This window comes from Buteo buteo, chromosome Z (genome assembly GCF_964188355.1).
Source record: "Buteo buteo chromosome Z, bButBut1.hap1.1, whole genome shotgun sequence".
Lineage (NCBI taxonomy): Eukaryota > Metazoa > Chordata > Aves > Accipitriformes > Accipitridae > Buteo > Buteo buteo.
The window spans coordinates 65,226,617-65,298,705 of NC_134204.1; the positions used below are offsets into that span (position 1 = coordinate 65,226,617).

Sequence of the window (72,089 nt, forward strand, 5' to 3'; positions counted from 1 at the left end):
AGAAGTAATCTGAACTGCCTTTTCCAGAACAAATCCTACTCACCAGCCTTATTAATTTGAAATTAGCCTCCAATGTTTATTATTTTTGTTTATCTTCATAATTTTTACAGTTTCTCTTGTGCAAAAGAAATGTATCTCTACTACTCACACCTCCAAAGCAGAGACTGTTACTCTTCTAAGCTCCACAGGAAATGATTTAAGGCTGAATTAGGCAGCAAAAGGGAATTTTTCCCCATCTACAAAAACCCACCAAAACTTCCGAGGTTATCTATTATTTTTAGAAACTGGTTCATGTTATAGAAGTTGATAGAAAACTTTTGCTTACCCATCTTCCAAAAAGGGCCACTGTAGCAAATTCGAGCATTGCTCCTCACCCTGACTACAGCTGGCTACTGCCTTTCTCCAGCCCACAGACTGTCCACTGAGGAAGCATTATTCAATCAGCCCAAACATTTCAAAACCCAATAACATGTTACCTTGAAACATATGGTATTTTGTGCCTGCTGTATCTGGATATTTTGTGCATTAAAAAGTAATCACCTATTAAGCCTCCATTTTATCAGTATCCTGGATCTCTAAATGAATCACAAACATCATTAGATTGCTAGAGGTCATGTCATCCTGCACATCTAGTAGCACCTGGAAATCTACAAGAAAGGAATCACAAAGCTCTCAAGTCTATTTAATTTGATTACAGACTAACAGATCAACATCCAGGTTAGTAACTCCAGGAACCATGGTAATGTTGGTTCTTCCCTTTACAAATGGCAGCAGACCCCAAGCACAAAATAACCATAACTAAGCTTTAAAAAAAATGCAACAAGCTCTGCACTTTGGAGTGAACATACACCCCCCAAAAAGGGGGACAAATCCTGCTTCTGAACAGAAGCACGAGGCATCATTCCCTTTGAAGTTTTAAAATTTTTCTTGTGGTGCCAAACTGCCAGGAATTTCTTCAGGACAGGTCTCCATCCTGGTATTCTTAAAGCAGCCCTTGAGGAAAACATTATTAACCTGTCCTGGAGACACATGACAAAAGAAATGCTTCTAATTTAAAGCACACTGCATTCCTGATTGTTTCCCAGAGCGCACGCCGCATTCTTGCTGTATGTCATGGCATACACAAGCAGAAGCCTAGTTGCAAGTGAATCAAGTTGTAGACACAAATATTAGTACTATATGATACTGCCAGCCAAAATATTGATAACAGTCACAGCACTTTGTGCTAGGCATTGTATTTTAACATACATGTACTACCAGGAGTTCGTGGTTTACATGAAAACAGGCTGCAGTAAGTGAGAAGAGCAAGACGACTATAGGAGATTAAATAGGAAGCATACTAATTAAGAACAGGACACAGTTACATAGGCTAGGTTTGTAAGTTATCAGTTTCAGTTCAGGTTTTTCCAGAACAGCAGAATAAAAATACAACAAATTAATCCAAGATGAAGATGGTCCTTTTTGGCTTCCTGACCACAATACCATCAACATTCGCTATTACACTTCCTTACAATAGCCCATTACAGCTCTGCTGTGTCTTTATATCAATTTCATAGTACCAAATTAATTCTAGTCCAATGCCTATGACCAATATGAATTCTAAAATTATTACTATATACCTATAAAGCCTTAAAATTGTGATCTTGCCTGGGCATATTGGGTCTTGTATGCTGGTAGATAAACTTGGAGTGTGAGTACAGGAAAATATGGAAAACTAGACTTGGAGTAAACAAGTCATATTTGGTAGGGAAAGAGAAAGGAAGAAGAAAAGTTTCATTTTGAATCAACCCAAACCACAATGATTTCTCTAGGGTCCCCTTAATTTTCTTGTTTGTTCTCTGGGATAAACTTCCAAATAAAGCCACCATTTTCAACTAAAAGAATAAAACTTTAGTTTTCAAAAGTTTCTGACAAGAACTTTGGTTGGTTAAATACAAAACAACGTTGCCATACTACTTCTTGCTCCAAAACAACTAAGTTTACTCTTAGACATTAGCATTTTGCTTACCTATAGTCAAAATAAACCCTTAAAATATATGTACCTATTTCTTCTCAGTAATGATATAGTAGTTTTATACATAGTTAGAAAATTCAGCAGCAACCCCTTTATAAGTGTCCTTAAATATCTGTAAATCAGGAGGATAGCAAAATGACAGAGCTAAGGAAGTGATTGTCTGCCACAAGAGACACCCCGTAGTAACCGGGTCCCCCTGCAAGCCTGGTTCAGAGCTGTCTGAGCAAGTACCGTGTCTGCAGAAATGCAGATCTGCCACCCATAGTGGGTGGTGCTGCCCGCTGCGTACCACAGGTTGAAGGGGACAAGGGGGAAGGGGCTTTTTTCTTGTGGCATCTTTTGCCTGGAACTAAAAAAATCTGCAAATTAACTCCAAGTGCCAAACCACAGTCCTTATGGAAAAAAGCCTATTACTGGAGTCTGGAGGAAACACGACTACTATCTCTAACAGCATAATAAGCCTTCAGGTACAAGATCGATTTATGCACATTCTTCTCTGCTAGGTGAGATTTAATGGTCTATGTTGTATAGGAGGTCAAACTACACAATTTAACGGCTGCTTCTGTCTTTAAAGATTGCATAAAATCTAGGAGCATCCTGAGCAGAATAAACTGGCAGTATCCCACAGGGAATAGCAGAGAGAAAGCAGCCTTGTGAAGAACCAGGAATTATCTGAGCCTCAGCTGAAACCCAGAGAAAGGAGGAGGGTCAGGGAGAGGCAGTAATGCATGAGTTCCTCTCCTTTCCCTCCCTCAACATTTTTTTCACTAGCCCTAAAAATTCTGTCTATTCACCTTGCTCAAGATGTGCACAATCAGATACTATTTAACTGGCTTTTGAAGCCTTTGGATTATGGTAAGAGCATGCAATACCTGTCTCAGGCAGAACAAACAAAACAGAAGCTAGAAGCTTCTGGCAATAAGAAAAAAAATCACTTCTTTGCAAACAGAAAAAGCAATGCACAAGATTTATAACCAAACATTCAAATAAAATATGTGGAAAACAAAATAATCCTGGCAAGCAACAACTAGGACCTAATTGTTTGGACTAACAATTGTTGTATCTTGGCATATGCACCCTTTTCTTCACCTGGCACAAGCCTAAGGAACTTCAACCAGATATTTTCTAAGCTTTCACCAAACTTCTCTAGGAAGGTCTATTTGTTTTTCCTACCACAGTAGGCTTCTTCCCACATTACACTTCAATTAGGTCTAGGATCACCACCAAAGGAGCCAGGTTAAACAGCTGGTTTTTTTCTCTGATTTTGGCATCTCCAGAAGCAGAGCATTAGCCAGATTCAGGCCTGCCTGTATTTGGTACTAATTACTTGCAATCCTGCCAAAACGGGTTCCCCTGCAGAGCATGAAAGAAAACCAGCTGCAGCAGGATTCACAGACTACATGTAAGTAAAGGAAAGACAGAGGCATCTGTTTTAATAAACACAGCAAAGCAGAAAGCACTATGAAACTCCCCACCTCTCCAGCACGGAGTTGGAGCTTAGCTCCATGCTGTACTTGTCTTCACCTGACCTTAAAGCAAGTGCAGTTGACAGGGTTCCTTCTGGTGCAGTTGACAGGGTTCCTTCTGGTGGTGCCTCCAAATTCAGAGATACTATTTTGTTCTACCTCTGCTACTCAGCACCTTCTCTCCATCAGTAAATGCAAACCAAACCCAAACTTTTATGGTTCCCTTAAACAGTAAATGAAACAGTAAATAGATACATCCTAGTTGCCCCACAGACCCCTGAGACAATGCTCCAGAACACTGCAGAACAATTTGCTGGAGAGCCATCTCAGGCCAGATCAATACAAAAGCTTTTATCTATTTTTTCATTACACAATGCTTCATACAGCTTCCACTTTGACAGCACAAAGACAAAGAAGAAAAAAAAAGAAAGAAAGAAAGAAAGAAAAGAAAGAGGCTGGAGTTTAGAGAAAGATACCAGTCCACAAAATCCGCAGTTTGTGCCAAGCACAGAGTACAATGGGAACACTCAGAGGCTGTAAACTTAGTACAAATTTTCTCTCTCCCTTCAATACATCAGCCAGTGTCAGACCTAGGAAGGAAAAGGCATGTTCCACCTTCTACTCTTACAACGAAAGAAATTTATTTCTTAGGGTATAGGGGTCCTTGTAATCACGTTTCTTCCAAATGCCATGTTAATGAACAGGAAAAACCACTTTCATCAGTGGAAAGGGTTGCAGTAGGAGGGAGCATGACTAGCACCTTAATTTTTCACAACCAAACTGTAAGTCCAACATAAGCTCAGTCTCCTGGCTCACAGTGTATAAAGCACCTGTTTGTAAGAAGGATAACAATTCCTTCCTCTGATTTCAATATTAGAGCTGATGCATTTCAGCAAAATCATAAGAAAAGAGTTGCCACCCTCAGTCCCCATTTCAGGGGGAAGATCCTCCTCACTATATTTCTGCAGTCAGATCCAGATAAAATCGCAAGTTATCCAAGATAATCATAGAATCATACAATCACTTAGGTTGGAAAAGACCTTCAAGATCATCGAGTCCAACCATCAATCATGCCCACTAAACCATGTCCTGAAGTACCCTATCTAGTCGCTTTTTTAATACCTCCAGGGATGGTGACTCAACCACCTCCCTGGGCAGCCTATTCCAGTGTCTGACAACCCTCTCAGTAAAGAAACTTTTCCTAATATCTAACCTAAATCTCCCTTGCCTCAGCTTGAGGCCATTTCCTCTCATCCTATCTCCAGCCACCTGACAGAAGAGACCAGCACCCATGAAGAAGGAACAGAGACAAATAACATAGTAGCACAAATGATAGTAACAGTACAGCCTTTTTTTAAATTAAATGCCAAAAAAACCATTCTCCATATAATGAGCTGCCATTTCCCTCCCATCCCAATTCAGGGAATGAGAAGGCTTCAGAAACACCAGTCAGAAACAGCTCCAGTGCCTCCTCTCCATCCCAATACATAGCATGGTTTTTCTTAATGACAGTTCTGCAGATGTCACTTTGTGGTTTTCCCTGATGATAGGGATCATTATTCAACTTTCCTTTAAAAAAAGAGAAGAGGAAATCTTTGGAGAGTCAAACTGCTTCTGCCCTTAGAGATGACAGGGTGACAGATGGTGTCATTTTGAATATTCATCAAAAGCCAAAAGCGATTGCATGTCCAGTGAAGTGGCAAAACGAGTGATGGAGGTCAAGGTTTCTGAGTCTTCAGAAGCAGCAGGGGAAGAGGGCAAATCAGGAGTCCTCAACGGAGATGTTCAGTTGTCATTTCCCTTCATCATGTAGTAGCTGTTTTCTTCACCCGTAGAGCAAGACTTGCACACTAGAAACTGTCTACTTTTTGAACACATCTGATACCAAAAAGCCAGTCAAAGAAACTCTGTAAGACTTGTTTTGGAGTTTTAGAAAGCAGGCATTCTTTATTGCAGTGCTGGATGCACAGGGGATAAGTCCACCTAGCGTGCATACCACAGCTTTAGCACAAACAGGTTATATAGAATAATGAATTACATATTCATCAGATTAGTATAGATATACATAAAAATGATTATAACTGATTATCATAGTACTGCCTACATCCGATCACGCGCAATGAAAGATCCATTTGAGTCAAAGGACTGCTTTTTCGACCACCGACCCATTTGAAGTTCTTGTCGGCTGTCCTTGAAATCTTTATTCTTGTCCTTGTTCTTTGATCTTGAAGCTTAATGCAGTTTCAATCACATGTGGTCAGTTTCAACATTGGTCCCATCTAGCACGCAGGAACATCTAGTCATAAGAGCAAAGAACTGCAAAACTTACGAATAATTACTAGTTAATCACTTGACTACCTTTTGTAATTATCTCCCCAGCTATCCTTTGTCTATTGTTTCAACCATAATGTTAATATATGATAATTTATCAAATCTCACTTATACAGTTATCTAGCAGCAAACCGGTTCTCACAGAAGGTACAAAATATTAAAACCATAAAAATCTGAGCAAACCACATGAAATGTATGGACATATGCTACCACATCCACACCCAAAGTCCAGCAACAGAGGAAGGCTGAACCCTTCTGAGCTTTCACAATTCATGGGAATTCATAAAATGCACAGTCCGGTGTCCTCTAAGGCTCACATTATACACAGTTCAAGTGTGAGTCAAAATAATGAAGAGGTTATGAGCAGTCCTGGCAAGACTACAGCAGTGGAGAACCTATATATTTTTATCTGTGCACAAAATTCAGAAATATTTCATGCGATAACTGTCAAAAATGCATTTAGTTGATTTCCTGTATTTTTTTAAAAATAAATTAATCACAAAGTCTTTTCTGCACTCTCATTTATGCTAAAAACTAATACAAAAATTTTTATTCTTAGTACTTACCACAAAATTTGGGGGCAGAATAGCAGGTCAGATACCTAACTTGGCGATTTGTTTTTATTTTTCCTACAGAAATTTTGTACACATCCAATTAAATTTTATTTTTTTTTTTTTTTTTTTTTTAGCCTGCTATGTTGGAGTTTCTACTAAGTAAATGCATTCTTTTTCCCTTCTTGATCTGGGGGCTCTTCATTTCTCATTCACATTAGATACTCGCCATTTTTTACTTCCAGCATTCTCAACAACTAACTCACATAAAACCCTCTCGCTGTTAAGGAAAACTGACAGAAGATATTCTCACTGAGAGCGCCAGTTTTCCTGCAGCTGATTTCAAGAGAAAACAGTTGCAGTGCAGCTAAAAACTGCCTTTGACTTCCAGCTGTCTGCTGCCTCAACCAGACAGTGAATTCAAGTAGAACCTTCAGGGCACAGCTTCTTGGGGAGGCCTGTTTCTGAAAGGATTGCACCTTGATTGGCAGAGAGAAGTAGTAACATACCAAGAATTTTGTTGTTAGCCTGCAAGAACCCTGTACTTGGACATCTTCACTGTTTTTATATAAATTGAGTGCTGAAGTTGTAATAAATCTATCCCAAGGAAAAAAAAATAGGAGGCAAGGATGGATTTTAAACAGCACTACGTGGTGCAAATGACTATTCAGTTCTAGATTCAAGAATAAAACATGTATAAATTCTTTAAAAACTTTTCTCTCCTTTTTTATTTAATGCTTATAGCTTCCTTTTCTTTTAGATCTTTAGATATCTTCTTCCTCTCCTTCTTTCTGATTCAGTGAGCCATTCATATCCTTGGTAGCCTTTTTAGTGACTGCACCAGGTCCTGCAGTAGCCTGTTTTAGGTCTAGCCTAACTTTCTAATGATGCTGTGCCAGAGTTAAGGCCGAAAAAGAAACACCCAGTGGCGTTGGTCTGGAGCCTTTAGAGTTGTGCACTATACTTTTTTTGTTGTTCCTGTTTTAACATTACTGCAAATAGTACCAGAACATACTATTGCAAGTCTCAAGCAAGTACAAGACGACTGAACTTTCTTGTCTCTCTTCTGCCTGTTTGTAGCCGTCACTGAGAGCAGAAATGCAGATAGCTTTCCAATGCACACAGAACTGATCTTACCTCTTCTTAAAGATCTACTTACTAACACCCTACAGAAGTAACACAAAAAAAGAGAAGTGAGAAAATCATAGAATCACAGAATATCTCGAGTTGGAAGAGACCCATAAGGATCATGGAGTCCAACTCCCTGCTCCCTGCAGAACTGCCTAAAACTAAACCATATGACTAAGAGCATCATCCAGATGCTCCTTGCACTCGGGCAGGCTCGGTGCAGTGACCACTTCCCTGGGGAGCCTGTTCCAGTGACAGACCACCCTCTCAGTGAAGAACCTTTTCCTAATGACCAATCTGAATTCCCCTGATGCAGCTTCATTCCATCTCCTCGTGTCCTGTCGCTGGTCACCAGAGAGGGGAGATCAGCACCTCCCCTCCCCCCCCCCCCGTTGAGGGTGTTGTAGACTGCGAGGAGGTCACCCCTCAGGCTTCTCTTCTCCAGGCTGAACAAGCCAGGTGACCTCAGCTGCTCTCCCTTCCTTGCCCTCGAGGCCTTTCTCCATCTTGGTCGTCCTTCTCTGGACACTGGTATCTTAATGTCCTTCTGATATTGTGGTGCCCCAAACTGCACACGGGACTCGAGGTGGGGCCGCCCCGGTGCAGCGCAGAGTGGGACAATCACCTCCCTCGACTGGCTGGCTGGGCTGTGCTTGATGCACCCCAGGACACGGTTGGCCCTTTTGCCTGCCAGGGTGCACTCTTGACTCATATGCAACTTGCCATCAACCCAAACCCTGCTCTCCAGCCTCTTGTCCCCCAGTTTGTACATATAACCAGGATTAGCTCATCCCAGGTGGAGAATCTGGCACATGCTCTTGTTAAAGTTCATACAGTTGGTCATTTCATTTGCACCTGCTGATAAATCTAGGTTTTGTTTTAAAACAGTCCCCAGCGGATGAACTCGTATGCTAGCCAACTGCACCACCTAGCTTCGCTTTGAAGGATTGTTCAGAACCCTATTTTTCATGACACCAGTGTTTAAATTCCTTCAAGGTACATACTTCTTCTAGTATCACCCCTACCCATCTGGTGTCTCACCACTGATATTACAAATAATTCACCAGCTTTGATGTGTTCAGAGTTCAAGAAACATGGCACCTAAAAAAATTTAGTATAGGTGTGCATAGGATTGTAACAGAGCTACTTTATTCACTTTTATTCTTCGACTTTACGCAGACTGGTGTGACCTTTCAACCCACAGATACTTCCTATAACTCTTTGTGTCCACATTTACCAAAGCCTGACAGCATCTGTTGTTGGTTTGATTCATTACTGAGTGGACTGCCATCAATTAAAACAAACCTCAATACATACGAGCTCCACCACTTACTGATTTTATGTCTGGGAATTTAAAGTCTCCCTTAGTCCCATTTCCAACAATATTTCTAGGAGTGTTAAAACAGGGTGCCTGTGATCTCTGACTTCAATCAAAATTGTCCCGACTTTTTAATTAAAACTGTTACGTTCCCACTGAGTTTCAGTTCTGACAAAAGCACGTTTTCTGCAGTTTTTGAACTTGAGTACTAGAAAACAAAATAGCAGACTCTCCGTACCTCCCTTGGGTACATGCACAATGGCATGGTTTTTAATCACTTTCTGACCTCATCCAGCTTCAACGCGCTAAAGAGGAATGAAAGCAGAACAAAGTAGCTAAGCTATACCTCAACATCAGGCTAAAGAGCAATATAAATATGGCTACTGCAGTCCTCCAATGTCCAGACTGGGTCGTGGTCCTTTGTAACTTATTTGCACAGTGCCTCTGAAGACAGAGGACCCAGAGAAATTCACACATGCAATCTATGCTACCTATACATTAATTAGTTCAATTCAACTGATGTAGGTAACCAGGAAAATAAGCTAGAGCATCAGTTCATGAGTCTCTTGGAAGCTTCACAGCCTGTTTGTAAGGTGCCCTGTGGCCCTTTTCTCTCCCTCCTAGATTGGTACTTCTTATCAAGTCCCTAGGCTTGTCCTAGAATGAGAGGTATAACCCTCTTTTGTACAAAAGCTGTGGACAGAGCACAGTCATTCTCTTACAGCAATGACACATCACTCTAATAAGCTTTTAGGGCACATTAAAACTTAGTGGCTAAGTTGCTGAAAGCAGCAGCCACTGAAATGCTACCCTTGACAAGTTGCAAGACAGATTTCTTAACTACTAACTGCCCTTAAACTAATACAAAAAGCAGGAGTACGAAAAGAATACCTTAAACTGAACAGAGCCATGAAAACAATCAAAAAAAAGGAAGGTTTGTACTGTTATTTTGACAAGGACACACTATAAGCTAAAAGTCACAGCCAGCTTGTCAGCTGACAGTGAGTTGGTACCCTTTTCTGCACAGCTTACTTTTAAAAAGATTAACATGTTTTACAAGAGCACAAGATACTCAATCTGTTTTACATGTGTCACACAACTTCACTCTCAGTTTCTGCTAGCGGCCAGAACATCCTCATATAGGAGCAATTTTGGCAATTGTGTTTAGTTCCTTAATCTTATTTGATTGCTCCTAGGCTTTACCAGATATTCCCTATAGATAGAACAAAGTGGTATACTATTTAAGAGCCTCGGGCTACAACCTTTGGTCATACATCAACAGTACCAAATGCAATATGCCCACTCACATAGGCAAAGCTACAAGATCAGGCTGTGAATTTCAGAGCTGTGCATCATACAACACAAGGCAAAAAATAGTAATTTCACACCGACATGGTATCGAATCAGCTTTAAAACCACTTCTGGACTTGACATGAATAAAAATACAGCCTCCTTTCTGAATTGCCTGATTCAGTTATGTGCCATGGGGTTTAGTATTTTCAAGACTCTTTATTCTCTAACGTGATGCAAGGTACTCCCTCAGTCTGCTTTCCTGAGAATTGTCTTTAAACCCAGACTTACTTTCATTTTAGGTGACACTCTTTCAACATCTGCCAAAAGAATCACAACAACAAATAAAGTTTTTAATCCAGAGCAGCATCACCTACTTTCTGCACTGTGCTACCTGTTAAAAGATGCAACAAAGATAGCAGCAAGATAGCAGCAATGATGGCTGAAAGCAAGGGAGGAAACAGTGCAGCTAAGTGTGAGTAGAATGATGTAGAGCAACAGGAGACAAACTGCTGTTATTCAGATAGTAAAAGCTGCGACAGAACACATTTAGAAAGTGCCTGCTCTGGAACAATCACTTCAGCTCCAATAGAAAAGAAAAAAGAAAAAAAAGTTGAGTCACTGCAGAAACCACTCTAATTCACTTTAAAGACAAAGCACCTAGGGGTAACTATGAACTGATCCAACCACAACCCAGAGAACTTGGCCTGCCAGGTGTGAGCTATGATTTCATTTTGACAATAGCCAGCATCAGGCATTTAAAATGGAAGCTGCAAAAAATACCACAGTAGAAATTTAAGCCACAAGCACTAGAGGAAATGTCTTTGTAGATGTTGTGATGGTGGAGCGGAAATTATACTAGTTCAATAATGGCCAGAAAAAAAAAAGCAAAAAGGCAAATATTGGAAGAAATAGTTACAAGAAATAAGCAATACAAAATATTTAACAAACTAAATACTTAACACTAAAAAAAAATATTTAACAAACTTTCTTTAGTTCCTAGAGAAAGGAACTAACTTCTGCCTGTGGCAAAACAGCTTGCCACCTTTACCTTATTTTCAGAAATCTGTTCCTGAGAAGGCCAGCACACCTCAGCATTTTCTCACAAGCCACTCACAAAGCTCTTACCTACTGTCTTGAAGAACATGACTGGAGCTGCCCTGAATCAGCACTGCTCAGATAAGCTTGGCTCATCTACGAACAAACTTTGCAACCTGTGGCTGTCATCCATAACCCTGTTTCTGTTCCCTTCCTCCTCATGCTCGTCTTTATGGACAACTGTCTAGCTTGCAAGAACTTAATCTACTCTACAGCAGAGTAAATAGACTCCTGGCTGACAGCCTCTAAACTGGGATTTTTACTGTTGCACAGAAGATGGTGATGGGCCATTTGTCCCATTTGTCATCATAGGTACAAGGATTCTGTGAATTGTGTGCTGTTGCTGTCCTGGTATCTTTCAAATAGATTCACCTCCTTGCCCTTCATGCTGCTTTAGTTTTCACCTCAGGTATAATCATATTCAGTCATTATGAAGAATCCTGGTACAGAGCTGCAGCACTGGAGCTCTTCCACAGACTGGCTACCAAGATAACTCTCTCTTTGGAGACCCCAGGTGATACGAAGAGCAGAGCGAAAACAAAGAATGTCAATACGCAGGGTCAGGAAACTGGAATGTGCTTGATGGCTCAAAAGAGCACTTTTCCAAAACATTCAAAGTGATGGTTTTACAGACATACCATGAAACCAGAGCAGAGGATTCTGTAGGAAGACCTATCAGAAAATTCATTGCTGCACAGTGAAATAACCATACAGACACTTTGCATGAGTTTAACTGAAGTAATGTCTGGCCATAAAGACACCATTATCTCTGCTGGATGAAACCTAGCAAAATTTGTATGGATGACAATGCAGAAAATAAAAGTTTACCTGAGAAAACAAGGTCACTTTCCTCTGAGTGTCAAGAGTGGAATATTTTATTGTAGACATTCAGCCAGACTCACTCGATTTATGCCGATTGATTGAAAGTTACAATTCAGAAACATGTATTATTATGGTATTACCAAGAAACAGTTGTTCATTTTGTACGAAAAATGCAATGACAGCACACTGAAGAAGGGATGAAAACGCATGTACTTTTATTTAGAAATAAAGTATTTCTGCAAACGACTTTACACAGCTGAACAAGATTAATGTGCATCACATTGTTCTGTGTTCCTTCACTCAAAATAACCTCTTCAGTAATTCAATTATTAAAACACTTAATCTACTATAGATATAAAATATACTATATGAAGCTCCTTGCAGACTGTGGCATAGACAAGTTGCAGTATTGCTGTTTACGGAAAAAGCATTTACCTTCAGTTTTACAGAACATCTGTTATTGTTGCTGAATGACAGAAGTCCAAAGGATGAGCAGCAGCAACTACTGGTTGACTGTCTTGTAAAGGTGGTCTCAGAAATCACTAGAAAGTGCTGATACACTGCAGCCACTGATCACACAATTAGAGAGATCAGAGGTAAGCTGTTTGGGTTTTGGTTTTTTTTAAAATCATAATTTAAAAACCAGCATAATTATCTCCTTACAGATGAACTTTTGATGTTTCAGGGGCTTCCAGAAAAGTCCCCTAGATCTGTTCTCTAGCCACTACTCATCCCTGATAAGGTCTTTCCTGAGTTCAGATGCTAACAGCAATCCTGAATGCACATCCATGAAGTTACATACAACTTCATGAGAAAAGGAGAGAAAGCAGAAAATACAAAGAGGAAAGGAAAACAGAGTATAACAGAACAGTAAATTCTCAGCTTATTAGAACCAAAAAGATCACACTGAGTAACTGTCCACGCTGTCAACGTGGATTTGTGCTAGTTTTGTCAGCATTTAAATCATTACAGCAAAGACATGTGAAACAAGCAAAATCACTTGAACCTTGTTTTAAAAAACTTGCTAAAATATCTGCTAAAATGAAACTAACTGTATGAAGTCTGATTGCCATGAAAACATTGACAAATCATGGAAGAAGAAGAAAGTAGTTTCAAGGGTACTTAAAAGCATCTCAATACATCATCAGCTCCTGTGCTTCTTCACACAAGCTTAGGGGCATTTTTAACTACCTGGACATGAGGTATGAATGGGCACAGCAGAAACTACCTTTTGTAAGAGCTGGGCCCACATGGACCTTGGTGCTGTGCCTGTAAGGCCAGTCCCTATTGACTTTAAATGGGCTCCGAGTGGACCAGGACCCTTTCTGATTAGTGGGCACTAGTGGGCCACATGGGACAATGTCCACATAGGTCTTCCTCTGCCACAGGGGCTACTCCTAAAGAGTGACTGATAACAGCCTAGCAATGCTCAATTTCAAATCTGTGGGTCTGACCCAGGGAACAGCCAGGGGTCCTCAGTCATCTCAGGGTAGTTCTCTGAATACAGGCTAGTGCTGCCCTGAAGACAGCTCTATACCTCCTGCTGGAAGCTATAGTTGCATCCCAGACCCCAAAGTGAGTCCCCAGGCTTTCCAGTCTGAAACTCGGATGGTGTGCCCCCTCATCATGTAACATATTTGCAAGCCAGGTTAAATAATCCACAGTAACAGATTTGTGATAGCACTTGCTTAGTTTGACTAGGTCTGTGCGCATGGAAGAGCATGTAGAGGCACCTGTCATACCTCTAGTAGTATCATACTGCATTTTAATGACTGGTGGGATTAGAAAATTTTCAGGAATTTGACACAGCATGGTCTGAATCTGAATCAGATCAAGTATCATCCCTGTCTTCTGGGTCTCTATATAAAGAAATTCCCTTTTCTGCAGCTTCCAGACGATGGTCAACTTTCTCCCAGACAGATACTGCTACATGGGGGACTATATGTTGCTCTAGTTTCTCTACATTAGCCCTAAAGCTTTTAACACAAGCAGGGACTAGAGCCTTCTCCTCTATTGCAGCCCCAGTGTCCTACTGGGTGTGGGCCAGTTCTTTTCATAGGTAGCCAACTTCGGCTTGGGCTGTTTTCAAACACTGCTAAGTATCTCTAAGGCAATGAGCTAAGAGATATAAGCAGGGTAACTCTCCCTTTCTGTTTCTGTCTTTCTGACTTTCTCTAACCAAAGTAGAATCTGACATCCGTGGGCAGGCCAATGTACCAAAATAATCAACTAAGGCACTCACTACAGGCTCAGGGCTGATCATGATGCAGCATACTGTATCTCACTTCCAACACCAGAGTGTAAAGGCTTATGGCAGCCCTGTCAAGTTACAGGTTCAGGATATGGTAACAGACACCAGACCAACAGCTTCAGGGATAGTTTATCTCTAAATAACAGCACAGGAAAAAATACAGATCAGTAGTAAAATTATCTGGGTCACAACAACAGCAAGTTAAGCAATTCACCAAGACTGGGCTAGACCTAACAGCCGGGCAAAGACTTATATGACCATGGCTCTCAGGCAGGCAAGTGACCCAGACCAACCAAGGACCTTGGGGAATGCAAATTCCTTGGCTGGACTGTCCTTTTTATTATCGAGCCACAGAAGCACTATTTGGCTTGTTAACCAAACATTACACCCCACTTCTGCTCCCCCTCTGTTTCAGCTCTGTTCTTGGTGCACATGTGGCCTCGGAATCCTGTACCCATACCACCCCACATTTCTTTGTGGGCAGGGAGCTGGAAGTATTGTGTAAGGCAATACAAGCTTCATAGCTCTGCTGTATGCACCATCTCCAGAAATACCATATCAGGCAACACTAGCCTTACAAGGACCCAGTTAGTTTTACAAAGGCATAACCAACTGTTAATGTACAGAAGTCACTACACAGAATGCGAAAATGAATACACAGGGTACTCTGAACTGTGCAAATATTCTTAGCAGACATGAAAAATTACAGGCTACAAAGCAGAAAAAGCTTGGTGTAATCTAAGAATGACCACAAACATAGTGCTGACAGTGAGCAGACTGCATTTATACCAGCTGCACAGTACGTTAACTACTAAGGAGAAGCCCAATAAAACAAAACAATAGTATAGAAGAAGAAGAAAGAAATTGAAACAAGAGGTATAGAAAGAAAGCATGAAGAACACATTGAAACATGAAGAAAGTTGTACTTTTTTTTTTTTTTTAAAGAATTAAAAATCTTGTAATAATGCCCAAGTCAGTGAACTATTAGAGTACCATTTGGAAGCAGGCCTCTGAAAGACTGCTTCACCTTGCCAAAGCATGAGTACCTTTTAAAGGTGAAAATTAACTGAAACTGGAAACACTGCTGGACCAATCCACTCTCAAAAGTCTCATGTTCCTTTCACTTATGTATTTAAATTAGAATTTTACATTCTCCAGCTACCCAGTTGTTCGTATGAATATATCCTGTCCTCTCACACTGTGCATATAGAAGTTCAACAAATACTTACGGAATCTTCCAATATATTTGGAGACATCTATTCTCAATTTATTTCTTTTACACAAACTGCAAGATTGATTAATTAACATTACACTGGTTTCACTCATACATTTTACTGTGTTGAGAAAGCTTTAAATGTAAACTGTATATTTAAACTGTCTGTTGTGCTATTTTAAACCCACAAAACTTACATGTGGTCCATTGCTTCAAACTTAGTTTTGAACTTAACCATGTTTTTAAGTATCAACTGCACACTACTGTAAAAAAATAATTCAGTCAGAACCAGGCTGGTGAATAACGTTATGACATTTGTTAAGACAAGGAAATACTGAAACCAACATAATTCCATAATTCCTTCTTATTTTTCCACTGCTAGCTGCACAGCATGACTAACAACTTCAGAAGCTTGTTGCACCACCTTCTTCCCCATCTTTATATTGTAGGCACGCTGCTGGTTCTAGTGGTTACAGCTGATGTTTCCACAACCACAGCTAAAAAAAAAAAAAAAAAAAGAAAATATTTAGCACTAAGTGTACCTGTTCTTTCACAAACTACAAAGACAAGACAGCATGGTAATGATACACTGTAAATAAACAGTTTTTCCTCTATCATAAAAACAGCAGTAATGCATGATATAACTACCTCTACCGCATTACTTGACACACTCAATCAGTTGAGTTTTTTGCCGCCAAAGGAATACGGTCCCAAAGCTGTAGCAACTGCTCTCCAACTTGTGGTTCCAGCTCCTAGAAATGAGCAGGAAATTAGAGAAGTTAGTTGCACTGCTACTATTGAACATACAGAAACTATTTATAACAAAATTGTTAGATGAAGTTACTGGTGATTCCTTTCAGTCTCTCTGAGAGCTCATTCCTTTTGCTACTGAGACATACATCAGAACTCCCCATACAGGAAGGTTTTTCTCTTAGGGTTCAAGAGGAGATAAACACTTTCATAAGCAACCCTGGCCTATAGGTTGGTTGGGGTTTTTTTTCATTCACAGCAAGATGTCAGTTCTTACGAAGAGAATTCTGAGTGAACACACCACCACCATCTACAAGAACATACGCACCATATACTTTGTACCTTCCACAGGTCACTTACTTCTTAACTAAAGTTCATTATTCTCCACATCTTCTAAGTTTAATTCCACCAAGTGTGGTGGACAACATGGAAAGGCAGGTCAGGTAAAACCATGGCTCTTGGTGGAATCATAGACATTAATATAAACCAGTTGTTTTTAAGATCGTTAAGACCCTTTGGGTATTAAGAGCCATTTACAAGAGAAGCACTGTTAAGTCCATGTGCTACATTCCTTTCCTTGTTCTTACAGTATGTTCCTTTCCTCATCCTTAAAAATGGAGAGGTTTTGGGGATGTAATGAGATGATGACAGAAAAAGTTTAGCTCTAGAATCTCGTATCAAGGAAATACTTTGGGAGGGGACTGGGGAGAAGGCAGAAACTGCCAGAGAGAACTCCTGCGCCAATTCTCTTCCAGCTTTTTGTAGCTGCATTTAGCTTTAACAGGTTGGAGAACTGTCCTAAGCTTTAATCTACTTTAAATCTCAAGACTCTTGTTCACTCTTTACAGGAAACTCAAAGCTATAATTATGAACAGTTATTTGGGTATGACAGACTATCTTGGGGAACAAATCTGAACCAAACAGGGAACAAATCTCCAGAACCAAAATTAAAAATTCCAAAATGCTTGTATTTTTGGAAGCATCCAGCTTTAAAACTTTTCTAAAAACATGTATTAAGCAAGAAACTGCTTTGATTTTATCAAAAAGCCTCCATTACTTCAACATCAATGCATCTGCAGAATGTACAATGTGCATCAATGAACTGTGATTCATATTAACAAATATATGAGGACAGTTGAGATAAATGCTGAGGCTAAACAAGCTAATGAACAACACACAGTTCTACCAAGTAAAGAAGACTTTAGAAGAGAGTAACTTTACCTGGCCATCTCTGCTTATTTGTACTTTCTTATTGTCATTCCAAGGGTTGAGCAAATGGTGTGCAAAATGAAAAGGAATGCTTTCTTTTTGGATCCACTCCACCTTAAATACACCTCCGAAGCCAGAAGATCCCCAGTCTTGACTTTTCTCACACCCTATCTCTGAAGCCATTCTAGCAAAACCCTGGATTAAAAATTGAAATATGAAAGGAAAGATATAACTAGAGCATATCTGCTTATGCTGGAATTCAATAAAAGACTGGACTTCATACAGAACTTTCAAATTTGTTTCAAAGTGATTCACACACTCTCACCCTTAAAGCTCGATCTTTTAAGATGTTCACATCTATAAAGTTAAAAGAAGTTGAGACAAGGGGAGTCAAAAGAATCTCAGTAGACATAATAAAAGGGGATGAAAGATGATGTTTAGTGCTTACATTGTTGAAATTAGCTGAGGTAAAGACAGTCCTTGATAAGAAGAGCTGGTCCCAAGAACCAGACAATGAGGTAGAGACAGTCCTTGATCAGGAGCAGGCCCCAAGAGCCAGCTAAGACTGGTCTTGCGGCTTGGGTGAATACCAAGAAATCACTGAGCCTGTGCAAGGAAAGAGGTTACTAGCAGTGACGAAGAGGAGTCATCTATCTTCATCTCTGCGACCACCAGATGACCACCATCAAGAGGTACTGCGCAGGCGCAGTTGGGAGGAGACTATAGAAATGACCTCTCGGAGCTGATTTTAATATGAAGTGGGGATAGGTCATGCATATGTATAGGCGTATTGTGAATACGTAATACCTGACTGTATAAACTTGAGGCGAACTGCCGAGTCGGGGGCGCATGACTTTGGTGGGACTACCCCCCTGTGCTGCCCGGCACTGAATGAACATACCTCCTTTACAATCTCACTGATTGTGGAGTCTGTTTTCCCCACGTCAAAGTAGCATTTGTTTTTCGACTTCAAATATGCCTTCTAGAGTTTGACCACAGCGAATGTCTCTCAATTTCTCACAATACCATTAATAGCTTTTTTTAAGCTTTATAACAGTTTGAAAAGGTGTTGTAAAAACATTTGAAGTGTAAGGAATCAAGATGAATGTACTACTACATAATAGTCCATTAGCTATTCCTTGTTAGCTGTAGATATTTTGCAGAAATCCATCCCTTATTTCCCATGTTCCCTCTATATTAACGATTTTCACATAGAATTAAGAGAGTGTAGCTGTTCTTCAAAGAAGGAATTCAAAGTTGCTTTCATTTCTTTCTTCAATGAAGCTGGAAGAAATTCCAACACAACGAGTATTCAGAAAGAAAATGAAAGAAACCCCAAATCCCAGATTACTTGTAATTTATTTAAGAACACCCCTACTTGCCCACACACCAAACAAAAAAAACAACTACACACACAATTTATCAATGATTCAGGCAAATTTATGCCAGTTATGACTTAGGAGTTCAAGAGATGCAGTGCAGTATATAACTTACAAGCATACACTACTGTTATAAGGCATGTAGTCCTAGATAGCTCAAGCCAGACTTAAATGGAAGTTAAAAAAAGGAACACAGGAGAAATAAAGGTGGAAAGTAAAAAGACAATTGGTACAAGAGAATATTAATAGCGGTGTTAATCTCGCATTCCCATGAATGTCCAGTGTGTTGCCAAAACTGGAAGGGCAAGACAACATCAACCACCTACACTCCTGACTTCAGCATGTCCTCCCCTCCCAGCTTCCTTGTCTAAGAGCACCAATACAACAGCCCACTTTCAGTATCAATTGGCATGCTGAAAATTACTTTCCAATATTACATCTGCATCTGCCAGACTGCCATTATGTCTATCTCATCATAATACTTCAGTGGTATCTCCAAGACAGCTGTATTTGGGCTGGTTCATTAGATTTTAAGTTTAGCTGACTTTAATGAATAGTTTATATATGAAGAGGCAAGTTGAACTTCCTTTACCTGGATAATCTGAGTTTAGCCTGCTCTACAACACAGCTAATCTGCAACTTTGCACTACCAGGTCATCTTTAACTTCAAATTGGCTACAAATTTGTCAATAAACTGTTGACAAATACCTTGCTAAACTTGAAGTCAAGACACAGCTCTGGAACAACCATGGCCACGACTTTCCAGCTTCCTAACTTTTAGAAACTACAGTTCAGGCAAAACAGATTTTATTACAAATTTGTAATAAAGACATCTATGAGTTCTCTGGCTTTAGGAAGCTGTGACTCGATTAGAACTGCTTGTTCACTTAAAATATTTACTCTGGAATGCAGAGAAAAGAGTAGCAATCCCCCACTTTATTTGGATTTGTTTGCTTTGTTGTTTTTTTTAAAAGGATTGTGGTGGTGCAGCCCTCTGCCCCGGGCCACTCTGAGATTTCAGGATAAGCCATGCATGCTTTGGGAAAACATCCCATTGTGCTATTATCTTGACTACAAGGGCATCAGGCACTCTTTGGCCACACCTGGGCCATCTGCTGCCTGAATGGTCCATCAGGACCACCCTGTTTCAGGATAAGCCATCCATGCTTTGAAAACCTCCCATTGTGCTGTTATCTCAGTTGTAAGTGCAGCAACTTATGGGTGCCAGGCACCTCCTGGCCACACCTGGGCCATCTGCTCCCTGAATGGTACATCAGGATGACTCAGCACGAATTGTGGCCAGAACGTAAAAACAATGACCAAAGTCAATCATCTCAAGACCCTATAAACACCGATCCAAGGAGAGACCCTCGGAGCTCTCCGGGACTGCAGCAGGCTGTGTGACCAGTATCTCCCCTGAGCTGGGACGCCTCAGGATTTTGCAAGGATTGAAGATCATCGTCTACAATTTCACGAGGACTTAAAAGCCAGATTTTGTGAAGTTTACTGACCACCCGTTGATGAAAGCCAGCACATAAAAGTGAGAAGTGAAACTCGAGAGTGTGTGTGTGATTTGGTTCAGAACTGTTTTATCTGTCCGTGCTTGTGTGATTTTATTTAACCTCCAACCCTGCTGTAAGTTTTGGGTAATCCTTGCCATTTTTGGATCTTTAATTTGCAAATCTCAATGAATCACTCTGTTAAATTGGCTCACAATTAAGTACCATTACAGTCATACGACCTAATCTTGTGATCTAATCTCAAAAATATTAATAAAACCTAAATTGCTGCTAAATCAAAGCCGTGTAACAAAACCTCTTTCGAGGCAAGGATTAATGTAGGGTATAAACATTATTCTGACTCAAGATGTTAGGCAATTCAGTCTTAGCCTTTGAGCATACTTCAGAGAAGAATGAAGTACTCTTTTCTCCGCAACCAGATACATTTGCTTGCTACTCTACTTATTACAAGGTCAGTAGCCATAAGCAAAAACCTCCATACTACACATAGTCATTTGCTGCGCTCTCCTAAACCATTAACCAAAGCTAATATTTAGTATTAACTAAGGACTCACCTGAAAGTGTCCAGACCCTTGAACAGAAAATATTAAGTAAACCGTGCTGCTCTCACAAAAGGCTCTATTTAGTTTTCGTTCATTACTTGGCGTAGTAGACCATATACCCTTCTGCTGAGAAATATCAATGTTTTGCACATTGCTACTTTTCATTATAAAGTATCGAAACGGCATATTTGGTCTTGGTGAAGGAGATTTGGAACCCTGGAAAAATTAAATTAAATTAAGCTATAATAAAATAAACCAGGCTTTAGTTCTAAAGTTTTGCACACATGAAGACAGCAATCCCTTCACTGCGCTCCCACCCTCCTCCCTCAGATTCTACAAGAAACACAGCATCTATCAGCTGGTACTGTCTGAATTGGTTTTAAAATGTATTTCACATTTATTTTACATTTTTTCAGCACTTTCCAAAATAATAATTCTTTCATGAGGGGCAGCAAACAAGTATAGCAGAACAGGCCTAAATCGTTACAATTCTTTGAAGTCTGACACACCTTCAGATGACACAGAAGTAATCATTCTACACTGCAGCCTGAAGCACACTACTCACATTTCCACCTTCTGGAAACATAGGTTTTCTCCCTTTTACATTGGTTGATTTTAAAAACTAAAAGACTTAAGAGGAATTATTAAATCCTCCAATGAGTCTGTGCCTAGAGAAACAATGGGGTTTCCTCTCAGTGATCTGTTTAGTATTACTGCAGTTTACTATTCAAGTACACAGGGAGAATTTTGCAAATAGCCTCATTAAGAATGTGTGCTTTGTTAAAATAACCGTCATTAAAAAAAGCAAGCAGTCATAACGCAGCAGTTAACACTAAACTTCAAAGAGAATCAGCATCAATGTATGCTATTACAGAAACAGAGGAAGGCAGAATCCAAAGAATTCAGAAGGGCATGTACTATATACTAATTTAGAAAAAACTAAGAAAAATTAACACACCTTCACTGGTTATTATATCAGGTTTAAAAAAAAAAAAAAGCCCTTTTTTTCCTACTTTGCAGACTGCTGAGGTAAAGCTATCCAAAGAATAGTATTTTTACTGTATTAAACCAGCATAACAAGGATATTTAGTCTAGGTTTTAAGTTCCAGAAAGAAATAAGTACTATGCAGCTGTTAAAAATGAAAATCTAAGTTATGATCTTAATTCATCAATATAATTGAAAGGTATCAGCAAATTTATTCCCAAAATTCTATTAATTTTGAAGAGGTGATTTGTTTACAAGAACTCTACCTTTCCAGATATTGGAGAAGGACTAGCACAGGGGCTAGGATAGCTACTGCTGTCTGTAGACTTCACTGATGATTGATCTGACCTGTCGTCCGAAGTTCGTTTGGAGTGCACAATGTTCTTTTCTTTGTACTTCTTTGGCTGGTTAAGTGTGGGAGGTGTAGATTTCATTAGAACTCTAAAAAGTAAAGGTAGATAGAGGACATACCAGGAGTTTCATAAGTGGTCACAGAAGAATTTATATCTACATATCAGCCTATTGCATGACTACATGTATTACAGTAATTCCAAAACACATTGAACACTAACTAAAAAAAAATACTGATCATGCATTGTTTTTGAATGCTAGAGTTAAAACCTCTTCTGCTACTTCTTCCCAGAGATCACAATTCACAGACAATATCCTGACCGCTCTCTCAAACAGTAGGCACACATATGAAATACTTCTCAATGAATTCACAACTAAAATGCAGCATAGGACAGTATAAATTCTTTCAACTGTATTTCCATTGTTTCTTCCTTTTTATTACTAGCAGAAATTCAAGTGATGTCTTTATAGCTAAATAAATTACAACGTACAGTATCTAGAAGATCTCAAAAGCTTACTTTTCAGCATTAGAGGAGTCATCAGAGAATTCAGTTTCTGCTGAGCTTTTTCTACTGTTGGTTGACTTCCATGTAGATGCTAAAGGAAGTTCTCCACAAGTCATAGGTCTTGGTCTCTGACCAATTCCTGAAGGCTGCTGCAAACCTGCAGACTGTTCTTCAGTACTTAAAACAGTTACAATTGCTCTTACAGTTATTTCATCAACTTGAGACCACGGTTTAGAAGGAGCTCGCATACGACGCAGAAATAAGCTATGCCACTTCTGTCTGAGTTGCAACAACAAACCAGCAGCCTGTAATGAATTTCAGTTCTGTTAAAGACTAAAAAAATTAGACCAGACAGATAAGGGTACCCTATGCGTTTCCTATCAGGCAGCTTCCGGCATTCTAAAATGAACAGAGTCCAAACTGAAAGGCAAGACTAAAGTGCTGGGGAGGGGGAGAAAACCCCACATTTAAACTAAGCTGTTAAGCTATCTTCTCTTTCCTCAGGTGCAAGATAATTTTTAAAATGTTTTATGTCATCTAGCTCTGCACCAAACTTAAAACTTTAACTTAAAAAAAAAAATCTTCTCATGCTTTATGCCCTTCCTCTCAATTCAGTGCTCCATTTTGATCCAGTTTCAGTAAACCTCTCAGAGAAGGAAATACACAATATGCCATTGCCATGGTTCACTCAACCCCTGTTCAGATTTTGGCTAACCCAGCTCATGCTAAGGCTTAATGTGTGCTGGGAGCAGTGCCATTAGGTCAAAGCAAGAGCACCACATAGGCAGGACAGGCAGCCAGAAACAGCTGAAGGGCCATTATGCAGCCACTATCACCTGCAGCTTGCTGTCTCCTGCAGCCATTGTCTTTTGTCTAGCAGTTTCATCAGAATCTGCTAACTTACGGAAGTGGAAAAAACCTCCAAGCTGGAAGGTACAAAACATCAGCTTACCCAAAAAGCTTTTGAAGTGGATCCAACAGCAGCTGCACTGGTGAGGCTTTCCTGCTTCCCAGTGAGATACAGGGGACACCCGCACCATGACAGAGGCAGAAGGATGAGCACTCTCACCATCAGCTAGGTAACTAGTTCTTTTTTTCTTTTGCTTATAGGTACACAAATTGAGAGTTTTAAGTTATGAACCTTACAACTTGAATGGTAAGTGAATTCAGGTGATAAGACCACTCTGGACAAAACGGAATTGAGCCCCTCTATTTGTTGTACTTCTTAATGAGCTCAGGAAATAAAGGTTAAATCACAGAGTATGTTGTCCTGTAAATTTGAGACCCAAATGGACCATGACACCCAGTCTTACAGAAAAATCTTGGTTACCCAAATGTTTCAGAAGTCTTTTGGGGAAGATATGACATAAATATCCTTCTACAAGAAACAAGCATTGAAGTGATACACTACTTACTTCAGGGTCCAGTTTGAGATGGAGCCATTCATCTAACTTCAGTTGTGCCAAATTAGCAGTTGTTTTGTCCTCCATCTCACTATCACTGTTATCATTAGATACCCCATCCCCTGAATTAAATATAAAAGGTGCATTAACATTTCTGTATTATTTCCACTTACATACAAAAACCTGAACACTACTGTATTACCAGCAATGAACTCATTTTCCTTCTAAATTTTATTTTTGAATGTAAACATTTGTAAAACCACATTTTCAGCACATACACCTCAGTGAAAAGTCTTTGCTTCAGTTAGCAGAACTCAAGTACCCAGATCTGCTGAGGCCCCTGCTATGTAAGTACCTGTATTGGTGTGATTTGACTCACTCGTGTACCTTCATCAGTATCAACAAGCCATTGTCAAACTTTTGCATGACGCTGTTTGCAAAACCACACATTGTTTTCCCAGTAAAACAGCAGATTTAAAGACCCATTAAGAAAAAAAATAAATTACATATACATATGGCTATTAAGTAGGATTCTAATTTATTTTTTTAAGTGCAATTCAATCAGCATAAACACTATTTCAAGGGTAACAGTTTAAAAGCAAAACAGGAAAGCTTCAAAAATAATCACAGAATCACAGAATCGTCTAGGTTGGAAAAGAGTCCAACCATCAACCCACCACCATGCCCACTAAACCATGTCCTGAACTTGGACTCTTTGATTCAAACTAGTATTTCTAGAGAACTGGCAGCAGGATAGATTATTTTTGCTTCTATTCCTACAGCACTCCATTTAAATAAAAAAATAAATAAATAAAAAGGAAATTTCTATATATTTCCTATTACTTTAGTTAATAGTACAGCTAATTGTCATTAAAAGTTATCAGTAGAAAATAATCTTTAAAATGCATGTTTCAGCTGGAAGCAATGTGACTGTTTGCCACACAGATAGTTTCTAAATTATTATTTAGTTTGAATAATCTGATTCAAAGTATCAAATAAACTGGTCTTTAGAAAAAACATGCATATTACACTTCTCAGCATTAGTATTGTCATCAGACATTTTGTTTGCATTTTTTATTTCACTACAAACTATAATTTCTGGGAGTTCAGAACTATGTAAGTGTAATTTATGGATATGAATCTACAAGGATTCACAAAACTGAGACATTTATTACAGAACCTATAAACTATTCTTGAACAGCTATAGAAACTATAGCTCTGTCATTTTAAGAATTAGCTAATATACGCATTAAATATTCTTGAAAAATAAGCCTTGCATATCACATACTAGTGTATACCAATGGAAACATTCCAAATCCAAACCCTGCTATACCTCGAAAGGATGAAGGTTCCTGCAAAGCATTACTTGGTAATCTAGCTGGTCCACAGAAGAGTGACACAGTGACAGGTGTTACAACAGAACAGCATCTGATATTTGCTATCCTGTGAGCTCTCGTCATTTCATCATATATAAGCCAGTCTGTAGGAAGTGCCTGAATGGCTGCAGCTTGCCCATTTGCTGGGGGAATCTGTGCAAGAGCAAACAAGAATAGGCTATTTTACCCTCTACTTGTAACTAAAATAAATCTTAACATATTTCTTGTTTTATATATGTAGACATAAATAAATATTCATATAGGCATAAATTTATACACACAATTTAAAAAGTGAGAGAGAATTCAACCAGACTCACAATTATCTTACCACCTTGAAACAAAATATGTTGTTTTAAAAAAGGATCTAAAAAAAAAAGTTCCAGAGCAGAACTTCTTCCTGCTATTATGAGCAGAGATTGTTACCTCTTTAAAAGAGTTTCATAACTAGTTTTTCATATCATTTTGTTTTATTCCACCTAGAAGAAGGACTAACTGAAGTAAGTTTTGATGAAATAATATTGGAAAAATAAACCAACTCCAATTCTTTGTTTTATCAACTGCCAGGAAAAACGTGTTCTAAAAACGTAGTGTTTAATGCACATGCTGCTTTTAAAGTACTGACAACTATGAAGAGACGTTTCTAAAACATTTGATATAGCACTCTTTTTTGGGAGCTATAAATTCAGAGTGATTTTACCTTTTTATACTGAGGTTGACTAAGAACAGAGGTAGGATGAAATCGCACTTTCTTCTCCTTTGGTCCAGTCAAAACCAGGCTTTCTCTGTCTACATGCACTAGATTGGGATACATCCCAGCCACTAAGGCAGCTTTAACTACAGCCCAGTTTTCAGAATTAGTATTAACATCTCTAATATCGACTCCTCCTCTGCTTCTAACAAAACCTGAAGAAAGGACAAAAACATACTTGTATTTAAGATCTACTTTTGTGCCTCTGAAAAAGGAATCTGGGGGAAAAAAAAGTGAAATAAGCTACAAATTTGTTACAATTTTCCCCACTGCCAAACCTTAACAGCACAAAGAAGAAACCGTTATATCCTTACTGATAAGGTGTTTTATACTAACACAGAATTACTTTTTATAACATGAAGACATTTCCTATGGAAATAATTTATCAGAACGTAAAAATCCAAGGCAACATATCTCACACTGAAAACCAGTGGCATGTGGAACAACCAGGGCACTTTCATTTAGATCAGCTGTTCCTACCCACATTTCCTCACTCTAGCATCTGCACCATGCCCAGCACCAGTGTATACTGGTCTGTTTCAAATCAAGGAAGGAAAATTACACCAGTGAATGTCGTTCTTGTTACAATTTGTAAACACTTGTACTAGGCATACACTTGACTCCAAAACTATGTAAAAATTTTTTCCAAGCTACTTACCTGAGGCCCTAAGCTGACCAAGCAACTGTGTTCTCATTCCTATAATGATTTCCATCCTTGCTTGAGACAGGAAGTTCTTTTCGCAGAATGCTCTCTCCCAGCCATCACTGCGTGCCTTCTGCCATGCCTGTAAAGAACATTTTTTTACATTTGCCTATTAATTTAATTAGCTAAAGTTTAAAAATACACTTTAAAAAAAAAAATTTACATGTACATCAATAAAATGAAGGCAAAAATCATTCTGAAAGAAAGAAAATGTATCAAACCAGATATTTTTTTTCTGGTTAAGCACTAGATTCTCTTCACCCATTCTCTAAATTAGCATAATGATCATTATGTTATTATAAGATCATTATATTATTTTAAAGATCATTATGTTAAGATCATTATTTTAAGTTATCAGTGTCTCAGGATATAAAGTGGCACCTTGTTGGAACTTTCAGAATTTAACCAGGTTTGAAAATATAAACAAAAAATCTCTAAGAAGTGTTCTTCACAAATTTATGAGTCCAATACACAAGAAAGCCACTAGGCAAAAATAAAGTTTCTTCTCTAAGGACTTAATCATAGCCTATCATTCTACTTCCAACTTGATTGGTACATCATTTACTTTGATATGTGATCTATTGTGATTAGTACTCTTTCTGAAGATGAAATAATACCTGGAAAGCCCTGAGAAGCACCATATGGTCACTAAATGTTCCTGCAGTAAAGCGTTTTCTACACAGCATGGCTGCACGCTTTTGAGAGGCCAGTGTAGGTAGGACAAAAGGGTCTCGATATGCAAGAGTGCAAGCAATAGTAAGAATAGGATCCAGGCACTTCAAAACAACAGCACACAACACCATTTTACCAAGGTGTGGCTCTACTGGTAATTCAGTGAGATGATAACCAAGTTCAGTAAGATCTTCCCAAGGGTCCATCGCATCTATTGTCTGTTTAAGAAAAAAAAAAAAAAAAAAAAAGAGGGGGTGGAGGGGGAAGTGGACAAAATTAATTTACAATAAAAGCAGGAAGGAAGTGAATGCTAGGTATTAACTAGACTTGTTCCCAAACACTAAGAAAGCAAGTCAAACTCTTAACAGTTTGAGACGAGATTTTTAAGCAATCTCTTCCCTTAACACAGAAAAATATATCCACACACACAAAATTAAAATAGACAACACGCAAAAACTCAAAGCATCCTTAAGTAACTAAACAACAGTCTCAATACAAACAAAACTCAGTAAATATGTTGCACACCACAAATACAGAATCAAATACAATTCCCATCTAAACTTATTCCTCTGCTGACCTTCAGCATTTGCACAGCATTTCTCACAATTAAAGCTGGTGGAGGATCAGGAGCTTTCATAAGAAAGTCAACAATTGGACAGTTAATCGGAGCCAGAAGTTTTGTGTGTAAACAAAGCTCCTGCAAGTTAAAAAGCAAAAAAAAAGATTGTTAAGATTGGGGGGAAAAAAAACACCACAAACTTTTTTGGAGTTAATAGTATGGTTTGATGGTAATACATTTTTTAAAAGTTATAATTTCTAACTGAACATGCACCTGGAGTGGCATTCTCAGAAGTTCTGGAGTCTGAAATTCCAACATATTCTGAAATCGGAGCCTGCTGAAGAGATGAAAACAGACTCCTGGCTGACAGCGCCCAGCCCTTGAAAATAAATATGGGAAGTTGTTGAAAATTAGAATTTCTTAAAAAAAACCCAAACAAACAAAAAACCCCAACAAAACCACACACACACGCACAAACTTAGAATGGAAATGTAGAAGCAGGTCTAAGAAAAAGATAGTTTCGTCATTAAGTGTAAGTTCCACACAAAGTGAGAGTTTTGCAGTACATGGATTATTTTTCATAGTATGGAAACTTGTTACTAGAATTTTACCCCAACACTGAAGGATCTGGAGAAACAAAAATAAGGCCTATCTAAAAATAAAGTGATGTGGGTTTTTTGCTAGCCTAAGATCAATCCAAATCTCAAGTGTCCTTTGCTGTAAGGAATGTAAGTTGTAACCTTCATTTCTTCCTTTTCAAATCCCCCAAACAGTTGGAAGTTTCTCTGGAAGTAAAAGGTAGAATGAAGACCAAACAACTTTTGAGTGAGGGGACAGAGACAGCAAATGCTCACATTCATGCTCAAATTCCTGCAGGTTAATGCCAGTGTCGTACCACAAAACATAGGTATTTGTTGCTACATATCCTCTTAGCCCTCACCCAGTGTTGGGAAGAATATGATGAAGGCCTGTTAAGTCATGAATAGTTTGGAGAAGGTAAATAAGGAATCACTCTCAATGTCTCTTCCAATACAGGGATGAAGGGGAATCAATTAAAAACTAGCAATAGGCAGCGCTTTGCCCACAGGTAAGTTGTGAAACACCTCATTGGACACCGTAGCTGCTGGTGCTACATGGGAGAGAAAGGAAGGAGAACAAGTTCATGGGGGGAAAACAACCTAGACCTAATGTAAGCTTTGGGAAATTCCTGAGTGTCACTTTTCTACAACTTGGGAAATAACTCCAAGGAAATACATGCTGACCCTTACTCTTCTGCAGAGAATTAGCACTGGCCATTGTCCAACACGATACCAGACTAGGCTGGTAACATTACGCAGTGTGGCTGCTACTACAGTGTGTAGTTTATTCTTAACATAGAGGATGGTGGCTATCTGCAAAGTAAAATTCAGTACAAAGCATTTATTACCTGCCTTTTCTCTGGATAGCACTGGCTTTTGAAATCCATACCATTTTTAGCATTGTAACACAACTCAGTGCATCAAAAGACTTCTATAAAAGCAAAGCAAGGAACATAAAAACAAGATTGAATACAGTACATGAAATAAAAGTTACTAATGATTAAGATCATCAACAGAACTCTGCAAAAAAAAAAATAAGCACCAGCAGCTTCTGGTGCAAAGGTTATGTTTGAAAGTACTTAATTTCAAGTGAATTTATGCTACCTCCTTCACAATACCTTTGTGCTACACAGATTTCTAAATTAAAGTTTTCTAGTCAATAGGTAATTGTAAGTCAATAAAAGACATGGATTCTGTTTTGTTGTATCACAAACCAAGCAAAAATATGTTACATTGAATAAAGTTTTCCTGTCTTACTTGGAAATTACACCTTTATTTTCCTACATTTGATGCAAAATTACAAAAAAAATTGTATTACCATAACTTCAGAAATTTGGTGTGCGTATCTCCTACGAAATCCAATTTTATTTTCTAAGCCATATACTAGGTCTTAAACTGTCTCATTATGTTATCTCAATTTTCTTGAACAAGTAATTAGGGAATGGGCATTCAATACATTAAAAACAATGCTTAAAAACTTAATGGATTAGACTTGGGCTAGATACAATAGAAGAACAAAGGGAACTCCCAGTGTTCTCTAAGTCTCAGGAAGATGGCAGTCTAAACTGATGGGCTTGTTTTAAAAATCAAACAGAAATACTAAATTAAAAAAAAATAAAAAGACGACAGATATATCAATATATCAACCTGCAATAGCTTTTACAGGGTTTTTAAACAGCTAACTATTTACAGTATTTATCATAAAACAACTGGATGTCAAAACTTCCCAGTACGTTTTGTTGCTTGACATGCACTAGCTCTCAGCCTGCTATACAAAAAGAAAAAGTTCTCCAAAATTTATATATTACGTATTTTAAAATAACACTAGGAAGTTTACTTCCCAAAGACAGTTTAGGCCAATCATACCTCTTTCATCTTGCCTGAGTCAATAACAAATACAACATCATTGACTGTTATGCTGGTTTCTGCAATATTAGTAGAAAGAATCTGCAATTTAAAAAAAAAAAAAAACAACAACAAAACCACTATAGTAACTGTAAAGACAAAGACAAAATAGATCAATATAGTATCTGATTAAGTCCTCTGATACTTGCTATTTTGCGGACTCCAGAAGGTGGACTTTTAAGCACCTTCTTCTGATCCAAAGTCTGCATATTTGAATGAAGCATGAAAACTTGGTATCTAATGCAAGACAAAGAGCACATTTTAAGGATCTTTAAAACAAACAGTAAGAACTCAAGACGACCATAGAAACTAGAGGTTTTACCTGTGAGCATTATCAGCAAATCTCTTGTCATCAAAAAGAATACGGTCCCTCAGGCTAACTATCTCATCATATCCAGGAAGAAATACTAAAATCGCTCCTAAAAAAGAAGTTCGTTTGCAGACTTCAACAGAAAATTCACTTCAAATATAAGTCAGTACTGCATATACTAGCACTCAGAAGGTTTTACCTATTTGCTATTACTGAAAAAAGAGCACCATTCATCAGAAGCTGAAAACACAGCAATTTATTGGGAGTGTGTGTATATACCTACCAGCATCACAACTATGACAGATGTTATAAAGTAAGTGCACAATCAGGTCCAGATCTACTTTTTCATCATCAAAACTGTGATGATAAGCATTCAACAGTTCTCTGTCTTCTGCACTAAGGTCGCTACCACTGGTTTGGACGAGGGAACTTTCATCCAGATTTCCAAATTCCACTGAAGCGCTGAAACACACAAATACACAGGCCAGAGTTGACGTTGTTTGCTTTGGGTTTGTACTCAGCAATTGATTCAAATTTAGATCAAGACCAACAAGACAACTCATCTCGAATTTTAATTTTAAAGTCGAGCAGAAGAGCATCTCCACAATACTATTACTGTTCACTGATTTAAGTGTTAACCCAGCAAAGCATGCAACATCAATTTTTAGTGTTAACTTTAATTTCATTATACTTCATTGAAACACAACCATAAGCAAGTGTGACAGAACTCAAAGTATAAAGACACCATTTGTTTATCTGTTAAAGGAAAAATATTTAAAATAATTCTATCTTCCAAAAACTTCCCTACTGTAACAGTTAAGCAGGTACTACACTAACAGAAACTACACTAAGAGAAATTATAATAATATAGGTCTCTACAAAACTGTAACTAAACTATGATAACTGTAAGTTAATAAAAAAAACAATTCTTGAATGGCTTAGTGTACATATTGCTCATATAAAGTTTCTTTAATATGCCTATCATGTATTAACAATATACAGATAAAAACACACAATAGATCTGTTTCCAAAATAAGCACCTGAAATTAAAATGGTACATGGTATAGAATCAGTATCTCCTCTGCATATTTATTTGCTACTATAATCACATCCTGCCTAGATATATAACCATGATAGGAATGTCCATATCAAGATGATAAGTGCTAATAACCTAAAAGAAGTCCTACACCACTAGAACTATATCCTAGGAGTTCTGCAGACACAATCACTATGATACTGAATACAAAACAAACTTTTTTTTCTTTTTTTACATTAACTCTGTTTTCAAAATATTCCTATTCTCAAATAGATGTTGCTATATAGGCCAGATTTTAAAGCAGAAAAAGGTAAAAACTGTTCTGATTAAAATAAGACAAAACATCAATTTCCCTTCACCATGCTATACAACTGTTTCTGCAAAACAGTTATAGCTTACCTGTAGGACTCCAACAGGTCAACAACCTCTGTCTGTCCAAAGCGCTTAGCCCAGTCCAAAGCCATCCTGAAAGAGTTGCATAAAAATCTTTATTAATTTCTCACTTCGAAAGATACATATGAATAGCACATTAGATGAGACGACAACTGACACCGCACTTTTCTATCAATTTCTGCATTATTGTTTTAATCAGTGCTGTTACTGCTGGATCTGCAACTTTCCATTTTAAAGTGCATACACAGGTGTAATAGCTATACGATTTTTAGATAACTGCAATTCATTACCAAGAAAGACCCAGTTTTACACAGAAGTACATGGAAACATGCAGAAGGAAACAAGGAGGAAGAATGTGCCATTCCTTCAAAAACCACACACCAATAAGCAGAGGTAAGCCATGCCTTTTTGCACTACCCTTTACAAGCCCCTTTAAATCATCCTGAGAAGTCACATCCCAGACATTTTTCTCCAAAATGTGTGAAAACATTGGGCTTTTTGATGTCTTAGGGAAGTTGGCCTCCACACAACGCAGTTCACTGTGTTCTCCTTCTCAACTGCATTCCTTCCTAAGTTTTTCAAGTACCAAATATCTCATATTACAATTATTTACTATAGTTCCCTGTTTATATGAAGATACAATTTATGGCCACAAAAGTCTAAGGTTTTACAGACTGATGAATATTTTTAAATGATACAGTGTATTTACAGATATAACACAGTAAAGATCTTTGTAATACACTATTTTTAAACCCAATATAGGTTACTCTCTTAAAATAAGAATCACCAAACTTTTTGGGTCTAATTCAGTCAACCCAGTGAGTAAGACCTGATTTTTTCTTCTAACCAGTGTGTTAAATCAGACTCATGGAAACCAAGAGTGTCTATCTTATATTTGAAACTGTTTAATTTCTAATTTAATTTAGAATTTACAGAATACAATGTGATAAACAGCAGTTAGAAACTGTTTAGACTCTCAAAATCTACTAGTGCTTACAGTAGTCTCATAAATTTAGCAAATTAGTTTAGAATTTCTATATTTCTTTCTCATTTGTATATTGACAAATAAATCTTTCAGTTTATCTGTTTTGTTTTTACCAGCCATTGGATGATTTGCAGTGGATACTTGCTCCCATACTGATCAGTTGTTCTACTTGACTCAGAAATCCTCTCCCTGAAGCAATCATTAGTGCAGTTGCACTGGTTTCACTGTGCCTATAATCAACTGAGAAGTTAAAAAAAAAAAAAAAAAAAATCAGCAAAACCAATACATGCTATTTTTTTCATCTAAATGTAGTAAGAATATGACTTTCAAAACCCAGCCCAAAGAGAATTTGTTTCTTCACTTCATCCCACCAGTCAGTTCACATGAATTTAACACTATTTTAGAAACAAAACATCTGTCAATACTTCAAAGCAAGTACAACAACAAATAACTACAAAACTCGTTAATTCTACTAACCCTACTCATCTTTTTCAAGAGCCATCAGAATTCAAAGGTAACAACATTTGAAACTGGAGATAAAGTACCCACAGAGATTCAAGTCATTTTGTGGTTGTTTTTTTCTTATGTAATAAGATGAGAAACTTACCGCTGACATTTTCAGTTAAAATGAGATGGAACACTTGAGCAAAGGCATCAATATCTTTATGCAACCAGATGTCAGAAAGACAAGAATCCATCTCTTTTATTAGCCATGGTTCAAGGCAATTCGCATCTTTTTCAGTCTGAAGAGAAAAAACAGTACTGAAAGATGAATCTCTTAAAGAGTCGTCTTTATTCTCATACATTAGACATGAAGAATTTGAACAGTTAGGTTTTCCAAGCAACAACCAGAAATACAGCATTCAGGTATCAGTTAAAGCATTTATCATATGCAAGTGCTTTAAACAATGGCAGTCTAGCCATTTGATCTAAACAAAAGTTTTGTACAACCACCATAATTGAAAAGCATACTTTAGTTAGAGTAGTTCATGCTAATAAAAAAATCGTTTTATTAAAACACGTTAATATCCTTCTAGAAGCTCTACAGAAGTAATATCTTTAGAAAACAGTTTTTAAATGGGTAGTAATAATTCAATGCAGATTTTAACATCTCTTCCAACAAAAGGAAAAACATACCAGTTGATTAAATACTGCATCACCACTATCATCCAACAGATTATACTCTTCAGTTGCACTTGGGACAGATCTTTGTCTCCGAGATTCCACTTTGCTATTATTTTCTTGAGCAGAACACCACTCAGTAAGAGTGCTTTGCTGTTTTTCTTCTAGAATGCATAAAGTATTTCCAAAAAAGTTTTACAGTAGTCTTAATTATCCATTGTTTTCAGTTACAAAAAATAGTTACATCAAGTCACAAAGTTTTACCTATTCAATCTCTTTTATTTAACCTAGAACACTGTTACCAGTCCAATATAAATTCCATGATTAAGGGCACCCAAAGTGCACCATTGCAAACATCTGCTCTAAGAACAAAGTAAAAAATACCGTTTGGGTGCTTAATCCCCCAAGTCTCCAGTATTCCAACCCACTGCATTCAAATGAGCTTCCTAAGTATTTTCTACACAAATTCTCAGTCCAGATCTCTCTCCAGAAGTGAAATACCAAAGTGATACAGCTGCTGCAGGTAACAACTAATTTTTATACACAAGTAGCAGAAACAGTAGAAGACACCAGTGCCTGAACTGAACTTTTCTATCCACAATGATCAGAGCTAAGCACCATGATAAATGTACAGAGGACTGTACGTTACAGCTTTGGGTTTTGCCCCCTTCCCCCTTTTTTTTTTCTAAATACACACTAGGATCATTACTTTCAGTTGACAGGAAAACTTCTCAAATAATATATCTACTTAATTAATTGAAAAACAACTATATTAAAGGTCAAGTGTTTTAATGCTTTTGGGCTACGTATATATGTTAAATACATCCACGTCTGAAGAATGCAGTGAAAAATATTACTAATAGGAAATGCTTCTGTGCAAGATGTACAAAATCCTGCCCTCTTTAATGGCTGCACTTCAATTTGCACCCAAAAGTCAGCACAGAGTATCTTCTGCTTATATAGTTTTCATGTGGGCAAAGCCCCCAGTTATATGCAATTCTACTCCATAATAATTAGGAAAAATATTCCACTTATCAACTAAAAGAAAAAAGAATGCAATTACTGAAAGAAAGTGAAAATATTTTTTTTAAGTTATGTAATCTACTTCAACAATGTAAACACTGAGAGCTTAAAGATACTTGCTGTCATCTAGTCATGTCTCATTCAATATTATGACTTTGGAATTTCAACAGAGAATCATCCTATTTAGTTGTTCAATCAATGAGACTCATTGCCAACCCTAAAAATTAAGAAGTCCACCAACCTCGCTGCTTCTCTTTTTTGTACTTTATCATCTCTTTGTTTGTATACCCAGTGCTTCGTAAAATGTCCTCCAAAAACATCTCTTTAACTTCAAAAGGTCTTCCTTGTACTGAAAGTATAAATAATTCGTAAAAATATTAGATATTCCCTAGCTTCATTTATAATCTTAATTTTTTAAAAGCATTTTTGTAGACACAAAAAGTGAATTAAGCATTATTAGGGCCTGATTTAAGGAATTATCACTTTCCTTGAAAAGTCTTTTAAGTTTATATTCTTAAGATTACTGGGTCACAAAACAAAACATTTCAAAAGGGAAATGCCAGCTGGGTACCTTGTTTCTCATTAACCTCTTCAATTCTATTAAGTGTTATAGCACGAGATGCTCCCAAGATTGACAGTTAATTGCAATTTTATCAAAATGAGAAGAAGAAAACAGCCATTTTTGGTTAGGGTTACAAAAAAGAATTTACTGTCTAAGATTGCCACCTGTATTACAAAATATAACAGCAATTAATACAGCTTGAGTGCAAGATCCCACAAGCAGACTGCTACCTTTGTATTAAACTACTTTTTTTCCCCAAGAAGTATACAATGAGATGGACTTCTCTCAATTTCCTCAATCACTTCAGCCAGATTTGGCTTTCTTTACTGAATGCTTCCAGATAAAAGAGATCATTTACTGTGATTTCCTTTTCAATATCACCGTTTTCTAGACCTTATTCATGGACATGAAAGGATTCTTTTTCAGAGGAAGAATTAAAATATCTAGATTTTAATTTCTGGTCCCTTAGCAGACATTTGCCATACCTGAGTTTAAATCACCTAGGACTTTTCTTCAGAAAGAACAAGCTGCAATTCACATACTTCTAGAAGCTGTCGTGGAGGAAGCCTTCCAACACTGATCACAAACTCTGTACTACAGAAACCCACAACTACAAAAGGTTGGTTTCTGTGGTCAGGATTCTGTCAGCAATATTATTGAAGGAGGATCGAATCTTTCTCATTACATTCACAGCTGAAGTATCTAAACTCTCTTCTTTTAATTCTGAAATTCTCAAAAATTGAAAAGGAGTGTCTTTTCAATTGTGATTAGCCTGTGAAGACTAGTACATGGATTAACAGTATAACCACTGAGGTAAACTGGAGAAAGAGTTTGTCACCAGAATTTCCTGAATAAACACATTCATCTAAATGAACAGAAAGGTACAAAAAGAGTAAACTGGAAAGCCACACAACAATTGTAACTGAGGTTTCCCCTCTCCAAAAAAATTTTGGAAAACACTGAAATCATGTAATTTCCAGATTCCTGCCTCCAACAAGCTGCAAGCCTCATTTTACTAGGCAGAAATTCAGAACTCGGAACTTGAAATAAACACTTCTATCTGGAAAAAGAGATTTCTTTTTCAGGAACATTCACTAAAATAAACTGATGATTTGCAGAAAAGATTCTAAAGAAAGTGATCCTGACCATGTCCTGGGACTGGTGAGCTTCTTAAAAAAAAGGCTGAGGTACAGACAGTCTACTTGATTGTTTTGAAAAGAAAGCATTTCTCTTAAAAGCTTCTTTTCAAAACACATTATACTTAGACATCACTGCTGAAGAAGGAAGAGCACTGCAAGGTGCCAGAGGAGCTCACCCATGCAGAAAATTTACAAGCCAGGAGGGTGAAGAGGGGAAGGAAAAAAAAAAAAAAAAAGCATCTCCCACACTTCCATGTTTTACCTCTACTAAAGATCAGTCAAATGAAATTAAAACAGCAATGACGATAACTTTTCTTTGCATTTGAATGTAAACTAACTGCAGATTACTGAGTCTGAACGTAAATTAACATAAATTGCCATGCCTTTTCTCATTGTTTACATTGTTTACCTTGATTAACAGCTAATAATTTCCTTTAAAATAAAGAATCATGCGATTAAAACATGAAAACCCAATTTGCCTAGGACTGTATTTCTAAAGTGACGAGGTGCGGTCATCTGTATTTTATCCAGTAATGAGTAGCAATCTCTGTGAGCCTGAAGAACTAGAATCTACTGGAATGAATTAATAAATATCACACTCTTCTAGATCCTAGGGTCTATTATCACCATGGACATCAGCACTTTAAGAACTTTTTTCCTGCTTCTTGAATTGAACATGGTGGGGGCCAGGACATCCCTGCACTTAGACAACTCCCTGTGATAAAAACACTTCACTCTGAAGTAGGTGCAGGCAGTTAAGAAACAACAAAAATGAACAAAGAACAAGCACTGCTATAACTCTCAGTGTATTTATCATATTCCCTTACTCAGAATCGTTTGCTACAGTTTAATAAGATCTTTAAGTCCTAGGGCAGGTATACTCAGATTTAAGAGTTTACATAAATACTTACTGTGTATTACTGGGCAACTTCCAAAATACCTAATAAAGAGTTTTGCATCTAGGGCAGCACTAGAAATAATTAGTTTTAGATTAGTCTGTTTTTGCAACACATCTCTGAGTTTTATTAACAAGAAGTCACTGAACCTATCCCTCTCATGTACTTCATCCTATAACAAAAGGAAAAAAAAAAACCAACAGATAAACATCACAGATCCAAGATCCTAACTTTTCACAAACATGAACTTCTCTAAAAACTAAAATACATAATCTGTGGGTATATTACAGACGCATTAAAATGTGTAAGTCTAGTTTAAGTAAGAATTTTTTTAAAAACCACCCTAAAGTCAAGAAATATTTCAAAAAGTTTTATAAAGATATCAGAGCAGACTGCACTGGTAATGCTCAAGCCACATATACCTTCATTTCAGAGGTTAAAGTGAACTTCAGAAGCTTTTCCAATTCTCATATTTTAATCTCATTTTCAAGATAATGACAGAAACAGCAAATCCTACAAATCTTACTTTAATAAATTCACACTTCACAACTGATGAACATTTAAAGAAATGCATGATACCACATAATTAGAAAAAAATTAGATTGCTTACATCTATTAAGTCATGCACAAAGCTTATCATCAATTAAGGCACATGACTGATTAAACATCTTCGTTGGTGTGTTCTGTTTTGTTTTATATTATGAACTTATGAAGCAGGGACCCAAATACAACATTTTTAGGCTGAAGTCAAGAATGTTTAAATCATTCTCACACTTTTTTCCATTTTGATAAACAGGCAGGCACCTAAAGTTATCATGAATTTTTCTGTCTTCAGCAGTGGAGAACTTAATCTTGCAGTTAACATTCTGGTTCTGCTGCCTTATCAAACTCCACAGTAGCAATATTCACATAATCACAAACACACACACTTAAATAATTTGCTGAAAATTAGACTACTCATTATCTTGAAAACATTTGGGCAAACAAACTGCAAACCTGGTACTGCTAAAACAAGTACATGATACAAGAAATTCTGACACACTCACATTGAATCATATCTACATAAGCCTCCCTAAGGCTCTTCTGCTTTCTGACAGAGAAAGTTCAGAAAAATTTAGAGCTCTGTCCTCCACAAATGCATCATGATTCCAAAATTATTAGCATGAACCTAAAATAAGGTACTTCTAAAAAAAAAACCAAACCAAAATGTATATGCTACAATGAAGACTCAGTAAGTCTTTAACATTAATTCAGATTCTAACCAAACAAAACACCTTAAATGCTCAGCAAATTAATAAAGAAAACTAGGATCTCATCTTCCAGTTAACAATACACGCTGCTCCACATCACATGAAATACAAGGATTCTTACCACAATAATATGTGTCACAGTTGATAGAGTGCTGTCTCCTGCCATTAGCGTGCGAAGCAGTATGCCATTAGTGCAAAATGTTAACAGTGTCTTTGGAGAAACCCTGTTGAACAGTTCATAAAGATACTTCATTACTTTGCACCATTTAAACGTTGCTACCTTTCCACTACTTACTGAAAATTAAAGGATTGAACAGCTGCCCACCAGAAGTGGAATTAGATTATAGTTCTCTCACCAAAGAATTCATGCATACTATTTGTTTTTAAACTAAGACTATTCCCAGAGACTTCCTAAGGAATCTTAATGCTTATACTTCAAAACTTCAGACAATGGATTAATTAACAAAGTGAGATTCAAAATTTATATAAATAACAAAGCAAGTGAAACAGAACCTCGAGAACCTCTCCACATTGTTTAATTTACTGGAAAATTCAGTGTGGACTGCTTTGGAAAAATGGGTTCCAATTCTTCAGCATGTGCTTGGATATAGTCTTTGTATGTGCCTACATGTGGTGGATTGACCCTGGCTGGACGCCAGGTGCCCACCAAAGCCGCTCTATCACTCCTGTCCTCAGCTAAGGACAGGGGAGAGAAAATACAATGACAGGCTCATGGGTAGAGATACCCATTACCATCAGAGGCAAAACAGACTCAACTTGGGGAAATTAATTTGTTACCAGTCAAATCAGAGTAGGATAATGAGAAATAAAACCAAATCTTAAAAACACATTCCTTGTACCCCTCCCCTTTCTCCCCAGGCTTAACTTTACTCTCCAATTCTCTCCCTCCTCTCCCCAGCAGCACAGGGGGACAGGAATGGGGGTTGGGGTCAGTTCATCACACGTTGTCTCTGCCGCTCCTTCCTCCTCAGGGGCAGGACTCCTCACGCTCTTCCCCTGCTCCAGCGTGGGATCCCTTCCACGGGAGACAGTCCTCCACAGACTTCTCCAATGTGGGTCCTTCCCACAGGCTGCAGTTCTTCACGGACTGCTCCAGCATGGGTCCCTCCCATGGGCTGCAGTCCTTCAGGCACAGACTGCTCCAGCATGGGCCACCCAGGGGGTCACAAGTCCTGCCAGAAAACCTGCTCCAGCATGGGCTCCTCTCTCCATGGGTCCTGCCAGGAGCCTGCTCCAGCACAGGCTTCCCATGGGGTCACAGCCTCCTTCAGGCACCCACCTGCTCCGGCGTGGGGTCCTCCACGGGCTGCAGGTGCATATCTGCTCCACCATGGACCTCCCTGGGCTGCAGGGGAATCTCTGCTCCCGTGCCTGGAGCACCTCCTCCCCCTCCTTCTTCACTGACACTGGTGTTTGCAGGGTTGTTTTGCTCACATATGCTCACTCCTCTCTTCAGCTACAGTTTCTCTTGCACAGGTTTTCTTCCCCTTCTTAAATTTCTTATCCCAGAGGCGTTACCACCACCGCCGCTGATGGGTTCAGCCTTGGCCAGCAGCAGGTCCATCTGGGAGCCAGGTGGCATTGGCTCTGTCGGACATGGGGGAAGCTTCTGGCATCTTCTCACAGAAGCCACGCCTGTAGCCCCCCTGCCACCAAAACCTTGCAACACAGACCCAATACACTATACTTGACTGAATCACAAAGAAATCAGCTGATCTTTTTCAAATGCTTTAATTTTTCTCTTCAAGAATTCCAAAATCTCTGGAAGTTACTATTCTAGTACCCGTGGCAGAGTTAGCTGTACAAGTAAAAAGAGCAATTGCCACTACCTTCTCCAGCACTGCCACCCGAAGTACTGAAAAGTTCCTTTGTATCGTACTCTACAGTTCTTTTCCAGAAGACATGAGCTCCCTAGTTATACGCGTATTTCTTTCTAAGTTTGGAATTCATCACTCCTTTCAACACTCCTCCTGCATATTCAATTCAAGGAACATATCCAAGATGGAAATGCTTTGCTTTACCCATCTTCACTCTTCTTTCTTCTTCAGCAGCCTTCTAGAAATCATCATTGCTGTCCAATAGTTAATAAAACTTCAAAAATTAAGACTCCTGTGTTATTCCTCCTATCTAAACCCCTCCACTCCACATCTTTTCTGCCCAGAGTTGGAAATACTGTCATGTCTCCCTTTCGCTCTTTCTCTTGAATGAATCTATTGATTCTTCTTAAGCAGGATTTTTTGCACTGCTTCCAGTAATTCTTCCATTTTGATCTGACCTATACTTCGTTCTTCTTCAGACAGCATAATACTTCCAAACAGTAATCATCCACCTTATTTGCAATTCATCGTTACTAGCTCTTTTAATCCCTTAACAGCCTTAGGAGCTTTTGTACGCATATTCAAACTCTTCTTTAACTTGGCTTTGTTGTTCAAGTGCATTCATTTTCATTAGCTATGTGATCTCTTCATCCACACAAGCAACGTAACCAGCTATACCGTTCGCTGTCTTCCTCTCACCCATATCCCAAGTGCTACCCACTCCTGGAAATCCCACTACCTATACAGTTCAAAGAATCTAGAAACCGCACACAGTCTTCAGACTTTCATCCATTCCTGCTCTGCTTCAGGGACAAATTTCCCAGAAATCTCTACTTTTGTATCAGTTCATGCTTTAAACATAAAAGCTGAAAGAGAATAAATTTAACCCAAACTAGATTGGCAAATAATACTCAACTTCATCGTTCACTTTCAAATTTTGCTTTTTTTTCCTTTTATGTCCCCTACCAACTCTCACTATATAGCATTTGTCACAGCATGCTGGTCTTCCTACTTATCTGCAAAGCTTGCAGAACTTTTGGATCTATACGTGTTAAAAGTAGGGAGGAAAAAAAAGAGAAGAAAGCATAGACCTGATCTGAAAGTAAGACAAGAAATGCCACACACACACAAAAAGAAATCACGAGAAAGTACCTGCAATTCACTTGTATAAGACAACTTACTACATGCAACTCCCAAATACAGGATGAAAACCGTCCTTTTCACTCTTCAATATTCCATGACTTGAAATCACATATCCTATCTATACTTTACATACTGAGCTTTTACTAGGCCGTATCCCATGTATACTGTAGTTTAAATGTACACAAGACTAAAGTACCAAAACAAGATCAACTGACTTTAAGAAATAGCATTAGTACCTGCTTTCTAATCGGATCTGATAACCAACTGTCTGGCCAACCTTTTCTCTTCTTTCTGCTGCCACTCTCTCAGCCACACCAACAGCTGCCAAACGTCTTGGCTGAGTGCAAAATATACGACACGGAGTTCTGTTTTTGTAGCATTCGTCAAGAAGGAACTGAGGGATCTGTAAAGAAGTGGTTTGAATTTACTTTTTAGTTTGATAAAGTTATCTCTTTTTTACCATGGTGAAACAATTTAACTGCGTCTCAATATTACATAGGTTGCAAAAGGATTCACAATGGGATTAGCACTGCAAACGTACTTGAAGGGGCAGGAAGGCAGAAAAAATAAATTTCTTATTTCAAATTTAATCTGTTTCAGAAAAAAAAAGTTGAAGCTTCTCTTCAGAGAAATCTATAAAAAAATACCTGTAGGTAGTATTTCATTTACAACACAATAATATTCTACTCTAGAAACTAAGAGAGCTAGCTTTAGAAGAGAAAGGGCTATTCAAAATCATAGCTACTCTCCCTGCAATATTTTATATCATTTTAACAAAAAACTAGTATCTATCAGAAAATTGTGCAGAAACCTTCATGCTTTTAGTAAGTATCTGCTGGCTTAGTATTTCAAAAGCAAGAAAGTGAACTAGAACACAAGACTTTTGACTATGTAGGAAAACAAAAGCCTTAAAACTAGCACAAAGAAATCCCTTACTACATAAGTATTACAAAGTTGGTGCGTTTTGTATAAACACTGTTATCTTTTTTATTTCATTAAATAAACTTACTTGAGTAGTTTTTCCTGATCCAGTCTCTCCTACAACCAAAACAACTTTATTGTCCTTTATTATTTTGACAATTTCTTCCTGTTTCTCAAAAACTGGTAGGGATTGCCTGAAGGAATCAAACTCCGATTCCCCTCTTTTCACTGGAACCTGGGGGATACCATTGTTAAGCCGTCCACTTGTCTTGTTCACATCTCTGTTTTCTGTGAGGAGAAGTTAACAATTTACTTAGACAGACACAAAAAAAAATAAATACTAAAAAATGTATTTAAAATCGTACGTAAAAATGAACATTCCTAACTTTATATGCATCCCTATAGATAAAGTGACAACCCCATCACACATTTAAAAGCCATATTCATAGTAACGCATCCTGTTAGGGTGCTTGAAATAAATACTGTTCAAATGAGTTACTACTTTCGTAGATATTTTGAACAAAAACAGACTATCCCACTGCACTGCTCAAAGTCAAAAAAGGTCACGAAGAGCAAAAATAGAACAGAAACTAAACCCCAGAAAAGCAGCCTGGCGTATTTGCTTGGCCTTTGTATCATGTCCGCACAGTCACACCTCCACAGTTTGTCTAGAAATATTCACTGTACAGTTAAACCTTTAAGGTATTCCAAACTGACAAGCAGGTCTTCTGAGAAAAAGGTACCTTTACTGTGATTCATCCGCCTTCTTTCTCATCCTCTCTGATCTTTTATGACCTCCTTTCAGACAGTCTTACATAACCTAACGCTCTAGTCTGTAACATTTGTCTTAAATCACACAAACTGAACCATGCTGTACCTAGATCCCTGGACCCATACAGCACAGTGCAGTGTGATGTATTAGAAAGCAATGCATAAGTAGCCAAAGAACCTGCACATCTTCAGAAGACACTACTTCAGATTCAGTAAATGCTATTCTATAATTCCTCAAGAATTATTTTCCAGAACAATGAAAAACTTGCTGTAAATTCAACTATACATATTTAATGTGATAATCAGATTAATATATTAAATTACAAGCACTGTCTTACCAAGACAGACACAAATTAAAAGAGCCAAAAACCATTCTGGTGAAGCGAAGAAAGATAAATTTTACACTATTCATTAGTTTATATGCCCTACATTCCTAAGGAATTGCTTTTCAGTACTTTTATTACAGTTGCCCTCTGTTCATTAAACAATCCTATTAAACAACTGAAAAAGAAAATTAGCAAAGGAAGCACTTAAAGCATGCACTATCATAAATCAGAAATATCCAACGAAACAAGGCATACTGGTACAAGTGTTTTCTTTCTGTGCACTACACCCAGCTTTGTGCACAGAAACACAACGTAACTCTTACACTCGCAACTGTTAAAGCAATAACCTTGTTGACAGCACCGTTTCAAAAAAAAAAACCCACAATATATCAGAAGTTTGTATTCCAGTGAACTTTTTCATATTCTAGAAATCAAGAAGTCCAGAAAGTAGCCTTAGGGACCAGATCTATTTTAGAAGACAACGAAACAAAAGATAAACTTATCTTATCAAGAACGTGAATTTCTATATGCAGAACAGCCAGCCTCATTTTCTCATAAGGGTGTCCTCATACAGCAGTCATGGTAACACTTCTCTTTTCAATCTCACCTCATGGAAATTGTAGGAGCTCACATTTCAGAAAAGTGCTTCCAAATAAATTTAGCTGGAACTAGCTTGAAGATTCAAAAGTAACTTGGTGCAAGGCAGGCATTGGAATGTGGGTGATGTGACTGCCTAAGTTTCTTATGACACTAGTTATAAACCCTCCTATATTAACAATTAAAAGTCAAGAAAATTAATGGGTTTCTTTTGGGGGGAGGGTGTCAGTTGGGACAGGAGAGGAGACAGAAAAGAAAGGTTTTTGTTTTGTGGTTGGATTGTTTGGGTTTTTTAAGCAGTGTTGATTGACAAGTCCATATCAGAAGACACACTGAACATACCAGATTCAACAGCACATGCATTTCCTCGCTCCGTCTTTGGCAGAAGTTCTGTTCGTTCTTTATTTGTGACAGGAAATCTCTGAATTAAACTCCGAATGGTATGTTTCGTACTGGGAGCCAAGCCGCAAGTCATTACTGCATGTGTTAGTTCTGATCCATCCTTCTTCCTTACAGTCAGGTATCGATTTGCTCCTTTCCTGGAGGAAAAAAGAAAAACGTATTTTACGAATAAGTAACTTATTTACCTCTATGTAATCAACTTTGACCATAATTTTTTCAAGATGGCCATCAGATTACTGTCAAATATAATGTCATAACTAGAAAATTGCAAATGATGTCCTAGGTAGCATAACACACACCAAAATAACAGAAGCATCCACAACATCCACCATCAAACCACCACATTCACACACTGTAGTGCAGCACTGCAGACTTTGGATGAGTACACTGAGCACAACTTTACAATTAGGCCTCCATAATGTAACACTGATGCTACCTTTCTGTTGAAGGTCTATCACTGCATTTGCTTCCCAAAAGACAGCCAGGTCCATCAATCACTCACTCAATCAATACTGAGAGGTATGACACAAACCTGATTTCTAGAGTAATTTAAGGGAGTTAGAGGTTAAAAATCAACAAATGGACACAACAGACAAACAAGAAGCCTTCTAGTGCTATTCCAAGACTTAATAAAATCATTTAAAACAAATTAAGAATCCCAGGACGTTCATTTTCAAAGATTTACAATGTAGAATTAGAGCCAAAACACTTAATCATAACACCGTGGCATTTGTTCTCAGACTGAAGTCTGATACTGAAATGCGAAGAGCTGCTGTATATAGGTTTGAAACTGAACTATCCTGTGCCTGGGCTACCATGACATATCAACAGTTCAAAAATTACTTCTCAGGATAAGAACGGAATGGCCTGGGGAGGATCGCTGCTCAGGAACTGACTGGGCAGCGGTCAGCAGGTGCTGAGCAATTGCATCGTGCATCACTTGTTTATGCCAATCCTTTTATTACTACTATTGTCATTTTATTAGTGTTATCATTATCACTATTAGTTTCTTCTTTTCTGTTCTATTAAACTGTTCTTATCTCAACCCATGAGTTATAATTCTTTTCATGATTCTCTCCCCCATTCCACTGGGGGGGGGGGGGTGGGGGGGTGTGAGTGAGTGGCTGCGTGATGCTTAATTGCTGGCTGGGGTTAAACCACAACACTTTTAAAGACCAACCATTTCAAAAGATATTACAAGCATAAATACTGAAGAAACCTGTAGAGACTAAACATGAGTAGAACATTTGAATTTATTTTAGAAGTAAATTTTTTTCTTTAATGTGCAATGCATTATCATAGTTAAGAAAAAAAAGATACAGTTTAGGTCTTCCCAGATCCATATTTCCTTTTTTCTCAGCTATTTAAATTTCAGTTCAACTATTCTCCAAGCTTCATGTCACCCCCAACACTCCACATTCGAAAAAAAAAAAAACCACCACAAAACAAAAACAGGGTGTGACTGTCCCACTCTACGCTGCACCGAGGCGGCCCCACCTCGAGTCCCATGTGCAGTTTGGGGCACCACAATATCAGAAGGACATTAAGATACCAGTGTCCAGAGAAGGACGACCAAGATGGAGAAAGGCCTCGAGGGCAAGGAAGGGAGAGCAGCTGAGGTCACCTGGCTTGTTCAGCCTGGAGAAGAGAAGCCTGAAGGGTGACCTCCTCGCAGTCTACAACATCCTCAACGGGGGGGGGGGGGGGGGGGGGGGGGGCAGCGGAGGGGAGGTGCTGATCTCCCCTCTCTGGTGACCAGCGACAGGACACGAGGAGATGGAATGAAGCTACACCAGGGGAATTCAGATTGGTCATTAGGAAAAGGTTCTTCACTGAGAGGGTGGTCTGTCACTGGAACAGGCTCCCCAGGGAAGTGGTCACTGCACCGAGCCTGCCCGAGTGCAAGGAGCATCTGGATGATGCTCTTAGTCATATGGTTTAGTTTTAGGCAGTTCTGCAGGGAGCAGGGAGTTGGACTCCATGATCCTTATGGGTCTCTTCCAACTTGAGATATACCATGGTTCTATGAAAACAACGTCCAAAAATACCACAGAATCTACTGGGGAGCTGCTCAGAGACACTTGCAAAGCTCTACAAAGAATCAACAAGGATTCAAGCAGGCATACCAGTTACAGTTTAGAGCAGGCACCGTACAACACAAGCATGTTCCTGCTAACCACTTGCACACATCTGACAAGGCTTTCTAACGCTCCACGTTCACAAAATATGAGGCAAAGGTCCGCAAGCTCAAACAAATTTATTGTCTCAGGCAAATAAATGTAGCAAAAATGAGCTACACAGCTCCTGAGACTGGAATAACATTGGAAGAATAACTTCACTTGAACAGCACTATACTTGAGTAAGATCTTCTGAAACCAAGCTACACATTCAACACAATCAGTGCTGAATAGCACTTACTCCCTAATTCAGTATAGATCAGAGAACTAGCATTTTACAATATTTTTGCAAGAATCGTGAAGTATCACCAAAAATGAGGAATAGCAAATGCTGCTACGGTTTTACCACAGTCCACACACACACGTTATACACGTTACTCCACGTATCTGCATTTTTCCTGTATCTTTTCCTTTCCTGTTGATTTGCCACGCGAACTCCCAGGGGAACCCGATTCTCAGCTTTCATGCAAGCTCATCACAACAAAGAACGTGGGTTTTCTCTTCAGAAGATCAGAGCAGTGTAAGAGAAAGAAACATCGCCATACCCGCATATGAACCCTCTTCTGCACTTCTCAACAAAAGCACTCTCTCGGACATGCTACTCTAGGTTACATTTTATCTGTCAAGGTATGAGGTTCTATTCAAAACCCCTTGGGCACACAACAGTACGTGAAAAACAGAAGAGATCTGGGTGAGACGTCTTTTTTACGGAGCTATGAAACCCACAAAACAGTACGAGGGCAAGCTACCTCAAACTAAGCACGTCACAAGTTCAAGTACACCTGAAGCAAAGCGCAAAGATACTCATTTTTACCCTACTTTTACAACTTTTTTCTCTAGTACTGTTCCCTGCAACAGTGCAGGACACGCCAGGAACACAGATCACTTTAACGCTAGTCATGAAACCCTGCACGTTTGCACCCAAAAAAGGCGATAAAAGTAAAAATCAGACTCCGACCTACCCTTTGCTTTTAGATACCAGTCCGAGAGACTGACAGAGCCGGTGAACGAATGCTCTTTCGGTGCTAGTGAAAGAGGAAGGAAACTCCATTTCTGGAAAAACAATGAAAAAAAGGCAAACGTGGCAACACAAGGCGCAGTATCCTTGACACAGTACCTCGACGTTACGAGCTCCTCGGTCCCCAGACCTCCCACGCTCTCCCGCCAACAGCGGGACTAACGGCACCGCCGCACCGAACTTCGCAGCGGTAAGCGGGGCAGGGCTCGCGAGCAAGCCACCTCACTCGGGCAGAGAGGAGCCGAGGGGAGGCTTCTGCCGGCGAACCGGCGGCGACCCTCCGCGCCTCGACGCCCGCCACCCCCCGCGCCGGGCCTCGCCTCCCCCCGCCGGCCCCGGCCAGGCGCCCACAGCCGCCGCCCCGGCTCCTCGCTGCCGGCCCGCCGCGACGGGCCCGCCCGGGCGCACCTGCCGGGCGGGGCGCCCCCCGCGCCCTTCTCCCCCGCGGCCGGGCCGCCGCTACGCACCTTTCTCCTCTCCGTACCGGAACCGCTCCAGGGCGAGGTTCACCGCGATCTCCACCTCCTCGTCGACGCGGATATCCTTCAGCCTCTTGCCGCGGCCCGCCGCGGGGCCGGCGGAGGGGGAGGAGGCGGCGGCGGCCGCAGCGGAGGGGGAGGAGGCGGCGGCGGCTGCGGCCGCGGCGGTGGAGGAGGAGGCCGCGGCGGCCGCGGCGGAGGGGGAGGAGGCGGCCGCGGCGGAGGAGGCGGCGGCCGCGGCGGTGGAGGAGGAGGCCGCGGCGGTGGAGGAGGAGGCCGCGGCGGTGGAGGAGGCGGCCGCGGCGGAGGAGGCCGAGCCCCCGCCAGGCTGCCGCGACGAGACGCTACTGGGCCGCGACATGGCGCGGCAGCGAGTGCCGGTGGCGCGGGGAGCCCGGCGGCCGCGCGCTGCGCCTCGCGTCCCGCCGCCGGAGGAGCGCGCAGCGGGCCGCCGCAGCGCCGCGACGTCACCGCGCGGGGCGGCGCGGCGCGAGGCGGGGCGGGGGTGGGGGTGGGGTGGGAGGAGCTGCCCCGCCGCGGCTCCCGTCCGGCGGAGGCTCCGCCCCCGTGGCGGCGGAGAGGGCGCGAGCTCGCGCCGTCTTCCCCCGCTTGGGGGCGGCCGTCGGGCGCCTCTGCTCAGCGCCGGGGGCGGCAGCGGGGCGGCGGAGGGCCTCGGGGGGCGGCGGGGCGGCTCTTGGAGGGCTCGGGAGGCCCAGGGCCCAGGGCCCAGGCAGCTGGAGGGTTGTTTTCAGCCACGCACGCCTTGGGGGCGGTTAGCGCAAGTCGGTGGCGCGGGCGGCGTGACGCGTTGCCGGCAGCTGCCAGCGCCGTTGCGTGGGTGAGCGTGAAAGGGGGGCAAGAAACCTGCCCTCCTCAGGCGGGGGGGCGGCAGAAGTGCTCTCTGCTGACCCCCGGGGTGCAGCCAGCGGCGGGGGCGGTGCCTGCCCCAGGCTGGCGTCCGCTAAACGCGAAGTGGTACCGCGAACGGAAGGGGCTGGGGTTTTTTCCGCGAGGCTGGTAAAGTTGAAGTAGCGTACGACTGGCAGTGACTGGAAAGTAGCACTGGTATCTGTCTGGTCATAAATTACATAATTGAATTGAATGACATTAAATGTAGGTGGGTGAGATCATTGCAGTCCTCAGCCTCTTCACTGTGAAGTGTTACTTGACCTCGGTTTTGTAAAATGCAAGTAATTTTTCAAGATGGTACTCCAAGGCAAATTGTTTAGCCATTTAGCGTTAAGGGGGATTTGATGGTGTCTTGAGTATTCTTTAGGTCGGTAAATAAGCCTTTGGCTGAAACGATCGTCTTTTCCTGCTGACGCCACACCAAAGATACAACAAACAAACAAACACCACCCCACCCCCACCCCCCAAAAAACCCCAAAACCCAACTCGTGGCCATGACACAGGATTAACTGCTGAGGGTTGCTACTTTGGAAACATCATTCAGTCAGAAGGAGAGTACTTTGAAGAAGAGCAAACTTCCTCAGGTGTGAACTCAAGTGCAGAACTGAATAAATAGCAAATAAACACTGTCTGATGCAGCTGCCTGAAAAATGTCTCCTAAGAGACCTCTACCAAGGCCCTATACAAAGCTCACTTCAGCATATTTCTGCACTGAGAAGTGGCACTGGGGCTGAAGGTTTGCTCTGTTGTAAGGTTGTTTTTAAAATTTTCTCAGTTTTTTTAATCCAGATACCTTCCTATACGTTTCCAACCAAAGTACTTAATGCTGTTTCCTTATAGCTGTTTCTGTGACATTCAGTGCTGTCGAGTTAGAGCACATCACATCTACTGTGAAAAGTTAAACCTTTAGTTTAACAAGATAAGGAATCCTCTTGTCTTCCTTAGTATCAACAGTAATAAATGATAGACTGTAACTCGTTTGAGAGAGTCACATCAGAAATCTTTAATTATGAACCCAGATCTCTTACCAATTCCTATGTCTTAACAGCATCATCTTGCCTTCCTACAAGGAAAGCACGTGATTCTGCAAAATGATTTCTCAGGGCCTATTCTGATCTCAGTTTGCAATCTTGTGTATACAACAGCACAGAGAGATAATAACTAGCTGTTACGTTAGGTCTCATCTATATAGTGAAGAGCGCAATGAAGCCTGAGTCCATCCTGCATAACAAACTTCTTAATACATAGCTTGCTTCTTTCATTGCTGGGTTGACTCTCCAATGCTATTAAGTGTGAAAAAAACAGGAAGCTGCAGTCACTCAGGTAAAAAGGCATGACTCAAAGCATATAGTCAGGATGCACATGGAGAAAGAAAGAATCATTTTTATATATTCCTGCTGGAAAATAAGGTTGCAGCCTGAATTCACAGCTAATGTAACTCTGTTGGTACCACTATCCTAGAGGTTAATCTGTCTTCAGGAGTTTAAGACAGGAACTCATAAAATATGAGTGAAATAAAGGGAAGCCCAACTCAGTAAACTAATAGTGTTTGAATTTAACACATTGTAAAGATGAGTGGAGTGCTGGCACACTGAGCATGATTTAAACTATCTGCTTGCTATACATTTTTGCTGTAAATATACCTTAAAAAAAAAACTCAAACAGCCACTAAATCATTCTTCCCAAACTGCTGAGACAAATTAGAGGACTCAGCATTTAGGTAACAAAACCCACTGAACACAGAGTAGTTCCATGCTACAGTGAAGCAGGAGGAAGATTTTCTTGATAAGGAGTTGTCACCCACATACTGCATACTGCAACAAGTGCTGTGCCCTGCTAACTAGTTGATTGCAATCCACACTGAGCATATGAAAAAAGTGAAGACAGAATTGTGCCTTCAGCCCAGGTCTGGGGGCAGCTGGGCAAAGTGGTCTCCTGTTCTGGTGAATTTACTTCCAAACACACTAAGGGTGATTCTGGACCACCTTTGAGGTTGCCCTCCAGCTCCGACTGGTCTATGTGCAGCCGATGGCCCTGGGAAGGAGAAGCAGCAACATACTTTCTGGTGCACATGGGATCCAAACATGCTGACACTAGCGTGGCATACATAGGGCATGTCTCGTGGTGGTGTAACACAGGTCCAGCTTCCCATTAGTTATGTCTTCCTTCAGCTTTTGAGAAAAGACCTTTGCAGACAGGTCCGTGTCTACCAGCAAAGGAAGTGCTCTTCTGCATTCAGCCAGATTTTCACTCAGTCTAGCATTCTAGCTCCAGCTCAGGTCCATATTAGATGCAGAAGTACAACAGGAACATACAACAGATCATTCTGAAAAACATATACACGCAACAGCTTTTGTCTTTGTTGCTTTCCAAGTTCTTACACATGGTGGTTCATATATATTCTTCATACATTTTCTGTTAATAGAAATTACTAGCTGCAGATTTTCTTATTAGAATTAACAACGTGTAAGACTTTTAAAAATTGTTTTTCATGGTTGGCCTCAGAAATACCTTCTGGCTCAGGCTTACACAAAACAAATATCTCCCGGAGTAAGAATTATTTCCTTCTATCACCATATGTCCAAATGCCCATATATTTTTTTATGAGAAGCATTAAGAAGCAGCAGAGTTTTATGCTAAAATACATCTGCATGTTCAAATACAATTATGCATTTTTATCTTACCCTTCTCAGAGGTACTTATGTAGCAGTTTTTGCTGGCTTCCTTTTACTTTGCAGAATATTTTCTCTCTTGTGAATACTATAAAATTCCACAAAAGATGCCACTACTGAGAGAAAAAGAACTGCAAAGTAAGTTTGTAAATCCATTATGTACTGCGTAAGTGTAGTGTGTCAGATTTGACTGCAAAATAATTAGTCTTTTTGTGAATTTTTTTTTGAAGAATTTAGTGTTGTAAGACTTATCTCTTGAAATAGCATGCAAGAATCACTGATGAGCTAATATTACTCTGCAAGAGCAAGTTAGTGAAGGAGCACAGGATTTCTTTTTTTTCAGTTCCTTGATTACAAAAAAGACATTGTGATATGTTTTTATTTTAAGCATCATAGTAACTCGGAAATCCAGATAGGTGTTGGCTGTTATGGTTATTAATGATGCCATAAAATGAGATACATACTTACGCATACTTAGGGAAGTATGGCTAATGTGAAATTATAATGGGAGGTATTTGTTTAATAAATTCCCTGTGGTGAAAACGGGCATCTGTTGCTTTACTGCACACAGCTGTATACACTGCCAGTTCTCCAGAACTTTTGCTGCTTATGTGGGCTGTATGGTTGATTGCCTCCTCCCCATTTATGTTACTCCTTGTATTATGTACTGACACATAATTTCTTGTTCATCTGTCTCTTCTATTGCCGTTATTTGCTTTATTTTTTATTTATTTTTGAGGCATAAGGGAAAAAGTCTATTGATCAGTTTAATCAATGGTGTGTCAGTGTGTGTATAGATAGATATTTACAGGTGTGCTTCTATCTGTCTGCTCTCAGTCCTTCCTTAAATAATGTTTGAACCTTTTGAACAGTATAAACAAAAAATGAAGGAGGGGGTGAAAGTCTTAGATGCCAAATTCCTCAAAGTTTAATGAAAATAGGCAACGGAGTAGAAGATAGAAATCCTACTCCTAATCAGCTAAATAGAAAGGCTGCAGCATGAGCTTACAGTCCTTATGACATCATGGAAAGACTTAAAAAATGCATCAAGTCCAGGTTAAATTTTGATCAAAGTTTGTGTCTTATTAACTCTAGAAAATCCAACTAACCACACACCTCTGTTAGGGATTCATGGAACCAATTCTTTTATTCATTGCCACTCTTCTACAAGTTACACTAATTTTTTCTCTGCCCTCATTCACTGCCAAAACATGTCCTCACAAAGGGTTTCAGGACAAGGGTGGTAGGAGGCCTCAGAGGCAGGGCATCTGGTAACATCCAAGTTTGTTGGCCATAAGGTAGAGAAGAAAGTGACAGGCTATAGTTTAAGTCTGCAGCCTTTGTCCTGGCGAAATACTGCCATGGCTACTCATGTTTGAGTCTGTCTAAAGGCACAGAAGCTGTGTCTGCATGCACAAACCACACTCTTGTTCTGAGCCAGGACCTGGCAACCAGAGGAATTCAAGGAACCATCCTTACAGAGTCACACTCCCAGCTCACCTCTATTTCTGAATCATTTGGATCACTTAGGTTTCATTTTATTTAGGTTCCAAAATAGGAGCTTCTTTTCTTTTTCTTCCTTTTTTTTTTTTCCTGAATAAAACATTCAAAACAACCATATGAATCTAGAAGGTAAAGTAACGTTTTTCTGTTCAGTGGAGAGAATTGCTGTTTATCACTGCCTCCTGTTCCAATTTGTGAATAAAATTATGTCCTCTACCCTGTTTTGGAGAGGAGAAAATGCTTAGGTTTTGTTTGTTATATATTTTTTGTTGGTTAGGAAAAAAGTTATAAAACTGCATGTCTAGCACAATTCCCTGTCTTCTATGATAAGATACTGTTTGTCAAACAGATTTCACAATATGAAATCTGATGATGGGTATGCACTTTTTGTTGGATCTTAATGAGTTTTCTTTGCTTATTTTGGGCTTCATTAGCCCATTTTTGTATTCTTTCCTTTTTATGTATTTTCCATTGTCAAAAATGGTACCTTTTGATACAAAATAGAAGCCATGTAACTGTTTCCTCATTGATGGGTTATTTGATGGTCTTTCCTTCAAGATTAGTGCTTTGAAACCAAGTTGTAAATCCAGGAATATGTCATAATCTTTACTTATAAATAATCTCTCTCTAGGAATAATCACATATTTGTCTTTGGTTTGCCTATCCATATCACGATCACCCTTTTAAGTATGTCTTACTACTACATAGTACAATTGTCTCTACTGTATCTAGGGTTTAGCTTTGAAATGTAAAGCATATTAGCTACAAGAGGCTTAGTTAGGGCATCATCTGTTTCACTGTAGCTGATTCAAAGTATATATTGTCTGTATAGACACCCCACTGACCTTATTGGGGATTTTTACTTTAACTTGAATACCCCATAACACCTGTCACCCAAAATCACTTTCAGTTCTGCACAAATCCTGCATGCTCAATAATTTAAGGCAGAAAGCTACCATAGCAGCAGCAAAAGGTGAGCAATATTATACATCACTATCTTTTTGTTCTCTGTAGTTTTCTCCTTTAATATCCTGTGGAACTTGGAAACTCCATAGATACTGATGTTGAAGGTTACACGGTTCTCTAATTTATTTTGTCGTTGAGGAACTACCTCTCTCAGATCCCCATTTAGAGCAGTCCAGAGCTTGGGTTGTTGAACCTTCAGGGGAAAAGAGCAACAGCCTCCTGTGGAGCCCAAGGCATCTACAGAGTTTAGCAATATATCCAGAATGAGGGCTGGGAGGGTTCCCAACCGGGTCAAATATGCCCCAGTTCTTCCAGCTACTGTCTCTACTACTCCTCCCTCCTAAAATGAGAAGCTGTAGTTTCCAGGGTAAGCAAATGACAGAGGGCAGGAGGGAGAGTGGAATGATCCTGCACTAACAGATTTTACTATGCCTGGAATATATCATAAAAGCAGCATGAAAACTGCAGGGATCCCGTGTCTTGACGTGTTGAGGGGTAGACTGAAGGCAGAAGGATTTTGTAGCCATCATTCATATGCTTGTGTCTCTGCTGAAATTGGAATTCAGTGGAACTGGTATGTTCCCTAGAGACATTTATTTACACTGAATTGTCATTTCCTGGTAGAATACTGTTTCACTGAAATATTTTGACCAAAGTTATACCTGTGTTGCAGAAATTTTCCGAAGCACAGAACATGTTTAACTACTGCAGCCATCAGCAGTCTGCAGAAATAAGAAGTTATCAAGGTTACCTCATAGTCACAGCCTATCAAAAGGCCATTTATCTTTACAAGTGTCCCCCTTTTTTACAATCAAAGTAGTATTTTGTTAACAGAGATAGAGATTCAAAAAATAAACTTTGATAAACAACAGTGGAAATATTCAACATCTTTGTTTACATGTACATAAAAGAAATGCAGGAACTAAGTGTTCTGTCGTGTATGCAGATACAAATTGTGGATCCATATGCAAGATCCAGGACTAGCAAATTGTGTTGAGTAGGAGAGTGGTTTAGGACATTTTTGGAAAAAGGGGCAAACCTGTTCTCACTTACATTCATTATCATCAAGCAAAAGTACACTCTTTAAAACAGAACAGTTTTGCAAGCTGGTTGAGCATTATAAAGGTGAAGACTGAAAAGGCGGCTTCTCAAAAAATGGCATTAATATTCTATCTACATGAAACTATTTTCAATCTTAGAGAAAATATCTCGGTTTTGCAGGAGCAGGAGAAAAAAATCACAAAAAATTGTCTCACCGGAAAAGTTATTTTCTTTTGAAAATAGTATTTTAAGAATTTTCAGCCAGCTCTGCTCAATAAGAACGCGACAGTGAAGGCTGCACAAGACTGACATTTGCAGCTGGAGCTTGAAATCCTAGGTCTGTGATGTGAGGCGGATCTAAATGAAGTAATGTGAGAAGGATAATACAGTGGCTCCAGACGTCAGGATTTTGATGAGAATTTAACTAGCAATTTCCTGGTAAACGGTGGCTCTGTTGGTAGCAAATGCAGTTTGCTGTATATGAAGATTTTTAAAATAATATTTATTTTAACTCACGTTATATGTCTGTTACTTTAAATGTTGTTACAGTGGAGACCAACAAACAAAGATGGTCCTTATCCGAGCCTATGGAAGTAAAGGATAATCTCTCCTTTGATACCACGAGGCACTGCTTCCAACCCTCGTGTATGTCAGAATCTTCAGTCTGAATGTCCAAGCAGCTGGAGCAATTTAAATAGCTAACCCCGGTCCACGTTACAGTATCACCAGAAATACGCCCTTTGTAAGTAAGCTATGTGACAGGCAGCAAAATACTTGTATCAGGTTCACTTCCCCAACTAAAAAAATGTTCGCATAGGAAATCATTTTTGCTCGGCTGTTTCACAGGCTGGGCGCAGATTATGCAGGCGAGGCACGGGTTGGGCCAAGGGGTATGCACTTGGGCCTGCGGCCCACATCTTACCGGCCCGGTGGGCACGTGCCAAGTCATGCACCACGAAAGCGCCTGGTGGCCCCGCCGGGCCCACCCACGGGCCCACGTCCCAGCCTGGCCTCGGCTGTCCCCAGGGAGGTGCCCGACGCCCGGGGCTGACCCCCTGCCCTGCTCCCTGGCTGGGGTGGGGGGACGGGCCCAGGCTGCCGGGCCCAGGCTGCCGGGCCCTGCCGGGCCTCCCCGGGCAGCCCCCAGCACCCCCGGCTCCCCAGCCCCCGGGGAGCGGCCGCTCTCCGTAGGAGGCCCAGCTGCAGCTCAGCCGGTGGGCAAAGATGTGCGGGGCTCCAGAGGCACCGAGGATCAGGTCTGGGAGCAGCAGCCTGAGGTGCAGGACAGGTCAGCCAGCCGGCGGTTTTCGAGTCACGCTCACCTGTCACGACTGATGGCCGTGCATTCTCGTTGCTTTCAGACAAAAGAATCGTGTGCGTACAAAACAGGCACGCAAAACTTCCACAGAAAGTGAGGTTTCCACAACAGTAAAAAAAAAAAAAAAAAAAGCTTGGGACATTAAGCGGTTGCACTTTATTAATTGCTTTAAACCCAAACTGTTTTCTGTAGTATTTGTAACGTGTTCCTAATGCCTGACATTTACCGCTTGCTTGGAATACAAAGTCTTTTCTTCGTTCGGCAGAAGTAACGGTGCGCCAAGCACAAAGAATTCAGGGATTTTGAGGTGTCCTGGTTTCAGCTGGGACAGAGTTAACTGTCTTCATAGTAGCTGATAACGGTGCTATGTTTTGAGTTCAGTATGCAAGAATGTCGATAACACCAATGTTTTCAGTTGTTGCTAAGTAGTGTTTAGTCTCAAGTCAAGGATTTTTCAGCTTCTCATCCCCAGCCAGCAAGAAGGCTGGAGGGGCACAAGAAGTTGGCACAGGACACAGCCAGGGCAGCTGTCCAAACTGGCCAACAGTGTATTCCATACCATGGGAGTCACATCTAGTTTAGGAACTGCGGAGTGGGGGCGGGGAATCGCCTCTCGGGGACTAGCTGGGTGTTGGTCGGTGGGTGGTGACCAGCTGCCCTGTGCATCATTTGTACATTTCAATCCTTTTATTATTGCTGTTGTCATTTTATTAGTGTTATCATTATTACTTTCTTCTTTTCTGTTCTATTAAACTGTTCTTATCTCAACCCACGGGTTTTGCTTCTTTCCCCGATTTTCTCCCCCTATCCCACTGGGTGGGGAGGCTGTGAGTGAGCAGCTGTGTGGTGCTTAGTTGCTGGCTGGGGTTAAACCACGACGTGAGGATTTTGAGAGATCAGGTCCAAGCGTGCCAGACTTGGCACTACCTCCCAGCTGTTCCCGCTATATCCTCATTTTTCTGTCATCGCACTACCCTTGTCTGAATAACTAGGTAATTGGTAACTCTTAAAATGTACTGTGTTTATAAATGTGGCCTGAGATACTGGCACATATTCAAAAAAAAAAGGGGGAAAGATGAAGCTACTTGTTCCTCTTGCCCCATTTCTATTTATTGGCTGAGGCAAACGCAGAACATTGCTGTCCCATCACTGAAGTGTAGTCCGGGGCCTACCTACCAAGTACAGCTAAAAAAGTGGGTAGCAAATTAGCTAAATTCAGTTAAATAGACCGCTAGATTGCACTATCTTTATAGGGGTGTGCGACCGGTACCCCCTGCTCCCAACCCCTGGTAATGTGGTTAGCATAACTAATGCCATTTTATAAGGCAAGCAGCCATTCTCGGTGACCAAGGGGGTCCCGTATTCGTTCCTTTCCCCTCTATATCAGGCCCTGAAGGTCCTGTGAAGCAAGCAGACAAACTAAACAAATTCATTTTTCCTTTCCCTACCAGCCTCAACGTTCCTGGGCGCTAGGGCAATTACTCCTTCTTTACTGGCCTTGAAGGTCCCAGGCACCCAGCCAACCCCGTGGTCATGATGACCCTATCACAGAACAGGGAAGCGTAACAGCACCCAGAACACTGACCATAAAATCAAGCAGTTACAAGCCCTAAGTGTTGTCTGAAAAGCAGATTCGTCACCCAGCGTGCAACAAGCCAATAGTCACACACTGAGGAGAGACACTATTTATTTCATGTTCTCACAGAGATGGGTGCTAGGTGGTAATTCCACAAAGGTAGCGCACCCTACAGTTAAACATGCAAGCAGCTTACACAGTTTTAGATTCACCCACCTAGTTTCCAAAGTCCTTGCCCCAAATCATTATTGGTAGTCGCTTATCTGCCACCATTTCTATTGGGCTACGGTTTTCTCCCCTTCAACTTAAAAGCACAGTGTTCTTTTATTCTACAGCACATGCTCAAGGAGTGGGGGTGTAAGTCTTCAGGTCTTGAACTGAGCCGGTGGTCGCCATCTCCCCCCGCCGCTTTTACTCTTCCCCTAGTTCATGCTTCTTCGGCAATCACCTGGCCTTTGATGCCTTCTGGATGTTTCCTTTTTATCAGTTTTTAGTTCCTTCTTCAAGGGTATAGCTGGTGGCAAAGCCTGCATCTTTATACAAAGTAACCAGGCCTACATAGTGAAACTATTGAGTAATGGTCCTCCTCAAAGGACAGTGCATCGTGTTTAACCCTAAATGGAGCAGTCTCACCACAGTTAGGCCGTAACTCAAACATAGGACTACTTTTCCCCCCCTTTGAGACTTGTATGAATATTCTTCATTTAAGTCTCATTCTAAATGTAACAGTTTAGCACTACTACAACTATTAAGATTTTTATCAATTTCTTAACCCGTACACTTAAATCAGGGAACCAGGAAGTCAACCCTCTAAATACTTCTTCCACTCCAGTGGAAGTGTCATCCTTTTGGACTTCATGTAATATCTGGGTTTGTTTCCACAATTATCCCCAAATGGAGGTTGTTTCCCCACGGGCTATCGTTGCCCTCCTGGTTCCCTTGACTCACCTGATTCATGAAAGTGAGAAAAACTAACCACAACATTCTTCTCATTAACTAGGTTGTAAAAAGGTAGACAAATAGGACAAAAATAATATTAAAATAATTCCCACAAAACAATATAAAACCACTTCCCCTTGTCTACACTCTAAACGCAGGATGGACTTTATATTAATCCAAGTACAGTGCATGTATCTCTGTGTATTTTCAGCCAGTTTCCTCAACTCTCCACATTTTAGGAGGCGCTGCTTTCACTCGGGTATAGTGAATCCATGAGTCAATTCCCTCCAGTTTCACGGTGGTATGAGCTGTCAGCAATACCAAATAAGGTTCTTTCCATTTTTCTGCTAGTGGCTCTTCTTTCCAAGTTCACAAATATACTTGATCTCCTGGTTTAAATGAATGCACAGGCAAATCCAAAGGTACAGGGGTTCTTATTTGGATATACCTGTGGAGGGAAGAAGGAACTCTTGCCAAGGACAAGAGGTAATCACTAAGTATCTGGTCACCTTTTAGGCACATTTGATTGCCTTTTCCTGTTAAATTTGTTATCTAAGGTTTTCCATACAAGATCTCAAAAGGGCTAACCCCTTCTCTGACCCTTGGAGTAACTCTAATTCTTAATAATGCTAAGGGTAAAACTACAATCCATTTTATGTGTGTTTCCTGACACAATTTACTAATTTGTCTCTTCATTGTTTGATTAATCCTTTCTACCTTCCCCGTTGATTGCGGCCTCCATGGTGTATGCAAGTTCCATTTGATTTGTAAAAATTTGGATATACCCCTTGGACTATTTCTGCTACAAAGTGTGGTCCTCGATCTGAGGAGAATCCCTCTGGTACCCCAAATCTCAGAACGATTTCTTTCAATAAAAGCTTTACTACTTCTCTTGCCCTTTTGGTGTGACACAGGAAAGTTTCAGGCCGTCCTGAAAAAGTAGTCGCAATCACCAATAGATATTTATATCCCTTACAAGTAGGTAGCTCAGAAAAATTGATTTGCCAGTCATCTCCAGGTGTAGAACCTTTTCTTACCTCTCCTAGCGGGAGACTTTTCTGAATTTTAGGATTATTCTGTAAACAAACATCACATTTCTGTATAATCCTTTTAGCTATTAACAACATGTTAATTCCCACAGCATATCATCTGGTTGCCTCAAGCAAAGCTTCAACTCCCATGTGCATACTTTTACGTGTCCTTTCCATTAGCTCCTTCATTACAGGCAAACTTACTATACACTGACCCTTCAACGTTACCCACTATCCTTCTGGAATCTCATTACATTTTAGTAATTCTGCAAGTTTATTTTCCTTTTCAGTGTATACAGGTACTTCAAAACTCTTTCTGGGATTAATGCTGCCATGTTTATCCATAAAGCTGCCCTCTTTGCAGCCTCATCAGCCTTTTTATTTCCTTTAATTACATCAGTACATCCAGATTGATGGGCTTTGCAATATGTAACTGCTGTTTCTTTAGGCTTGTTAACTGCAGCAAGCAGTTCCATAATTTCTTTGCCGTATTTTATGGGATTCCTTTGTGAGCATAACAATCCTCTTTCTTTCCAAATTGCACCACGAGCACGTATCACACTAAAGGCATATTTTGAATCAGTATATACGTTAACTCATTTTCCTTCTGATAATTCCAAAGCTTGAGTTAAAGCCATCAGTTCAGCTTTCTGGGCAGATGTATTTACAGACAATGCTTGCACTTCTATTTCCTTCTCCCAAGTCACAACAGCATACCTGGCCTTCTGTTCCCCTTTATTTACAAAGCTACTTCCATCAGCGAATAGCTCCCAGTCAGGATGTTGTAAAGGGGAGTCCTTTAAATCTGGACGGCTAGAATATACTCGCTCGATGGTCTGTAAACAATCATGGGTTAATCCTTCTTCTTGAGAGGGCAACAATGATGCATTACCACATCCTCTTGTCCAAGTAATACTGCTTGATACTGTACCATCCTGCTTGGAGACAGCCAATGATGTCCTTTTTGTTCCAAACCAGCTATAACTGCATGTGGCACATAAACAGTAATTCTCTGTCCCATTGTTAACTTTTGTGCCTGCTGTATTAACATCACCACTGTGGCTACTACCGCCCTGAAGCATCCCGGCCATCCAGAGCTTACACTATCCAGCCGTTTTGAAAAGTAAGCTACCAGTCTTTTCCAGTCCCCTAAATTTTGCACAAGCACTCCCATTGCTTGATGCCCTCGTTCATGCACATAAAGCTCAAAAGGCTTTGTCAAACTGGAGAGGCCTGGTGCAGGGGCCCTCATAACAGCAACCTTTATATCATCAAACCCTTTTCGACATTCTGGAGTCCATTCCAACACTTCTCCTGGTCCTTTACTAGCCTCATACAAAAGTTTAGCCATCAATCCAAAGTTAGGTATCCAATGGCGACACCACCTGGCCATTCCAAGAAATCCTCTTAACTCTCTTTTTGATTTGGGTGGGGCAATCTGACAAATCGCTTCCCTCCTCTCAACCCCCAGTTTCCTTTCTCCCTGAGAAATTTCAAAACCAAGATAGGTCACAGTTTTCTGTGCAATCTGAACCTTTTTTCTGAGACATTCAATATCCAGCCAGCCCTAAAAAGTTCAATAAACTAATAGTTGCTTCTTTACACACCTCAACAGTATTTGCCCCCAACAAGATATCATCCACATATTGTAGCAAGGTAATTAACGAGTTCTTAACTTGCCATTGTTCCAGTTCCTTCACCAGTACATTAGCAAAGATGGTGGGGCTATTCTTAAATCCTTGGGGAAGTACTGTCCAACATAGCTGCATCTTGCCTCCCATTGTAGGACTCTCCCACTCAAAGGCAAACAGTTTTTGACTCTGTTCTTCCAGAGGAATAAAGAAAAAGGCATCTTTTAGGTCCAGAACTATAAAATAAATATTAAAATCAACTATTGCATTCAGCAGAGTATATGGATTTGGTACCACTGGATGGACATCAGTCACTCTTTGATTAATAGCCCTTAGATCTTGTACTAGACAATATTCCTGAGAATGTGGCTTTTTAACAGGTAGAATAGGGTATTATATTTGGATAGGCATTCTCATAGCAGTCCATGCTTCAAAAAGTTATTTATTTTAGGTTCCACTCCCATGCAAGCTTCCCATTTCTTAGGATACTTTTTATGTCTTACTGGCTTCGCTCCCTGTTTTAATTCCACTTTCACTGGTTCAGCTGATTTAGCTCTTCCAGGCCTCTCCATTGCCCACACAGAGGGGACCACTGCATCCATTATTTCGGAGGGGATTTCAACTTGTTCATTCTTCATGTCCTTGATTTCCCTTGGTTCCTGTAACACATAAACTTGTGCTCCCCAGGCTTTACTCTGAGGAATACGCACTTGAATTTTGTTTTTTTCAAGTTATCTGTGCTCCCAGTTTATTTAGTAAGTCCCGTCCCATTAGAGGTAATGGACGTTCTAGCATATACAAAAATTCATGTGTCAATGTTTTATTTCCAACTTCACACATTATAGGTTGGAGAAAGGGCCTAACCTCTCACTTTCCCCTGACACCAACCACTGAGATAGAGAACTTACTCACAGGTCCTTTACAGCTACTTAACACAGAATAAGTTGCCCCCGTATCTACCAAAACCAAACAATTTAATTCCCCAGCTTGACTGGAACCAGGGGCTCGGCTGGGGAGTCAAACTTCTCAGCCCCTGGTCCTCGTCAATCAGAATCCTCTGTGCCAATCATCAGTAAATCAGCCTCAGGGATAGAGGCAGAAGGGGGAGACCAAGTCAGTCTTTTCTTTGGACATTCATTTTTCCAGCATCCCCTTTCTTTACAAATGGCACATTGGTCAAACCCCAAAGGGATTCTATTCTCAATGTTTCCCCCTCCTCCCTGTTGCCTTTGTTGCCGAAAACCGGAATAAAACTCCTTAACAGCAATGAGAAGTTAAGAAGCAGGCACTTCTTTATTGCAGCGCTGGGCACACAGGGGATCACTCCACCTAGTGTGTGCACCTGTCTGATTCAATCATGCAGGTTAAATACACACCTGTTATACATATTCACTAGATTTCTGGGAAATGCCATACATAATCATGAATTGTCCGATAAATCATTAGCATATGTAAATGTCCTTTTACGCAGGCGTGGTGAAGTCTCTGGTGGTCTTCAGAAGCCCTCTGGTGGTCTTCCATAGTCTTCCTCACCTTGTCCGATAGTTGACCTCTCTTATGTGATTCTGCGCAGTACGATCTTGCCATCATGCATTAGATTTACATAAAGTACATTCAATGTTAATTCTTACACTTAATGTTTCTAGTGATTGGCCCTCAATCACATCACCTCATCAATATTCGTATCTTATAACATTCATTGGTTAATCTTACTTAATTCCACTAACTGGAATCTTGATCAAAGTGGGGTTTCTAAGCAACAGAACTAAGGTCCATAACGATCTCTCTTAGTTTCTTAGGACAAAACACTACAAACTAACAAATCGGTCGAAGTTTCTATGGTTAACTAATTTTAGACAATACTTATTTTCTTATGACTGTATACAGCACATTTTGTATGTTCCTAAGTTTCGATGACTACATTGCGAGCTTCAAACCCCTATATTCTACAGTCTTTACCTTTTGATCAAACCCAGCTTATATATAAAATTTTAACTTATGAGAATATTTGTAACATTTCCCCCCTTTGAAAGTTTTGAAAATTATTTCAATACTTTCACTATAATTTTTATTAATTATAAATTCTGGGATTGTTTGTCTATCTTACTGTCTTGTAACAGCTTGGATGATTATAGTTTTATGATTGATTTTCTTCTTAAAAAAAATTAGACAAATCACACAAATTGTACCTTTTCTTTTGTTTGTTTAAATTAATCTCCTGGTCAGAAGGGATGGGCTGTTTTATCTAATTCTAAGGATCCAGCTGTGGAGACATACTGACACAGTTCTTAAAAAGAATTTCTTAAAGAAATCCTAACACTCTTTTTAAAAAAACATATTTCCAAAGGTACTCAAAATACTTAAAACATAAGACTCTTATGGGTAATGTGAGTGAGGTTTCTTAACAAATTTTGCTCAACTGTTGTTTAAGGGTATATTTTTTTCTCTTTTTTTTTTTTTTTTTTTTTTCTTTGCTTGTGGTCTATATGGGGTGTGATAGTCTCAATCTATAGGTAATACTTTGCTCAACTTGTTTCATAATCTTTGTTATAAAATGAGGGCCATTGTCGGATGACATTCTTACAGGCACTCTAAATTTTGGTATCGTCTCTTTGAGTAAGACTTTAACTATTTTTCTCGTTTTGTTGGTGCAACAAGGGAAAGCCTCAGGCCACTTAATAAAATATCAACTAAAACTAGGATATATCTTTCTTTTTAAGACAATTTTATAAAATCAATTTGCTAATATTCTCTTAAAAATAATTCCTTATTTAATAATTCCAAAGATAATCTTATTACTCATTTGGGGATAATTTTATATATAAATTTTATATCCGCTTATAATTGTTTAAACAATCTTTGTCATATTTCACTTTCTGTTCATTAATATACTTTGTTATGTTCAGCTAGGGCAATTTTTCTTATTATCGTGGGTGGGACTATTATTTGACTTATCAGTGTTATAGCCTATCCTATTTTATTTTGTTAGTCTGTAATTTAATAATTAATTCTTCATCTTTTTTCATTATTATTTGGAACTTCTTTAGACAATTTTACACTTTTCTCTGAAACTAGTGCTAGGATGTCTTTTTCTGTAGCCTCTTTAGCAGCTTTATTAGCCAATCGGTTACCTCTTTCAGGAACAGTCTTACTTAACTGATGTGTTTTACAGTATATTATAGTGACTGTTATTGGTTTTCGGATGGCTTTTAACAATTTCAGTATTTGTTCTGCATGTTGAATGGTGGCTCCTTGTGTAGATAACAGTCCTCTTCCTCTCCATATTGTTTCATGTGTATGTATTATTCCAAAAGCACTTTGCATTTGTTCAAATGTTGACTCGTTTTTCTTGACTTAGTTCCAGTGTTTAAGTAAGAGCCATCAATTCAGTCTTTTGGGCAGATATTTGAAGGCAAAGCTTATGATTCAATTACCTCCTCAGTAGTAGTTATTGCATATCTTGATAAACGCTTTCTTTCATGGATGAAACTGTTTCCATCAGTATACAGTTCCCAATCTGTTTCTTCCAGTGGTGCATCTCAGAGATCCGGTCGGCTGGAGTAAACTCCTTCGATTGTCTGCAAGCAGTCATGTTCTAGTTCTCTTTTAACTTGATTAGTTGAAAACACAGCAGGGTTAACGATGGTAGTAGTTTTAAGTAAACATCACGTTGTTCTAGTAACACCACTTGGTATTTCAGCATTCTATTGGGGATAACTAATGCCCCCTTTCTGTTTTAACACAATAGTTATCATATGGGGAACATACGCAGTAATCCTTTGGTTTCAGGTGAACTTATAAGCTTTCTGGATCAGTAGCACAGTTGCAGCAACGGCTCTCAGACAACCAGGCTATTCCAGACTCACACTGTCTAATTGTTTCAAGAAGTAGGTCACAGCTCGCCGACTTGGTCCTAGATATTGGACCAGGACACTCAGAGTTATACCTCTTCTTTCATGAGTAAAGAGTTCAAATGTCTTTGTGAGATCTGGCAGGCCTAGGGTTGGCGCCTCTATTAAAGCCTGTTTTAGTTGTTTAAAAGCAACTTTCCCGGCATCAGTCCAATCTATAAATCCATTGTTTGAGGTTTTGAGCTGCTCGTATAAAGGTCGGACCAGCAAGCCATAATTTGCAATTCACAGGTGACACCACCCAACCATTCCCAGAAATGTTCACAATTCTTTTAGAGTCTTAGGTTCAGGGAGATGACAAATTGTCTCTTTTCTCTCAGTTTCTAATTGTCTCTGTTTTTTTCAGGATTTAAAAACCCAAATAAGTTACTTTTCTCTGGGTTATTTGGGCGTTTTCTTTTGACACTCGATATCCACTGATATTCAAAAAGTTCAAAAAGTTAATAGTTAACTTTGTGCATTGTTTTTCCGTCTCAGCTGTAATTAATAAATCATCTACATATTGCAACAGGATTCCTTGATTATTTTCTTTCTTCTAAATTTCTAATTCTTGTGCCAATTGATTTCCAAAAATGATAGGGCTGTTCTTAAAGTCTTGAGGCAAGACTGTCCATGTATATTGCATTTTTCCCAGTCTCAGGATTTTTTTCATTCCAAAGCAAAAGCTCTTGACTATTGGAATCCAAGGGAATACAGAAAAAGACATCTTTTAAGTTTAACACTGTGAACCATTCTTGTTTCTCTGTTAGGGTTGTTAACAAAGTATTAGGATTTGCTACTACCGGATGCATATCTTGTACTATTTGATTTATTGTTCTAAGGTCTTGAACCAGCCTGTAATCTTTTCCATTAGCCTTTTTAACAGGCAAAATTGGGGTATTATATTTGGATTCACATTCTATTAACAATTTGTACTTTAGAAATTTTTGTATTATTGGTACTAACTCTTTCCGACTTTCCAGTTTTAGGGAGTATTGTTTAATTCTTACCGGACTCGATCCTGGCTTTAAATCAATTCTCACAGGCTCTGTTCTTTTGGATTTACCAGGAACTTCCTCAGCCCAGACGACTAGAATTACAGCATTATTTACTGTGACTGGTATGATCCTCTGCTTTCGGTGACCGTCCTGCAACAACAAAGCCACTGCTTCGATATGTTTAGTTCCTGGAATTAAAATTTTAATCTCTCCATTTTAACATTTAATTTCTGCCTCTAAATTCTCAAATAAATCTCTCCTTAGCAGGAGTTTAAGAGAAATTGTCACATACAAAAACTGTTGAGTGACCCATTGCTTTTTTTTAATTTCATTGTTAAAGATTTAAAAAGGGTCTAGTTTCTCATTCACTTGTTGCACCAACACCACCAATTTCTTCAGAACTTAATTCTCCCTCTAAGGTATTTAAAGCTGAAAAGGTGACTCTAGTGTCAATTCAAATTCAATTTTCTGTTCTATCAGTTTAGTTGTAACCAGAGGTTTTACTGGGAGACTCCCCTCTGGTCCTCTTCAGATACTTTCACTTGAAAAAAAATCTACATATGGCACTTTATTTCATTTACTCTCTTCTACAAAATAACATTAACTGTAATATAGTATTATAGCTTAAAGTTCCATTTGTTGGTCACTTTTCCTGATCTTCCAAAACATACAAGGGCCACCAATGATTATAATATTCAATCATTTGATTTTTATATAAGTCATTATGTAATTCACTCCAATGTGCCAACAAACATCCCAACAGAGATGTTTTTGGTATCTTTCCATCAGTGGATAAATTTCCCATACTCTTACTCTTAAATAATTTGGCTAATGTCATTATGTTTATATATCAGATACCAAATATCTATTAAATATACATATCAAATATCAAGTATCAAATGTCAATAATTAAATATCAAATGTCAAATACCAAACCAAGTATCAAGTACAAAGTTTCAAATACCAAATGCATGTATCAAATACCAGATATCAAACAAATGTAAATAACAATTGTTGCCAGGTAATGGAGTCCACCTACTTGTCCAGGGCACGGATAAAGCCGACTTCCCTAGGCAAGAGCCATAACCAATATCCCCTGGCAAAATTACTAATCAGCAAAATATACTCACACTTAAAACTTCCAACCTCAGTTGGAGGTACTAAAATTGTCGCCAGGTAATGGAGTCCACCTACTTGTCTAGGGCACGGACAGAACCGAATTCCCTAGGCAAGAGTCATAACCAATATCCCCTGGCAAGATTATTAATCAGCAAAATATACTCAGACTTAAAACTTCCAACCGCAGTCGGAAGCACCACAATTGTTGCCAGGTAATGGAGTCCACCTGCTTGTCTAGGGCACGGACAGAACCGAATTCCCTAGGCAAGAGTCATAACCAATATCCCCTGGCAAGATTATTAATCAGCAAAATATACTCAGACTTAAAACTTCCAACCGCAGTCGGAGGTACTACCTTTGAGAACTCTATAGCATATAGGTTCCCTTGTTCCCCAAAATTGTCCAACCCTGCAATAGCTTTCGCTTATGACTTACGGGCAGACGCCTAGGCTACTACACAAACGGGTACCCTCTCAGCCCCAACCCTGCGAAGCTTTCGCCGCGCCTTACGGGCAGGCTATCCAAACAAGTTTCAAAGAAGAAGTGCCTTACCCTTTTTCCAGGGAACGTTGCGAGGAGCTTTATGAGTCGAGAGCGATGGTTCTCCCCGAGAATCCCTCGGTGCCGGCCGGAGCTCGATCAACACTCGATCTCGTCCAGTCTCACTCGCAAGGTCCCATCTGGGGTGCCAAAACTGTTGCCGAAAACCGGAATAAAACTCCTTAACAGCAATGAGAAGTTAAGAAGCAGGCACTTCTTTATTGCAGCGCTGGGCACACAGGGGATCACTCCACCTAGTGTGTGCACCTGTCTGATTCAATCATGCAGGTTAAATACACACCTGTTATACATATTCACTAGATTTCTGGGAAATGCCATACATAATCATGAATTGTCCGATAAATCATTAGCATATGTAAATGTCCTTTTACGCAGGCGTGGTGAAGTCTCTGGTGGTCTTCAGAAGCCCTCTGGTGGTCTTCCATAGTCTTCCTCACCTTGTCCGATAGTTGACCTCTCTTATGTGATTCTGCGCAGTACGATCTTGCCATCATGCATTAGATTTACATAAAGTACATTCAATGTTAATTCTTACACTTAATGTTTCTAGTGATTGGCCCTCAATCACATCACCTCATCAATATTCGTATCTTATAACATTCATTGGTTAATCTTACTTAATTCCACTAACTGGAATCTTGATCAAAGTGGGGTTTCTAAGCAACAGAACTAAGGTCCATAACGATCTCTCTTAGTTTCTTAGGACAAAACACTACAAACTAACAAATCGGTCGAAGTTTCTATGGTTAACTAATTTTAGACAATACTTATTTTCTTATGACTGTATACAGCACATTTTGTATGTTCCTAAGTTTCGATGACTACATTGCGAGCTTCAAACCCCTATATTCTACAGTCTTTACCTTTTGATCAAACCCAGCTTATATATAAAATTTTAACTTATGAGAATATTTGTAACACCTTCCATACCCCTGTCCTCTCCAGGAACCCCTTCCCCTGGAGGATGTTTGTGCTTAAGTAAATGCTGATGCTAAAAGCAGCCTTTTGTTTCTGATCTTTTAGTTTCTTTTTTTGTTTTTCTTTCTTTTTAAACTCTTTGTTATTATACACCTTATAAACAATCTCTATCAGTTGAGATATTGTCATTCATTAACACGTTTGAATCAGATACTGACAATTTGCATTTCTTTCTTGTTTCATAATCATTTCTTGGAAGCAAAGAACATATCCACATATGGGATATCATCCCACTTATCTTGCCTTCTACAAAACAACATCAGCTGTAAAATGGTATTATAATTCAAAGTTCCCAAAGTGGGGTCAACTGCTGCTTCTTATCAGGGACTATCTCCTGCCCCAGCCAGCCTCAACAATGCAAACATTAAGCATCACTTCTCATCCCCTTGGGCCATGTCTACCTCTCTTGAAATTTCTTTAACTTCACTATAAGCAAGATAATTATTAAACAGTTCCTATCTACATCCATGTATCTACTATATCTGCTAATGTTCTTTTGGCTCCCCGTCTCAGTTCCCCCTTTTCTAGAAAATAGTAAATTCTTTTACTATATCCAACTCTAGTACTTCTAATGCATTGTTTCCCTATCTAGCATTCTCTCAAAATATTTGTTGGGACTCAACATCGCAACCGATTCTTTTTCCATTTGCTGTAGGAATCCCCTGTGTTTTGGAAACACCATAAGCTGCATCGCTGACAAACAGGTTTTCATCCTACGCCTTACACAGAGTCCCCACAATTCCCCATATTACCACGTAAAAACTAAATGTCCATTGGGTTTTGTGGTGACTTTCCATGGAGTTTTGGGTGTCTTTTTTACTCTGGTGTGATGAATCCAAGCGTTCTGTTCCTTGATTCTGATTGCAGTAAAGGAGGTGAGTAGTACCTGGAATGGTCCTTCCCACTGTGGTTCCAGGGTTTTTTCTGTAAGAGACTTTACATATACATAATCCCCAGGTTGTATATTATGTACAGGTCCATCCAAACCTCTCCCTTGAGTCCCAGCCACATGCTTCCTGATTTTATTGAGCTGCTTACTCAATGCTACCATCTAAGAGGTCACAATTTCGTCCCCAGCTTGCACAGACACCCCTTCCTCTATTTTATAGGGTCGTCCATACAACATTTCAAAGGGGCTCAGTCCTTCTCTTACCCTTGGTCTTGTTCGTATATGCAGAAGGGCTAAAGGGAGAGACTGAGGCCATGTCAGATTTGCTTCTTGTCCCGATTTTACAATCTGCTGTTTGATTAAGTGGTTCATTTTTCCACTTGACCACTCAAATGGGGGTGATATGGAGTATAAAGCTGCTAATCTATACCCAAATGGTGGTTAATTTGTTGTACTATTTTTGAGACAAAATGTGGTCCTCTGTCAGAGGACATGGTTGCTGGAACCCCAAAACGTGGTATTATGTCTTGCACTAATATTTTAGTTACCTCCCAAGCTTTAGCTGTTCTTGTTGGGAATGCTTCTGGACAACCTGAAAAGGTATCAGTTAATACCAATAAATGTCGATACCCCCCTTTTCTTGGAAGTTCTGTAAAATTAATTTGCCATTGCTGTCCAGGCCCATTGTCTTTTCCAACCTGGCCCATTTCTAGTTTGGGGGTATTCTTAGGATTAGTCTGAAGGCAAAGTTCGCATTGTTGAGTCACCTGTCTCACCGTGGTATATAAATTTCTAGTCACAGTTTCTCTTATCAAATATTGATACAGAGCCTCTGTCCCCCAATGTCTTTCCCTATGCTCCTCCCATATCAAATGCCACAGTAAGCAAGAGGGAATGATTAGTTTTCCCGGCAGGGTATGAGCGCACCCCTCTTCATTATATGACCCTTCTAAATCTGTAATAAGCTTCTGATCTTCCTTAGTGTATTCTGGCTTACCTTCTAGGGAGATTT

The 72,089-nt window shown here is 39.6% G+C and overlaps 1 protein-coding gene across 9 annotated transcripts; it reads right to left on the reverse strand.

Moving 5' to 3' along the window:
- Positions 1-12,210: 12,210 nt before the first annotated feature.
- On the reverse strand, positions 12,211-49,516 carry LOC142027195 (3'-5' RNA helicase YTHDC2). Of its 9 annotated transcripts, XM_075020898.1 has the most exons (30): positions 49,045-49,516; positions 48,522-48,612; positions 45,323-45,519; positions 43,375-43,574; positions 42,602-42,768; positions 39,506-39,608; positions 38,150-38,306; positions 35,779-35,886; positions 34,530-34,678; positions 34,000-34,135; positions 33,506-33,632; positions 32,414-32,479; positions 31,262-31,440; positions 30,991-31,087; positions 30,818-30,905; positions 30,630-30,710; positions 29,612-29,694; positions 28,459-28,564; positions 28,204-28,323; positions 27,572-27,844; positions 26,910-27,036; positions 26,201-26,406; positions 25,461-25,656; positions 24,140-24,249; positions 22,737-23,029; positions 22,134-22,308; positions 20,895-21,098; positions 17,454-17,636; positions 16,131-16,234; positions 12,211-15,979 (listed from the first exon to the last, which is right to left on the reverse strand). In XM_075020898.1, exons 1-29 carry the CDS (start codon positions 49,415-49,417, stop codon positions 16,154-16,156), a joined length of 4,476 nt encoding a protein of 1,491 aa, XP_074876999.1. In that variant the 5' UTR covers positions 49,418-49,516; the 3' UTR covers positions 12,211-15,979; positions 16,131-16,153. The 9 variants fall into 9 exon arrangements, 8 of the variants coding, with proteins under 8 accessions (XP_074876999.1, XP_074877002.1, XP_074877001.1 ...); XM_075020901.1 differs by lacking the exon at positions 48,522-48,612 and having other exon boundaries at positions 49,045-49,083; XR_012649032.1 differs by lacking the exons at positions 12,211-15,979; positions 16,131-16,234 and adding an exon at positions 17,890-18,047 and having other exon boundaries at positions 17,502-17,636.
- Positions 49,517-72,089: the final 22,573 nt, after the last annotated feature.

Bases quoted from the DNA above. Each gene is read 5' to 3' on its own strand.
- LOC142027195 (XM_075020898.1), bottom strand. From the start codon at position 49,417: ATGTCGCGGCCCAGTAGCGTCTCGTCGCGGCAGCCTGGCGGGGGCTCG. The intron at 31,441-32,413 runs GTAAGCTATAAC...TGTGTGTTTCAG, and splicing joins GACCTGTTGGAGTCCTACAG to CGCTTCAGTGGAATTTGGAA. The intron at 24,250-25,460 runs GTATAGCAGGGT...TATTTAATTCAG, and splicing joins GGAACCTTCATCCTTTCGAG to GGGATGGGGTATCTAATGAT.